General features: G+C 32.3%; 2 protein-coding genes across 2 annotated transcripts; both read right to left on the minus strand.

Moving 5' to 3' along the window:
- Positions 1-518: 518 nt before the first annotated feature.
- LOC124353184 lies at positions 519-18,229 on the minus strand. The gene is made up of 5 exons (XM_046803056.1): positions 18,094-18,229; positions 11,520-11,623; positions 10,157-10,355; positions 4,398-4,595; positions 519-1,242 (listed from the first exon to the last, which is right to left on the minus strand). The coding sequence occupies exons 2-5, from the start codon at positions 11,621-11,623 to the stop codon at positions 673-675; spliced, it is 1,071 nt and encodes a 356-aa protein (XP_046659012.1). The 5' UTR covers positions 18,094-18,229; the 3' UTR covers positions 519-672.
- Positions 18,230-21,073: 2,844 nt separating this feature from the next.
- Positions 21,074-54,741, minus strand: LOC124355266 (heterogeneous nuclear ribonucleoprotein A1, A2/B1 homolog). Its single transcript, XM_046806320.1, has 8 exons — positions 54,521-54,741; positions 50,219-50,364; positions 46,355-46,686; positions 43,333-43,426; positions 43,090-43,115; positions 41,585-41,779; positions 37,746-37,814; positions 21,074-21,166 (listed from the first exon to the last, which is right to left on the minus strand). The coding sequence occupies exons 1-7, from the start codon at positions 54,539-54,541 to the stop codon at positions 37,750-37,752; spliced, it is 879 nt and encodes a 292-aa protein (XP_046662276.1). The 5' UTR covers positions 54,542-54,741; the 3' UTR covers positions 21,074-21,166; positions 37,746-37,749.
- Positions 54,742-57,011: the final 2,270 nt, after the last annotated feature.

Raw genomic sequence — 57,011 nt, forward strand, 5'->3', positions numbered from 1 at the left:
AGTATCCTATAAACCTTCTACAGATCAAGACGAACAAATTAAAAAAAAAATTAGGCGAATCCGTCCAGCCGTTTGTGAGTGATGCTGTTACACACGAACAGTTTCATTTATATATATATATATAGATTTAAATTGTAACAGTCATTACCAAAAGTATTATTGCTATTGTTATTATTAAAATACATTGAGTTTAAGTTGGTCTCTACCTTATTAACATCTGTACTAAGATTATTATAAACAGATGCAGAAGCGTCTTCATTGTCAGAAAACATTAGTTTAAACCTCAAGGAGAATAACAAACCAATAACACTAGATTGCCCATGAATTTTTCCACTTTCATAAAATTCTAAATAAAACTCATGTGTAATCGAAATACGAAACGTCAAAATTAGCGACACTGCAGCACTCAAAGGGTTAAGGATTTCAAATACATAACTCTTCTTAAGTGTATTAAACTGTGATGAAATTAATGTGGATTTTAGATGGAGATTTAATAAACAGTTACACAATATATGAAACATAATTTAATAAAATTACAATATTGTATTATCTTAACTTAGTTGTATTTAAACCTAATAAAAAAGGAATATTAAATATTGGTATTAAATTATACAGTACAAATAATCGGTTAGGAGAATATACAATACAATTCACACCAAGTTTATTAGACTTCTAACTGTTTTCCTGATCATCAGCAGATGCATTGACATGTGGGTTTGATATTCTTCCTTTTCTTGAATTAAACTTTGGCACTATATCTCTAAATTTATCATTACTTCTGCCCGTAAAATCGAATACAGAAGTTGAATAATTATTTTGATATTTCTGAACGACGCCCTTTTGTTCATTGTTAGGAAGCCTGCTCAAATTGAATGGGTTGTTTTTACTCGGACGGAAATACTCTGCGGTGACATTCACGCCGTCTACATTATAAAGCGTATTATCAGTGTATTTGAGATTATACCGTAACTGTTTCGAATTAGAGTCTTTTCTGCTCTCAGTGACATTTCTGCGCGGTTTAAACACGAGATTCTGCTTCACTTTGGTGTCCTTGTCGTTGTTGGTGACGCTCTGCTTGTTGTTCAAGCCCCCGAGTTTGTTGGTGGCCGGAGTGAAGCCACAGATGTGGTAGCAGTTCTCTAGCAGGGAGTTGCTGCCGATGATGAACACGTCAGACCTCGGCGGGGTGTAAGGAGGGTAGGGTCCAAAAGGATAACCCCCGTTGTGAATATGTGGCCATGCCTGTAAACAGTGTAACTTAATCACAACACACTTCCAAAAACATGTCAGCGTTTAACCACTCTAAAGACAATTAAAAATATATATATATAAATTAATTAGAAAGTATAAAACTTGAAATTGAAATTGTTGATTATAAAACAAATTATATATCTTTTATAACCCAACAAAAAAAGGAAATAATCGAGCCAATGATCATAGTAAATAACCAACTAGTAACAAATAATCAGAGTACCATATTCTTAGGTCTGACTATTGATGAAAATCTTAATTGGGATCAACACGTACGATTGTTGATTACAAAATTAAACTCGGGAATTTATGCTTTGACGAAGATGTCTTTTATCTGTAGCACTGATACATTGAGGACAATCTATTTCTCTTATATACACTCTTATATTGCATATGGCCTCTGTTTGTATGGTGCTACGAAAAAATCAAATCTTGATGAAATTCTCCGGATACAGAAAAAATCTCTGAGAATTATGTTAGGACTAAAAATAAATGATTCTGTGAAAGAATATTTTAAGGAATTCAAAATTTTAACTGTCTACGGTCAATATATAATGGATACAATTATGTGCTCTAAAATTAAAAACTTAAATACTGGTATGACCAACGTAATTCATTTGTACAATACACGTAATAAAAATGATATTTTAATACCTCACCATAGGCTAAATTTTTACACAAAAAAACCAACATACATTGGATCCAAATTTCTTAAATCCATTCCACTTGCTATCAAACAAGAAACAGAACTTAAAATATTTAAAAGAAAGCTTAAGGCATACTTGATAGACAATGCTTTATATTCATTAGATGAATATTTTGATTTGCAAATCAGGTAGTTTTATTTTAGGCTTATTTTATATTAGTTTTTAGCTAGTTTAAACTGACACTATTCAAATGTTACATCATTGTAACTAAAATGAATAAAGATTTTTTGACTTTGACTTGACTTGAAAAGAAGAAATAACCTAATAACTTAATAACCTAAAAGAGGTTAAAATATAAAAAAGTATTATTCTAAACTAGATCGTCATTGAACTTACTGAATCACTGTGTTCGTAAATGATTCAACAAAAGCTAATAACAAATATAGTACCAGAATTTAACCCATTGGTCTAGACTCACGTATATACCACATGCAGTGATGCACGGACCGAACCTGCGGAGAAGTGCGGAGCACGATCTGGTGACGTTGCGATGTACTATTTAAAGTATTTATAATTTTTCCCATTAGATGGTATGCCAATACGCTTTCTGCAGACCTTTTGATTTGTTGGTGAGTTCAGGTGTGCCACCAACTATGGCAGAAAAATATTACTTTTTTCAATAATTGTAAATTATTGAAAGTTTATTACAGTAGTTTTATAAAATCCATTTAAATATTTATTTGTGATATTCGGTAAAATTTTGTTTTGTTTCAAGGCTAAAGGCTAGCCTGCAAAATAGACGTCTGTCGTTTGTTTGTGAAGTTTTATTTTTTTATTTATTATTTTTATTATATTTATTTTATTTTTACAGTGTATTTTTTTACTGTAGTTCTGTGTTTTTATATGCAAATTGTGTGTGAATGCTACAAAATCTGTGACCCATGCAAACTGATGGAAAAACTGCACTTGATGAGTACTCAAATATAATTCTTTTTTATAATAAATGTTCAAATAAAAATTTTAATATAATTAATTTTTTATGACAACGAGTTACTAAACAATAATACATATTCAGTTTTTAGATAATAAATAATTTTAATAGTGAAAAAAATTAAAACTAAAGTTTTTTTTACATAAAAAACCCAACATTTTTGTTATAATTATTAACATTATTAGTAAATTTAAAACTAAATAAAAATTAATTTTATAGTTGTAAAATGTAGCCTAGTTTCTTAGAAACATGGTGGTAAAATAACCATGGTAATAACTTAATTAGTTAGGATTCTATAAAAATTATACGAAACCTTTTTACACTTTCAGCAAAATTAATGGCTAGTTCAGGTCCATGCAGCACCAGAAAAACTACTAGGGCAATGGGTTAAAACTAAGTTCTTAAAAATATCTTGATTGCATTTTTTGAATAGCAACACATTTTTAATATTAACACTTTCACTGCCGACGTCTTTTGACGGCACAGACTTTTACAGTAATAAAAATGTATTTAAACGTCTTTAGACTTTGACAGTCATTCGCTATTTCCATGTTTTTATTCCTTACTCTATGGATTATGATCTATGAAATGTTGTTGGCAGTCATCTAGAATATCGGAAAACGTGGTTTGTTTGACGAACTTGTTGTCGTGTCACGGATGCCGTTTGTTGTTCTTCTAATTCGTCATCTGCATTGTTATTGTTTTGCTTGTTATTTTAGTTTACAGTTATTGTTTTGCTTGTTATTTTAGTTTACAGTGATTGTTTTGTGAGTAAATGCAATGAATCATGACAATGAAGGGATGATTTATTCCAAGATGACACAAATAATTATCCTGATTTTAATACTGATGGACTTGTTGACATTGTTTTTGATACTCAAAAAACAAATATCAGCATAATAGTAATAAGTATTAGTTTTATTCGTGTTTTTTTATAAATATTTATTACACAATTTTACAATTTATTGTTTATTTTCAGCTTCTGGTAAGATTTTGATGATGGCCCTGGAACAAATGGGTTAGGCCCCACACTAAAAAGAAATATTTAAACAAGAGGATTTCAATTGTAAATATTTGTAGCTATAATGACAGTAATAAAAAATACTGAATACAACAATTAATAATGAGAACTATATTTATGTTATGGACTAGTACATGGTGATGTTTGTTGGTAAACTGTCTATTTTTACAAAAAATATTGTTTTTACGTAAAAAAAAAAATTATATTTATATAAAAATCATTAAAACGGGCGGTAGTGTAAGAAAGTTTCAAAATTAGGAGATGACAGTGAAAGTGTTAACTTAGCAAAGTATTTGAGTATGATTTATTGAAATAAATCTCATACAACACTTTAACAGCACTCATTTATGACAAATGATTTGAAACTGTAATGCGAAGCATTAACTTCATATATGTATGGACTGTTTATGTTAATCTAGCATGGTCCAGTATCAGACCATGGTGTATAGAGGGCTTACTATTTACAAGAAATTAAATATCATAATACCTCACACTGGTAGATCCCTTCACTGTCAGGGTCTAGTGGCCTCTTAATGAGCAGCTCCGAGATTATCGTGCCGTCATGACCTCGGATGTGCACGTCATACAGTTCGTCTTGTGGAACGTTGGAACCATCAGCCACATGGGTTCCCTCCATGCCACACAAGAACTGTTCCGGACACTGGTACCGAATCCATACTATGTGCTGTAACCATGCTACAGTTAGTTACCCATGAGATACAGCTTAACCCATACTATGTGCTGTAACCGTGCTACAGTTAGTTACTCATGAGATACAGCTTAACCCATACTGTGCTGTAACCGTGCTACGGTTAGTTATCCATGAGATACAGCTTAACCCATACTATGTGCTTTAACCGTGCTACAGTTAGTTATCCATGAGATACAGCTTAACCCATACTATGTGCTGTAACCGTGCTACAGTTACTTATCCATGACATACAGCTTAACCCATACTATGTGCTGTAACCGTGTTACAGTTACTTATCCATGACATACAGCTTAATCCATACTATGTGCTGTAACCGTGCTACAGTTAGTTATCCATGACATACAGCTTAACCCATACTATGTGCTGTAACCGTGCTACAGTTACTTATCCATGACATACAGCTTAACCCATACTATGTGCTGTAACCGTGCTACAGTTACTTATCCATGACATACAGCTTAACCCATACTATGTGCTGTAACCGTGCTACAGTTAGTTATCCATGACATACAGCTTAACCCATAATAACTATGTGCTGTAACCGTGCTACAGTTACTTATCCATGACATACAGCTTAACCCATAATAATTATGTGCTGTAACCGTGCTACAGTTACTTATCCATGACATACAGCTTAACCCATACTATGTGCTGTAACCGTGCTACAGTTACTTATCCATGACATACAGCTTAACCCATACTATGTGCTGTAACCGTGCTACAGTTAGTTACCCATGAGATACAGCATAACCCATACTATGTGCTGTAACCATGCTACAGTTAGTTATCCATGAGATACAGCTTAACCCATACTATGTGCTGTAACCGTGCTACAGTTAGTTATCCATGAGATACAGCTTAACCCATACTATGTGCTGTAACCGTGCTACAGTTACTCACGAGATACAGCTTAACCCATACTATGTGCTGTAACCGTGCTACAGTTACTCACGAGATACAGCTTAACAACTATCTATATTGTGTTTGATGTGTCACTTGATTGACAAGGCAAATTATACCAATCTACAATCTATGAAATTTTCAAGATAGTAAAATGTTATTATGAAAGGAATAATGGGCGCTAAGTTTGGCAATTGTGTACAAATTAAGTTTAAATTTTTAATTAAATTGCAAAAGCTTTATAAAAAATATTGTTGTACCAAGTATTTTAAATATAAATAAAGATTTAATTAACTAAAAATTATTACAAGCCTCTGACAACCAAAGGTTTTCACAAGTTCCCCTCCTAAGCCTACGCCTAGAATTGAAAATATTAGCTTATGTTAAATTAATCTCGTTTTTATATTTTATTTACTAAGAAAGGTTCAGTAATATTTGCATTGCATTTAAATACTTTAAAATCTATCGACCACAATCAATACTAAGTAATCTCTGTGCCATTGTCAAAATATTTGTTAATAAACAATTGCATCTATACAAGGAACCACCAGAGAGTGCAGTTGGCGGCGACCAATAGAATGGACAGGCCTGCGCAACGTTGCCACACAACTGTCACTGCGCCCGGCACGGCTGGCGCATTGTGGCTGATAAACCGCTGCGCTGTCACAACTAACACTGATTCTGAACATTTTAAAACTTATCAATATAATTGAAAAACAATATTTAAAATGCGTTGACAGTTTGCTATATTATATTTAAATTACTTGTATAGTTTTATTAGTGTTATTACAAACTATCGATTAAAACAAACAAAATCGTCCCGTCAGTTAGTCAGAGTAAAGTACTTGCTTATTTCCATACGATACAACAATCTTTTCAGTGATTTTAAAAAACGATTACTAAACACACACAAAATTAATATACATGTTGCTTATATCGGACACTGCTTGACGGTGTTGCTTGATAAAAATAATTAAAAAATTATAACAATATAATCAATTTTAAAATTATCGAAGAATTATATTTTTAAATTATGAAATAATCAAATTTTCTACTAAATAACTTTTAGGGCCTACTATTTTAAAATGAAATACGTTAAAAAGCATGATTGACTTAATAATATTCTTACCTTTGCACTTGTATATTATTTATTCGCTCTCAGGCCGCAATATCGTAGCCAAAACCTCGGAGTCTTCTTCATTTTCACTTTCTACCTCACTGCTACTCGTGTCAGAATTGTCTGCTAAGTTTATAATTATTTGCTCTACAACACTTGTGCGGATACATTCCTTTTCAAAATCAGCTTGCTGCAAGGCTTTTCTGCGTGCTGAACTCTTGATTGCCAGTCTTCTTTAGTCACTTTGTCCAGAGCATCATGAACAAGTTTCTCAACGTCGGTTATTTTAAATGTCTTATTATTACGTGCTACCTCTCCCTTCACTTGAGCCCATACCATTTCAATGGGATTGTACTGGCAGTGATAAGGAGGGAGCCTGACAACTGTATGTCCCCATTTCATTGGCTAAATACGTCGAGTTCATAAGTTTTTTTGTTGGGTTTTATATGGGAGAACCCTCATTATAAAGTTCTGGTTTTGTTTCTTTCATACAGTATTGTATGTTTTTTCGAGACAGCCAATTTTGAATCTCTTCCTTTCTCCACGATGAATTTGGAATTTTCTCGGCGAGTACTGAGTGGTATGGAGCATTGTCCATGACGATGATCGAGCCTTCTTCCAAATTGCATAGCAATTTTTTAAACCATTTTCTAAACGATTCAGCGTTCATTTCATCGTGATAGTCCGAACTGGATGATGTCTTAGACCGAGAAACCCACTTACATTCTTGCAAAAAACCCATCTTTTGCCGAGCCGACATGACAAATTATTAATCTTCTACCTTTGCCGAGAGGAAACCTTTAGTCCACCAGATTCAGTCGTGTCCTGCCATATGTATTTTCGAGTATGGTTTTCATTAACCCATGTTTCATCGAGGTAAGATATGGGCCTACAATCACCAGATTCTCTAAGCTCTTGCATAGTTCTCAAAAATTTTAAACGAGCCGCTACAATATCATTTCGTTCCAATAAAAACTTTCTACCATCATTGGTTTTCTTATACCTGAAACCAACATGCCTTAATAACCTATTTGTTGAAGTTACCCGATCCGTTGTAATCAAGTTTTTGTTTGAGATCCTGCGTGATTCTTTTTGATGTGGGAAATTCCCCTCTGTCGTAGTACGAAAGGACAGTTCGTCTCAAAACATCTTTTTCAAAGTCATCAAAGCCTGTTATTTTTGATTTTCGACTTCTCTGTTTTTCCTGGCGTTGAAAACTTAATTTCTGATGATGAAGGCCCATCTTCTTCGGACAGCTTAGCTTCTTTACTTATTTTGTTAACGGTTCTTTCACTTACACCGCAGGCCTCAGCACACAGTTTACCACTTTGCTTAAAGTTTTAGAGTTTCTCGGAAATTTGTCAACGACAGTTTTTTTGAAAAAGTTGTAAACGTTGTAAATAATACGTCGTTCTCCACTACGTAGGGTTTTTCCACTACTGCTCTACTTCCGGATGGCTGTGCAATTGAACAAACATCATCACACTCCATTTTGTCCCAAATAAGGAATCACAATAACAAGTATATTACAATTTAATGACACTACAACAGAAAATAATCGGTACACTTATAATAGCTACCAATGAACAACACTTAAAACACGAAAACGTTCATCAACAGTAAATTTCAGTACAAAATAATATACTCGTACTAGAATTGAAGAGAATGCAGTATTTTTCAACCGCCACTGATTAAGCGACAATAGGCACTGACTGACGGTCAGAGACCGGAAGGGGAAATGTGGAAGGGGCTGTTTCTTGGAAACAGTATGAGTCATCCGTCTGGTATTACCACCACTGCTGGCTGGTGCGGCTTTTGTTTACAGGTATTTCACCCGTTTTCCTCCACATTTTCACTCGTCTGACATCATCTATTATGTACTGTGTTCAAATTTCATTGGATGTTATAGAAAATCGTTACTTTAGAATTGTATAAGAAAGTGCATTCATATTATAAAAATACTTGTGCTGTATGATTTTTAAACTATGGCCAGTTTAAATATTTAAATCACCCACGTGTGAAAAAAATTTTACATAAACACAGATTCAAGACTATTAATAGCCAGGTAGGAAAAATGCTTTCAAATGGTTATAAATTTTATGAGAACCGAAGTGCGTAACAAAACCGTTGCGGCAACAATTCCCACCGTTATGTACTGAATAAGTATATTTATGGAAAAAAAACATATATTTCAGATGTATTTGATAACTTTCTTACCAAATTGAAAATCCATTTAACATAACATGATTATAGTATGCAAACATGTAATTGCCTTATTATATATCAGTGATAATGGCATTATCTAACTGTTACGGAAAATTTACGTTTTTGCGGTATTTTTATGTTTTCTTTTTAATTTATTTTTCGGCTAAAGATTTTAATTCCTACGATCTTCGAATATGAGTAATATAATACAATAATTTATTTCAATCCATTTAACTCAACATGGAAATAAGCTACAGAGATGTACTTTTTTTTTTTAAATGACCGTAAAATTACATTTTGTAATACGTAGTTAATTAATTCAAGACAGCTCTAACATTTCTTTTCTTTCGAGCGTAACGGTTAAGTATTTTAAGAACGCTGGACTCGCGCGACTTGTGGTTACAGCGGGGAACAAGTTTGGCAACGTCGCTCAGTTCTCGTTGGCCGCTCGAAGGTCACGGGCAAAATAAGGCTCCTCCCTCAACTGCACTCTCTTGTGGTTTTTTGTATAATGAACAGTCTTTTGTTGTACCCTACTATTAGAAGTTTTAGTTGGCAATGCCTCATTAACCTCCGATTTTACACGATAAACACATTCTCATTAGAGTATTGTGTTGCGGACATTTTTTGTCAATTATGTGCACTGATTTGTAATTAGCTCTACCATGCTAAATCTTAGCTTTAGCAAACAGTTATAATCTATTTTAATCTTATAGTAATAACATAATTTTGATGAATTGTTGGTGTTTTGTTATTGTTACAGTTGACCTATATAACTGTTTTTTTCTGTAATTTATTTTCTGTCATTTGCCACTTGATAAAGCAAGATTTTAGCTTTAGACCACAAATCTTATCATAAGACTGTTAGACATAGATAGATCAAAGTTTAGAAAATGTACTATGGAAATACAGTTAGTGCTTATATACACCACTAAATCATCATTTGTAACATAAATAATTTTGTAAAAATGTTGTTCTATACAGCAATTAAAACAGGAATTAAATTGTTTCAATACATACAATTTCTGTTAACACGTTCACGATAACGGCTGATTTCCAGACATTTTTATTTGCCGTCCAAATTTTCAATAATAATGGTAAAAAACCGTCATAGTTGTTTAACATTAAATGTCTTAAGTATAACGAAAAAAGTATGTAGGCTTCGCAATTTTGCACAAAAAAATTATGTCAATACAAAAATAAAACATCTTAATTTAGCAAACTAAATCAAATTAGTCAATGCATTAATGCTTCTAGGTTTGAATGTCTTATTACATGAGTAACTTAAACCCTATAATAAAAAATAGTTTACCTCAAAAGGTTCTTCCGCAACACACCTCAACACGATTTCATCAAACGCAAACTCGATTTGGACCGTTCCGATGGGCGGTTCAAAAGGTGGGGGTCCGTATGTAGGAGGTGGACCATATGTGGGGTAAGGGCCAGGATACGGATAGTAACCCTGGTAGCTTGTCACATCTTGTCTGTTCTCTATATCCAATGCTCTTGGTCTATAACATAAATATTATATTTATATTGACAGTATTGAGATTCAAGTTGTTGTCATTAGTAAGTAGTGAATTTATACCTTATCACTTGACATAAAATAAACAGTTAAAGATATTTTTGTTTTTACTCTCAGATGTGTTACCCATTGAAATAATATCAGTGAAGTGTTAACAAACTGCAATGAGAGTTCTTTGAATTTGCATTCTCTCTAATTGTAAATGGCACTTGTTTTGGCTGGTTTTGTGTAGTTTAACCATTTCCGCGCCGTAGACGAATATATTAGAACGGTAGACTTTGACCAAAAGCCTAATACAGTTATATAGGATATTATAGATTACGTCTCTTGGAGAGTTTTTTGGTTCATAAATGGCCTTTGAAATGCCCAGTGCATGATCCATGTTTATTGCAGTTGCCAAAGAAGTATTTATAAACAACCTGCACTCTGCGGCAGGGAGAAGGGAGCACCCTTTGTCTAACTACGACCACCTACTCATCAGTTCTGCGTCTCCTACAGAGCCATAACCAAACATATCCATGGCATGTATTACTGCTTTCTTGGTTGTCACAAGTGTGCATCTGCTATGTATCTCGTTATTATTCTTCATCATGTGGTAGTGTTGTGATTAGTTTGAAATATTTATCTTGTTTTATAGTACAATTTATTTAAAATAAATAGTTTTGTAAATAGTTCTCTTTTTTATTTTTATAAATAAATACTATTTTAAGTAAAATGCCCTGCTTTATACTTTTTTGCTTTTACCTTTTATAATTTAGTTGTAATAAAAATTAGCTTTGAAATCAAAAAAGCAATTTTTTTTACTCGTCTTGGTGTTATAGGAAAGTTAATTGATTTATTAGTGGTGTGCAAAGGATTAAAATCAACACATATAGGATTGTGGTGAATGATTTTGATACCCTCAACTGCAGAACTCCCTTTTCTTCGCTCAATCACACACTTGTGAAGAAAAGAATTGGGCTATAAATAACTAAGTTGACTTTTTTAATAACTGTATGCAAATTGCTAAATATGGCATGGTACTTTTGGAAAAAAACCCTGCTAAAATACCGTTGATACTTTGATTAGTATTCCAGGCAAATATCTGCCATTGTAAGGGTTAAAATAATTATTTTAAATTTTCTTATATGTTAGAGTTAAGTGAACTCACTTGGAAGAGTTACCAATCACAGAAGGTGTTACAGTAGTAGTCGCTGTTACACAGTGAGTAGACGTAAGCTCTGCTATCAGTATCCACAACCACCACATAGCCATCTGCAAATTCAGATTATAAACAGCTGGGAAACACATACATTTTTTTAACACATTCACTGCTATACTACAAAATATTTCCCTTTAAAATAGTCCAGCTGGCACATATTTGAGCCACATGTTTTCACCACAGACGAGCACCACAAAACATGTGTCGCACTAACTTTTCTCCATTTTGTATAAAATTATTTTGGTTTGGTAATCTCCAATTGTAAGAAACCAGGTAATCTCTGAATTGTACAAACAAAATAATAGCTATTAAGGTGCAATGTTCTTAAGAAACTTGCCAAACGAAATAAAAATTAAAAAAGATAATGCACTGTTCAGGGGAACATTAAAATCATACCTGCTGAGTACATCTTTTTACTTTTTAGAGGAATTTAATGATATATACATTGCATAGTGACAATAACTTAGCTTCAGTTAACACAATTTAATTTTAACAATTATATGAGCTTTACTGTGATATTAGCTTGTGAATAATTTAATTTATGACACTATTCATCAGCATACTGCGTATAGTTTGTGCATTAAGATATTATGATTGACTGATCATAGATTAATGATCAGAAAATGATTATTTTGGTACAGATGTTTGTGGCTGTAAGTATTACATAGCAATACTGGGTTAGATCTGGTTTTAAATTATTCAAAAGAACTAGTTTATTTAGCAAAATTTCATGACACTGTAAAAAGACCTTACTAAACTCCTGACTATTACAAACTCATTGACTTCAAAATTTATTAAATATTTGTAACATTATTAACTGGTAAATGTTAAAAATTCTGAAGAGTTGATATTGAAATTTAGTGCAAGAGTTTTACATAAAATTATAAAAGAAAGAGTTATCATATCAAAAGGTCGATCAACCAGTACATGTGCTAGCTAAGGCAATGAAGTAAAAAGGCCTAGCCAAAAAACCTAAATCGACTAAAGAAAAATTTTATATTTTCCCAAAAAATCTAACAGCTGCTTCTGGGAAGCTTTTAGACAGTTTGGAAAATGTGAGGATGATAGACTAAGATTGATAGAAGTCAAGAGCAAATTTGCATTGTATTAGCACACAACCTAGTTTTTCAAGTGAAATCGATAGATTCAGATTTTATTCACCGTTAAATATATCTCGTATTACAATAGGTTTCATCATTGGTACATAAAAGACCTAAAACTAGGTTAAATTATCTAAACAATCAGAATTTAAAAATTAATCAGTAGTGTAAAAGGCTTTAGAGATAAGCCACTTAGAAATAGAAATTTTAAACTTATTACTATTGGCTGATCAATATTTAAACTAACTAGGCTGATTCTTAACTAACATTGGTAACTTGTTAAACATCTTTAACTGTTGGTAGCTAAAGCTCTTATGGCTTTTATCAAGTCTTATTCTAGGCAAGCCCAAGTTAGACTTATACCTAGTGTCATATTTTATTTTATAGACAAATATTTTATAAGAAAGAAATTTATTATTTCAGTTATGTGGGCCTAATGATGTTTGCTTTGAAAACGAAAGCCCTCACAGAAATAAAATTGAATGATTACTGGAGTGTTTATTTTTAAATTAAGTAATCTATTCACACAACAAGCTAGTATAATGTATTTGTACACAGTTATTTATTTCATTTCCAGTTGCAAAAACGGTTTCAACTTTATGATATTGAATAATTTTCAATCACTTAAAATTTTTTAATATTTGAAAACTAAAAATGTAGTTTAGTTAAAATTTTAATTAAAAAAGTTTTTTTTTACATGTAATTATGAATAATAACTTATTTAATAAAGCTTAATTGAGATTTATTATTATTATGAAAGTCCTGATTAATAAACTATAAAAGTCCTTAGCTTTAAAATATAAAATCTGTTGAAATCACAGCTTCTACTTAAATTTTAATGACTTTCTTACCAATCCTTGTTTTTAATAGATTATCTTCCAGTATTATATTAATCTTTGAGTGTAATAAAAATTAGGTCACAATGTTTTACAATATTTTTTAATATAAAGTAGCTTTATATTGTTTTATCTAAGTAAATTGAGTGAGAGGTCAATTTTATTATACATTTATGTAAACAAATAAAAAGGAACTAAAACCAAATTCTGTATTTTCCCAATTTAAAGGTACTCTGAAGCGAATATTAATTTGCATTTTTTTTTTTAATAATTGTTATTGACATTATATTTTGTAATGTTGGTATCTAATTTGCCAAAACATACTAATCATAAATGTTACACTTTAATTGCCACGAGACTGGCTAATGTTGTGCATTAATTAGTTAACGATATAATTACACTGTGCAGTAATGAAGTAAATTGAACAAATCACCACAAGAGTCCAACTAGTACACACACCACACACTAGTAACCAACTGATATTTGCTGGACATCCAGTTGCTTTATAATAGGTAAACATAAAAAAATAATTAATAGCCAATACCCCCATAGTGTGACTGACAGTATAGAGGTAGGCTAACTGTATATGGGATGTCACGTGAAAAGTGAATTTCACTTGAGAGGAATGCTTTTAGTGGTCACTTTAAACTATTGTACTTCACTTTCATTATTATTTTAATTAAAATTCAAATATTTTAGTGTTGTATTATTTACACAAACATTGAGAAAGTGATAATGCAGCGCATTAGCCAAGTCAAAATACTTATAACTAATTAATTAAATTATTCCAAACTTAAATTAAAACAATAGATAAATAAATATTACACAAACGCAAAATGGAGTTAAAACAAATAGACTTTCCAGCAAAAATAAATGGCAAAATTTATGCATTATGAAAGTAAAGTAGCTGCATGATTGTATTGATGTTTGAAATAACCATTCAAGTAATTACTTAACTAACTAATATTCAATGACAATGCGTTAACATAATAACAAATAAATAAATAGTAGCAAACAATTGACAGATTAAATTCAAACAAATTGTAAAACAGAACAGTAATAAAAGATAATATGCTTGAAAACTAAACAAAAATATTATTCTAAACTAGCAACAATATGAGATCCCACACAGAAAGGGACTAGCAAGGAATGTAAAATGGTTTTTTTCAATTTTGAAAAATTCTTCAATGTTATAAAAGAAGTATATAGAAGCCAATTGATATAGTTTTGTTTAAATTTTTTAAATAGAATACAGTTGATTAAAGTGTCTTAAACAGTTGTAAACTTTTAGTGATAGTTCAGTGTGACTGTTTTGTGTTTGACTTAGTCTGTGAAATTCTATTGTTGTGTTGTTCTTGTGCCTAGTATTGTAATCATGTAGTGGATTTTGAGGTGTTAAAATATGTGTGATTTTAAGAATGCAGATGTTAAGGTCATATATATACAGAGATTTATTATGGTTTGAATTTCTGTCTATATAAAAAGAGGTTTGCAGTAATCTAGTGGTTTGGAATTTGTTATGATTCTGGTTGCTTTTATTGTCTTACTTAATTCACAGAGATAAGTACAGGTATACAATAAAAACTGGTTCAGTAACTTTATTATTTTAACACTGGAACTAAATTTTTTTTCCCCATTAAGAAAAATTATTTTACTCAACACCACAATGTGTAATCTTTGTAAATCACAAACATATCCTTGGAAATATTCTGTATCGGGATGAAAATATCTCGTGGAACTCCTTAGAATACGTAAATGTCTACCAATATTTTTTTTTTTTGTGACGTCATATTGGGCACCTTTCCAATGTTATTAATTTGTCCAACACACATATCCTCAGGGTATCTCTTGAGGGTATTGTAAAACGTCAAGGTGTTTTTATTGATTTAAAAAAATTTAAAATCTCAATTAATCCAGTTCATTGAAATAATGCTCATGTATTTTTATACAAAGAGTTAATAAGCAGATTAGTTACTTTAACTCATATACACCTACATACATACAGTTTAATGGAATTAGCTTGATAAGATTTCTAGAACTAAACCTAATCAACAGCTAGAATACAAAATTTTCCAAAATAATTTCCTATATATGTATGGATATACTAGAAGAATTTCCCTTCCACAACTGGTAACACTGCTGATTTAAACATCCTCTCTGTTCTCTCATAAAAACCTGCTGGTAGTTTGCATCAAGGGGAGATGAATTTGCCTATTACTGCAAGAAAACTAGTAACTTTTGATTAGATTCCTATCTACTTGATTTCAGCTTTTCACACTCGATGTACAATCTTTTATTTACCTCAGCTTTTTTACAATATTCTCCAAAATAAATAATAAATCTATGATTCCTTGTAATATCGAATTATTAAATTAAATTTCTAAATATGTAACATAAAACTAGAAGACTACTTAAACCACAAACTGTCACACAGCTAGTAATTTATTTAATACTTTTAATTACGCTTAGGACATTTTTACAATAGCAGATGGCTAGTTTCTTTCCTTCTAGTCACTTTTATGATACAAACGTTAATTATTGTTAGTGCTATTCACCCAATTAAAAAAGGGCAGTTTTAGTGTTACTAATACACTATATGTTAAAACTTTGCCAGCAAGTGATAAATGTCTAGAACAATCAAACTACCTTGGTAAACACTGTCACATAATTAACAAATAATTTTATAAACAAGGGTATCAATTGGCATTCAAAATTTCTAACAATCTTGGCCTTATATTCAAAAACAAAAGTAATTCAACAAACCAAATTCAAAATTAAACAAAAGCGGAGTTATACAAATTAAATTGCAATGCTTGTCAAAACCACTATATTGGACAAACCGGCCGTTCCTTCAAAATTAGATTTAATGAACATATAAAAGCATTGAAGACATCATATAATTCAAAATATGCTGACCATTTAAATAACACAGGCCACACATACGCAAACATTATTCGTTATATCAAATGTTATTCAAGCCTACATTTCAAATTGTTTTTGGCATACTTCGTATGTTTTGGTTTTCTCTATGAAAGTTTTTTTTTTATTATTTCAACAAATTTACTTTAGTAATTTAATGTTTTACTTCATTTTTTCTTGGTTTGTAATGTAAAAAATACTCATTCAAAAAATACAGACATACATTTAACTATACATAAATACGCCTTATTATGTACTAAAGAAAATTAATAATGCACACTTGACTGCAATAACTTAATCACTCAATCTTGACTTCACAGATGTTTAAATGATAATGTGCTCAAATAGCAAAACAGTCCCTGCCAGACCCAAGATTAAGATGAATATTTTATATTTTCAAACTGAACAGATTTATTCAAATTGAAGTGAAATTATTGTTACTATCCAATATAAATGTATATCTGCTGGTTCTTAATACTTCGATCTCTGTTATGTTCTTTATTATTTTTCGTTAAACCTTAACAGCTTTTAATTAATTTCGAAAAATTTATGTTTGACCTCTGTTATATTTTAATTTATTGTAAAGTGTAATAAAGAAATTTGCCACATGCTTTCGTTACAAAAACAATTGTTTATTTGTAGACTGTCTTACAGCCTTAATGCTTTGGGGTTTGGCACCAAATAGAAAGCACTTCTCTATATTTTGTGGTCCTTAAATTATGTGTTAGATAAGAAGCATATTTACATAGATAAAATCATTCCATATTTAAAAGAAAGAGAAAGGATATGTACGTGTAATTAATACTTTTGATTACTTTCACAAAGTTCCATCATTACATAAAAACTCATTTGGGAATACAAAGGTAGGTTTTATTTATTTATAACTGAGTAATTATCTTAACCCTTCCCACGCTGTAGATGGATATAATATTAGAATGGTAGACTTTGATCAAAACACTAAATACAGTTATATCCGATATTATAGATAATGTATCTTGGGAGTTTTTTTTTTTAGTTCGCAAAAGGCCTTTGAAATGCTTATCGCAATTTCCTAGGAAGTATTTATAAACAACCTTATCTCTGCGGAAGGGGGAGGGGAGCACCCTTTGTCTAACTCTGACCACCTGCTCATCAGTTATTTGTCTCCTACAGAGCCATAACCAAACATATCCGTAGCGTGTATTACTGCTTTCTCAGTTGTCACGAGTGTGCATCTACTACGTATCTCGTTATTATTCTTCAACATGTGATAGTATTGTAATAAGTTTGAAATATTTATCTTGTTTTATAATAGAATGCAATTAAACTTTTTCAGTTTAATTATATTTTACAATTAAATTTAAATCCATTTGAAATTTTGTAAATAGTTCTTTTTTATTTTTATCCACAAATACACTAATTTTAAGTAAAATGCTCTGCTTTATACTTCTTTTTTGCTTTTACCTTTTATAAATTTAGTTTTAATAAAAATATTTACTTGTCTTTGCATTATAGGAAAGTAAATGCATTTATTAGTGGTGTGCGAAGGATTAAGGTTTGTATATAACTTGTTTATCACTCATTTTCTGACATGAGTAGAAATTGTTTTAGAAACCCTCAGTACGTTGAAATTGGGAATCTTTCCTGTCTCAGTACTTGTTCATTGTTTAATAACAAAATTGTATTAACCTGATGAGTAGCCCACAAGAGTAGTGTAGTGGGCTGTGAGTAGATGTGGGTAGCACTCAGCTGCAGCTGTCAGGTGATAGTGACTGCCCCACTTCTGTCCTCATCACTCTCACACCACTTTCCCACACATCACAATGAACACAATAACTTGGTCTTATTGATACATTTAACACCAATCCTAGCATTGTAGAATTCAAACATATGCTGATACAAATAATAATAGTACTCTCTGTATTTGGTTGTTGTAGTTGTAGCCGATGAGTCAAAGAATCAATTCATGCATATTTCACAGAAATGCGCTGACCAATCGCTGAGCAATGTCAACAGAAAAAATGAGTCATAAATTACATGACTATTGGTAAAGAAAAACGTGAATGAGTCATATATACAACTGATATCAGTTCCAGAGTTAACAATTCTAATTTGTAATGCCATACGGACATTGCGAAAATTAATGAACATTTTTACATTTGTCGGTATAAAGAATAAAACAAATTAAAAGAACAAAATATTTATATATATATATATACACACACACACACACACACACATATTTAACAAAAACAACATAATACGCCTACAGGGTTTTAAATATTAACCAACACTTTTTGTTTGAATTTAGTTTAATTTTGTCTTTTATTTGATATTGTTTTATAGTGGAATAATGTTTTCAAAGTATAGTAAGTAAATATTTTTATTTTTGTAATTTAAAAAATTAAATTACATTTGAATATAAGATTTGTTTGTTAATTATTCCAAACAACAAATAAACAATAAATAATATATTTATTTATATATGTTATGTAACAAAAACAACATAACACGTGAACAGTTAAAAAAAAATTAATCAAAACTTTTTGTTTGAATTTAGTTTAATTTTATCTTTTAATTGATATTGTTTTATAGTGGAATAATACATTCAAAGTACTGCAAGTAAATATTTTTATTTTTGTAATAAAAAAAATAATTTACACTTAAATACAAGATTTGTTAATTATTTTCTACTACACTAAAAAGTTACATTTCTAGATACATTTTTTCAAGTGTTCAGATGGATTAATATGCACATTGTCAAAGAATATTTTTAAACAGCCAACAATTCATTACAATAAATTGTGGTATATATATAATTTTAATCTGTATATTTTAAGAAATAAGAAAATATTAGTATACAAGAACTTACCCTAATCTGATGACCATTGTATTCCGTTGAGTTAAAGTTTAGTTTAAATAAATCAAATACTCCAAATTACTGCTTTTCTACACAAATACTTAAAAAGTGTAAAATGGCTAATTTTGTTCACTTTTTTATGTACAATAAGAAAAACCACACGTAAATAATAAATAATATATGATGATATATGCCATTCGGGTGTGACAAGAACAAAAAAAAAAAAAAACAAGATGAAAAACAATGATGAATCAAATACAGAAATGACCAAAATCCATAAAGGATACAAAAAACTTTAGTCTTTCATGATTACAGCACTTATGAAATATTAGATTTGGATAGGAATTTGTGAAGGAATTAATGTTGCAAAAAGTGCTTACTTAATAGTTGTAATCTTGATGATATCACCTGGGTAGAGGATACAATCCAATGCCAATGCTATTATCACCATGAGGGTTGATAATGGTTGGTCATCTCAGAATGGTTGGACTTTTTGCATAAAAATCGGCCGCTCAGAAATCACCCAACTGGTCCATACGAGTGTTATGCAGGAATAGTTATACACATGAGCGTCACTTTAAATGATAACTGATAATCACTAGTGTGGCTTGTATACTCGTATGTGTATTAAACAAGTTTGAATTTTACAATGTTTTAGAACCATCATTAACAGAGTGCTAATCCCGTAATTTTACAGAACAGCAAAACTTCCGAAGAATGCTAATCCCGTAGTTTTACGTGGTTGTCATTTCAATTGGTATTATATTACATTGTCCGTATTTAAACGGGTTTTGTCTACTCTACAATGTTATTTGGATTTTTAGTAACACAATTCACCGCTAGAAGGCGTCAGATGTATTGAATGAGCTTGATAACAAAGCAACTTCGGTCGCTTTGTTTACGTGCCGCTGACGTTCGTTGCAGCCGGCAGTCGATGTCGCAATCATGGCTTCTCGCAGCTTGAACGACGTTGCGATCAGTGATGTATTAGATGAAGATAGTTTTATTGGTGTTGATAGTATTTTTGAAGATTCTGACATTGATCCTGATTTCATGGAAGAAGATGAGACACATATTTCAGGTAAGAATATGTCTATTTATCACATAAACATCAGTCTAAAAGTTTGGTTATGTTATTGTTTTCGTGAATCAAAATATAATTTGTATTATAAAAAATTAACTTTATTCAACTAATATTCTATTCATATGAATAAAATGAAAATTTTTTCTTTTTTACATAGTATATTATTATGTTACAGATGCTGAAAACAGTGCTGACAGCGAAAGTGATGCCGACGCATCAATATGTCGGCATAGTATTTTTGTCAAAACACTACAAAACATGATTTGTATTATTCAAAGGACAGTTTATATTGTAAATAGGTCATTGTAAATAATTGTATATATGCTTAGTTTAGTTGTTAGATAAAAAAAACTCTCAAAAAATATGTTTTTCAAAAACATTTTTATGTGTCGTTTTTGAAAAAAAACACTAACAATCTCACGTTAAAAGAAAGACGAAAGTAAGCTGAATTAGGGCATGTATTTTTCTTATACCTTAAATACTTTTTTTTTAATAAATTTTTTAAAACCACCAAAAAACGCCCAGCATTCTACAGAGTTACATGTTATTTAGGGCCAGCACTCAAAGTGTTAATGGAGGTACTAATCATTGCATAACAAAAAAACCTAAAACTATTTTTAGATTCAAAAATATTCAGTAATATAAAAATTAATTTACACGAAGAATAAAACCTGTAATTTTAGAATAGAAAATTTATTCTATCTAATCTACACACTTCAATGTTTCTTACCTGATTTACAAGGATTGATGCATTTTCTGTAGTCCTTTACCTTCACTGGCTCCAAGAAACATGAATCTTAGTCCAAAAGAGTGCTAACCTAAAACAACAAGGGATTACGTATTACTCCTACATGAATTTATTAACAATAATAAAACAATACCATTTTCCATTATATTAAAAAAAATATATATAACTACAATTTATTTACTTTATTTTTTAAATAAATTTAGAACAATTTATACAAAATCTACTTAATTATGGAACCCAACTCGATTCATTAAATTGTTTAGCAGAATGTGTACATTGCAACAAATTCCACATACAATAGAGCATCAATAATTCGGACACAAAAAATCGCATTGAAAGTGAATACAGTAATAAATTAGATTGTTTTAAGTTTCAGAGTGCTATGGCTCAATGATGGCGAAAACCTCACCATTTCTTAACCTAGGAGCACTATTTTATTTAGGTCATACAGAAACAGTAGAATCGGATGGGGATGAAAATGATATTCAAGAAGCTGAGGTTATACATTCTAAAAAATTACTACAGCAAAGACACTAATATTACGCCTTGGAAAACAGCATACAAACCAAGATCATTCTTTTTAAATAAATGACGGATTTAGTTAAAAAAATAACACAATTACTGTATATTTCTAGTTGCATTTTTATCACTACATTAAGACGTATTTGATTGTTATTCTTATGCTCTGAAGTGCAAAATTGTGCTATAGAATATTATGTTTCCAAAATGAAACACATTAAATTAAAGGTTTTATTGACACACTCCATTTTTTGCATTAATCCTAAGAAGCGAACTACAGGTGATTTTTAAAATTGTTTTTACGTTGAAGAAGTCTATCATAGGTTCAGTTTGAAAATCAGGATAGTTTGATACTACAGAAGAGGTCCTATCGTAATTAATCCGGATTATCAACGCTCTATTGTAAAACGAAAATGCCCTTAATTCTTAAACCATCTATAGTAAAAAGTAAATAATTTGACTCCAGATGTATCAAGTGAAGAGTTCCTGGATCAAAAGATTTCTTTTCGAGGCTCTTTTAAGAATACATTTGATTTGTATTACATTTTGGGTTTTTATAATCAATCGACTTCAATACATTGATGTTTACAAAAACAGCAACATTTAATAGCAGTTGGTAATATGTTTCAGATACAATGATGAGAGGTTAATTAATTTATCTCTTCTTGATTGATGCTATTTTACAAATGCTTAAAAAATTCATGATGAATCTGTTTTAAGGCTCATTGTGCCAAAATAACATGCTGATAACTCAAAATGTTCATAACTTAAAAAAAGTTAAATGTGATAGCAAGAAATAACAAAATCAATTAAGACATCATATCATTAAGTAATAAATAAGTTAACAATCAGAATTAAATTTATCCAAGACTACAATTTGAAATTTCTCCCAAGTGAAATGCTGATCCTAAGTGATTAGGAAGTTCTCACTTGTACACAGTGTTTAATACATCGAAAGTCAATTACATACATATAATTAATTTCTAATTCATTACTAAATAGGAGGCATCACAGTCATTCTATATGCCTGCTTTCTAAACACCTTTTACAGTTCCAAATTAAAATATAATTATTTATACGTTTTCTAACTTGTCCAGAGAAATATTAATCAATGTACTAAAGGTTATAAAATTTGTTGCTATACAACCCATAACTCAAATCAGTGTAAAGAACAAAATTACAAGTCCACGACCAAGCTGAATAACAGTAAATTACGTTTTTGAGAAATGTGTTGCCAAACCCTACCTTAAGTATGAACTATTTCTGCTTTACACTAATCATTGAGACCTAAATAAACACTTTCATGATTCAATAAAACTCTAGATAATAAAATAATTAGTCTTATTCTATTGAACACCATACTAAATTTTCCTTTTAATGCTTTTAGTTAAAAAAATCTCTTTTCAACATGCACTGAATTGGTAAAATAAATTTTAATTTTTAATAAGTTTTTCTTTGAAGCCTAACATAAAAATTTATAACTTTTCACTTACCTTCCTACCTGAACGAATACTTACACCTACCAACCTATTCAAAATGCTCCTCAAACTCGGTCTACAAGGCCTAGGTCACTACAAAACTAGCCTGGCTATCTAGCTAGATGACTTCTTCCTTGACTCTATAACTCAACACAACATTAGTCTGTATCAGGTGGAATGTTACAAGAAGCTGAAACTTTGTCTAAAGAGTTATATCTTAATCTATCACATGGAGCTTTTAACAAATTGTAAGTGATGAGTTTTTTTTTTTAATTCTATTCTAGCTTGCTTCATAAAATTTTAAATATTTCTTCAGAATCATTTATTCAAGTCATTGAATTGTCAATAAATTAAACATTACAAGAAGCTGACCTCATAAAGTACACAAGCTGCTGGCAGAATACTATTTTCAACCACACCATTCTTTTAAAAGTACATTTAATTAAATCTAGCAAAGTGAAAGATTGGATATTTTGAACAAAATAGTGTAATTTAAGTTTTTTTCTGATAGTTAAAAAAAGTTATCCTTCTAATTAGTTTCTTATTTGTTGCTATTCAATTATCCAATAAAACAACGTCATGACAAAATAGCCACCAGACTTCAAAAATGCTTTGATCATAAAATCTATCAATAAAAACATTGGTACTTTACAAATCATGTGAAACATATATTCACTAAAAGCTGGAATAATCACTATAAATACTGCCTAGAGAACGGATCTTCACTTACATCAATGACCTAATAAGTAATAATTAGGAACTTATATTTCACATCTAGTATTACTGACCAAGCGTGACAAGAAAGTGCTGTAAAAATATCATAAAAGACATTAAATAAAATATAAAAAGCTCCATAAACAGGACACAACATGAATGTGTTTTTCGTTAACCCTTTTAGTGCCAGAGGAATTTCAAATTGTGCTCCACCAGTGCCAAGCAACTATTTATAGAATTGCCAGTGCCAGAAAATTTCAATATCATTTTGGAATGTGTTTGTAAATAATTTGCATCTCTGTTATTTGTTACATAAATTTAATTGTTTTTACACCTAATTATAGATAAAATTCAGTCTATTTGAATAAAATATTAAAAATAGCCTTACTCAAATTAAAATATGTTTGTTACAAAATAATTTACTTACATAAAAAGGTGATAGGTTGTTTTTCCATTTGGACCTCATTATAGTAATTTTAACATAATAACTAAGCTCTTTCAATAACTTTACTGTAAAGACCATTAAGTTACGTTACCGTTAAGTTACAGTTTAGTTAAGTTTTAAAGTCCTTTTGAAATTTCATCGTAAAATGTTCACAAATAAAAATGTTGTATAGCATTAAAAAAATTTACTTGAGTATAAACAAGTTTTGGTTTTATTTATTTGGACCTTCTTATTTATGGTGATACAAAATAACTAGGCTCTATTCAATCAGTTTACTGTAAATAACATTACGTTATGAAGATCCTGTTAAAAAGTTCATAGTAAAATGTTCACAAAAAAAAACGTTAAAGCAATTTTGTTTTAAACTAAAAACTAGAACAATTGGTAAAGCCTTACAAACAGCTGATGATTTTACACAAAATATAAAGATACATAAAAAAATAAAACAATACAACAAGCAAAAATAAAAAAAAACTCAAAAACAGCACTGATGAAGACACACTTCAGAAATTTCTTTGTATTATAATAAAATCTTACACATACATACAATGATGATGGTTTTTATGTAAAAGCATTTATTTATTTATTTAAATATTGTTAACGGACAATTATAATTACAAAATAAATTGCAATATAGCATACTAATGTGATGATTTGAAAACCAGACTATTATTAGTTCAACACTCTTAGAACATTAACATACAAAGTGAATACAAGCCTCAAATTTTATAGTCAATATTTAAATTGCAAGATCAGAAATAATAAGATACGGTATTAAATAATATAAATTCAATGATAGAAAATAAATGCCATGATGAGATATTAGTAAACATTCTTTTTATGTGAACTCAGGTTTTGGAATCTTTATAAATTAAAATAAAACAATTAATAAATAAGTGATAAATTTTATAATATTCTCAATTATTTCATTTTTAATGCATTCAATGGTAATATATAGTCTATACTGTTTATTTTCTCAATAATTGGTGACATTACTAGAATATCAGAATATTATTACCTAAACACAACCCTAAAATAAGTAATTTAGTAATAAAAAATTAAACCTACCCACCTTCCTGGAATTCATAGCTGTGTTACAGGCCCTAGCAATGGTAGCTTAGAGATGTCCTCGACTACAACCTACAAACTTAACATAACTTGGCAACACAATAATACTAGAATTCACCACAAATAATAATTATGTTCCTCAATTGCATTTTCTTAAATAACATGTATCTAATTAATTCAACCATACATGGTAAACATTTTTGAACACTGTCACAGAAATTTATTTTGCAATATATATATATATTTTTTTTTTTACAAATTTTGTCCTACAATCGTTGCATGAAAGTACATTACTATATTTATTTACGAGATTAGTATATTATTTTAATATTTTGGTAATCTGAATTACAATAAAATAAATATTAACTGTTAAGAGTGATTTGTTCATTTACAGAATAGAATGTATGATCATTTAAAACATTAACCCTTTTAGTGCCAGACATCTCGCTACAAGACGATTTAAAAGTCATGCTTGTGCCGAGACGAGATGTTCCTACGCGAAGAGCAGTTATGTTTATGTTTTGAGTTATATTTTAGTAATTAATGTTATATTCCACATTATTTTGCATTGTTTTTATCATTAAAGTATTGAAATTTTGAAAAGAATTATTAAATGCTTTATCATCAAAGTATCAAAATTTAAAAACATATTTTCTTATATTAGTTATTTTACCTAAAAATGGATTTTTATTTTGTTCCCACAGAAAAGTCACTGTCTAAAGTGAGTTTAATCTTTTAAAGTCATATAACAATCTTATTGTTATGCATTTTCTGATGGAAAATTCATTTACCTTTCAAACGAATTAAAAAGGAGCTTTTAATGATAAATAATAAATGTTAGGTGAATTTTTTTCTGAAACCTTGCGTTTTAGTAAAAATCATCTCTAGCAATTAACTATTTTTAAAAACTTTGTTTATAGTACAATATTAGTAATTACACATGATTTTGGGTTGTTTAAAAATTTCCTTTATGATAAAAGTATTAAAATTTCAAAATAACATTTTTTTATAATAGCTATTTCACATAAAACCTGATTTTTATTTTGTATCCGTGGAAATGTTGCTGTTTAAAGTGATTTTGTAATTAAAAAAACTATATAAAAATTTGAATGTTAAATAGTTTTTGATGTGTAATTGATTTACCTTTAAAAAGAAGTAAAAAGGAGCTTTTTATGATCAAAAATAAATTTTACATAATTTCTTCTAAAACCTTGCGTTAACGTCCAAAACCCTCTGGCACTTTTCGCAGTCACACAAAAAATACTACATAGCACTTTTTAACATAGATTTGATTATATCTCTGGCACTGAAAGGGTTAATGGTTATTACCAACAATATAAACTTTAGTAATTCCGACAATTACATGAGAGCGCATCTTAAGCTATCCTGATCACTCTGCAGGATCTGCTGTTGCAAAACAATATTTCCTGTATAGTTCAATGAGTTATAATTGTTTGTCTCAACATATATGCGATCTAGCGGACAACCTTGGAAATACTTTCGTGTGGTTTGCATAGCGTAGTGATTAGTGTTCTCTGTTTATTTTCAGCTACAAATTTCCACTACTGAACAGTAAAACCAATTATCTAGTTCTATCTATATTTGTCTTAGTAAACTCCTTTTCATGTAGTTGGTAGACATGATTTGTGGATTACAAGTGATTAAGAAATAAATGATTATGCTATTATCAATGGTATAAAATGGCGTCAAAATCACTTTGAAACGAATTTGAGCGCGGACTTTTATGAATGAAGAAAATGACTTATTGCAATAATTCTGAAAATGATGAGACAGAGACTGTGTAACAGAATAGATGTGCAATAAGTGTTGTGTATCAGTGTGTATCTAGGAATGCTTTTAAGTTTTTGGCACCTCTAAAAAATGCTTGAGGTAACACATTTTCGAACTAGGAATTGATAATCTAGTGCTTTGCCTCACTATTTATATAATCAAATCAATGATTGGATAAACTTGAATATTACAATCTTTTATAATATGTACTATAAATGATAGTATATTGATTTTTAAAATTGTGTACAAATTTAATTTCAGTGTTAATTTTTCATCTATCATTAGTGGTATTGATAAAATATGTTAACACTTTTACCGCCACAGGCCATTGTGCTCAGATCTGGCAATCAGACAGAGAAACGCCGCGGTCTGATTGAATCAGCTTTCCGTATTTTTTAACTCGCCTTCGGCTCGCTGGGGGCTACGCCCCCAGGCCCCCAAAGTAAACGCTTGCAAATTCGGGGATAAGCGGAATTCGGTGACTGGTTAAGTCCCGGACATTAAGTAAATGACAAGGGAATTTAAAAATTGACCTTTTTCATAAGATTTTTTTCCGGATTCGTAAAAACTTTTGACTTTGAGGGCATTTTGCGGTTAAACCGTTAGAGATACGACAAAAAGTGACTGGACCTTTCTGTTGGAAATTTAATTTTGTCTTTTCGATTGTGCCCTCAGATCTGATCTACGACCTATGGTTTAGCCAGAAATGAGCTCGGGAGAAAAGTCTGCACGGGTCAGCTATCTTGAATTGTTTAGTATAAACATAATAAAAACCGACCTCAAGGCAGTATTTTAAGTCGAACAGGGTTTAATATCACCAGGAGACTATCTAGTCAAGGCGAGAAATTCCCTGGGTGGGTGATTAATGTTAAGGAGGTTAAGACAAGAGGGGGTTTAATTTCGTCAGGATATTGTCTGGTCATATGAACAAATTCCCAGGGGGGGTTAACGTTACCGGGGGATAAGTCTTCAGGGGGGTTATCTGGTCATACCAGGATCTTCCCAGGGGGGCGGGGGGGGTTAAGAGATTTGGTGACTGGTAAAATTCGGACATGAGGTCATGGCAGGAAATTCCCTGGGGGGGGTTTAATGTTACCAGGGGGGTTAACACATCAGGGGGTTGAATGTACAGGAGGTTATCAGGTCATACCAGGAAATCCCCGGGGGGGGGTGTTAATGACACACTTGGGCCTTTTTTAGAGGGTATTGTGTCTGTGAACATAATAAATATTCCTCTGTCCCTATCTACTATTGACGCTTAGCTAACGCTCAGCCAACTCCCGAAGTCACTGAACCTTTTCTGTAGATCACGTGATTTCCTAAATCCCGTTTAAAATTGTTGTTTTGAGTTACGACCAACCGTTTAGCCGCTATCAAGCCCGGAATGTAAATTTTTAGGCGAAAATGTCCAATATTTTCACTTATCGCGTTTTGCGGTCAAACTAAGGGAAATATAGAAAAAGTCACTGGACCCTTTTTTGTAGGCCATCTTATTTCCTAAATAAAAACGTTAGTCTTATTTTGACCTCCGACCAATGGTTTCGCCGCTATCGACCCCAAAAACAAAAGTTTCGCGTAAAAGTTACAACAAAATTGTACATAATCACGTTGTTTTCGGTCAAACCAATCGAGATATGGGCAAAAGATTACTGGACCTTTTCTGTAGATCGCGCAATTTGCTAATTTGATGGGTCAATCAGAATTTGAGCTACGACCAACGGTTCGGCCGCTATCGGGCTTGAAACATATTTTTATCGAAAAAATCTCTGGAATTTCAAATGTTCGAGCGTTTTGTCGCTTAACCATGGAAGATAGAGCAAAAAGTCATTAGACCTTTTTTGTAGTTCACTTCATTCCTGACCATTGATGAATTTTCCGTCAGATCCGAGCTAGCTCCAACGGTTCGCCCGCTATCGGGCTTACAAAAAAATGCCTGCAGGGGTGAAGAATGCGCGATTTTTTGGGAATTTTTTTGAGGGGTTAAAATGAAAAATTCTCACTTTTCGGGATTTTCCTGGTGGTTACAAGTGGAAAAGCTATCTGTGTACCAAATTTCAAGTCTCTAACTCATCTGGAAGTAGGTTAGAATTAGTATACGTGAGTGAGTGAGTCAGTCAGTTACACATGCGGTTGTATATATATTAGACTCGCCTTCGGCTCGCTGGGGGCTAGACGCCCCCAGGCCCCCATTTGGGTGTTGGCTAAATTCGGGGATAAGCGTAGTTTCGGTGATTGGTTAAATTCAGACGTGAAGTTTCCAAATTTTATGTATCCGTTTCTCGAGAATCTTACGGGTCGTAATGCTTCGCAAACGCTCAGCCAAAAGATGTTGTGGTGTATAATATTAATCAATTGATGTGGTAGAAGAGTTAAGTTATGTGTTCGTGAAATTTGGAGACAAGAAGAATTTGGTTTTAACCAAAGTCAGAGGACGTATGTATACCATAGTTTTAATTTTCCGGATTTTACCCAAACTTTTGACTTTGAGGGCGTTTTTGCGGCTTAACCGTTAGAGATACGACAAAAAGTGACTGAAACCTTTCTTGTCGGAAATTTAATTTTGTCTTTTGATTGTGCCCTCAGATTTGATCTACGACCTATGGTTTAGTCGGTACAACGCTTGGAATAAATGTCTGCACTGGTGGGGAAAAGAGCGATTTGGTGATTGGTAAAATTCGGACATGAGGTCATGCCAGGAAATTCCCTGGGGGGGTTTAATGTTACCGGGGGGGTTAACATTTCAGGAGGTTTAATGTACTCAGGAGCTTATCTGGTCATACCAGGAAATCCCGGGGGGGGGGTAATGTTACCGGGGGTTAAGGACACCAGGGGGTTTAATTTACTCAGGGAGGTTATCTGGTCATACTGGGAAATTCCAGAGGGGGGGTTTATTGTTACTGGGTGTTAACACACACGTGGTTCTCTTTTAGAGGTTGTTGTGTGTGTTAAAATAAATACAATTCTCTATGTCACTATCTACTATTGGCGTTTAGCTAACGCTCAGCCAATTCCCTGGGGGGGGGGGGTTGTAATCACTCGGTAACGTAGTAAATAATTTGTTAAATCCGGAACCAAAATGAATTGAACAAATCATAGTAGCAAAAAATCTAAAACAACCAAAATGTGCATTTTGTAAAAAAAAACCGATAAATATTTTACCATTGAAAGCGATTTACAGGCTTACTAAAGGATATAAGACAAAAGGCTACTGGACCTTTTTTATAGATCTCATAGTTTTCTAGTTACTGAATGATAAAGATTTAAACTCCAATCAACGGATCGGCTGATACCGACTCCAGAAACAAGATTTATACGTATCAATCACAAAATAATTGCATTTAAACGCGTTTTGCGTCGAACCATTGTAGATAGGTCCAAAAAGTCACTGGACCTCTTTTGTAGATCACTTCATTTTCTAAATCAAACCTTTGTTTTTATTTTGACTTCCGACCAACGGTTTTGCCGCTATCGACACCAAAAACAAAATGTTCACGTGAAAATTACATAAATTTTTGCACATAATCACGTATTGCGGTCATACCGATAGAGATAGGGCAAAAAGTCACTGGACCTTTTCTGTAGATCACGTAATTTGCTAATTTAATGGGGTCAATCAGATTTGAGCTACGACCTACCGTTCGGCCGCTATCGGGCTCGAAACATTATTTTTATCGAAAAAATCTCTGGAATTTCAAATGTTCGAGCGTTTTGTCGCTTAACCATGGAAGATAGAGCAAAAAGTCACTGGACCTTTTTTGTAGTTCACTTCATTCATGACCATGAATTTTTCGTCAGATCCGAGCTAGCTCCAACGGTTCGCCGCTATCGGGCTTACAAAAAATGCCTGCAGGGGTGAAGAATGCGGCGATTTTTTTGGGAATTTTTTTGAGGGGTTGAAAATGAAAAATTCTCACTTTTCGGGATTTTCCTGGTGGTTACACGTGGAAAGCTATCTTGTGTACCAAATTTCAAGTCTCTAACTCATCTGGAAGTAGGTTAGAATTAGTATATACGTGAGTCAGTCAGTCAGTCAGTTACACATGCGGTTGTATATATATTAGATAAACCGTTAGAGATATGACAAAAAGTGACTGCACATTTCTTGTCGAAAATTTAATTTTGTCTTTCGATTGTGCCCTCAGATCTGATCTACGACCTATGGTTTTAGCCAGAAATGAGCTCGGGAGAAAAGTCTGCACGGGTCAGCTATCTTGAATTGTTTAGTATAAACATAATAAAAACCGACCTCAAGGCAGTATTTTAAGTCGAACAGGGGGTTTAATATCACCAGGAGACTATCTAGTCAAGGCGAGAAATTCCCTGGGTGGGTGATTAATGTTAAGGAGGTTAAGACAAGAGGGGGTTTAATTTCGTCAGGATATTGTCTGGTCATATGAACAAATTCCCAGGGGGGTTTAACGTTACCGGGGGATAAGTCTCCAGGGGGTTATCTGGTCATACCAGGATCTTCCCAGGGGGGGGGGGTTAAGAGATTTGGTGACTGGTAAAATTCGGACATGAGGTCATGGCAGGAAATTCCCTGGGGGGGTTTAATGTTACCAGGGGGTTAACACATCAGGGGGTTGAATGTACAGGAGGTTTATCAGGTCATACCAGGAAATCCCCGGGGGGGGGGGGGTTAATATTACCGGGGGTTAATGACACACTTGGGCCTTTTTTAGAGGGTATTGTGTCTGTGAACATAATAAATATTCCTCTGTCCCTATCTACTATTGACGCTTAGCTAACGCTCAGCCAACTCCCGAAGTCACTGAACCTTTTCTGTAGATCACGTGATTTTCCTAAATCCCGTTTAAAATTTGTTTTGAGTTACGACCAACCGTTTAGCCGCTATCAAGCCCGGAATGTAAATTTTTAGGCGAAAATGTCCAATATTTTTCACTTAATCGCGTTTTGCGGTCAAACTAAGGGAAATATAGTAAAAAGTCACTGGACCTTTTTTGTAGGTCATCTTATTTCCTAAATAAAACGTTAGTCTTATTTTGACCTCCGACCAATGGTTTCGCCGCTATCGACCCCAAAAACAAAAGTTTCGTGTAAAAGTTACAACAAAATTGTACATAATCACGTTTTTTCGGCCAAACCAATCGAGATAGGGCAAAAGATTACTGGACCTTTTCTGTAGATCGCGCAATTTTCTAATTTGATGGGTCAATCAGATTTGAGCTACGACCAACGGTTTCGGCCGCTATCGGGCTTGAAACATTATTTTTATCGAAAAAAATCTCTGAATTTCAAATGTTCGAGCGTTTTGTCGCTTAACCATGGAAGATAGAGCAAAAAGTCATTAGACCTTTTTTGTAGTTCACTTCATTTCCTGACCATGAATTTTCCGTCAGATCCGAGCTAGCTCCAACGGTTCGCCCGCTATCGGGCTTACAAAAAATGCCTGCAGGGTGTGAAGAAATGCGCGATTTTTTTGGGAATTTGTTTTGAGGGGTTGAAAATGAAAAATTCTCACTTTTCGGGATTTTTCCTGGTGGTTACACGTGGAAAAGCTATCTGTGTACCAAATTTCAAGTCTCTAACTCATCTGGAAGTAGGTTAGAATTAGTATACGTGAGTGAGTGAGTGAGTCAGTCAGTCAGTTACACATGCGGTTGTATATATATTAGATACACGGTTATGTATTACCGGTAAACGTGAAGTTTTATAGCAAAATATAGAACTATTTTGAATAATTGTTTTGTTTAAAATTCCAAAAATGTATCTAAGCCTGACAGAACAACGAAAGGAAAGATATCACCAAAAACCACAGCACTAGCTGGATGTAAAAGTTACTATTTAGTTTTTTTAAAGTGTTTTAACTATGTAATCTGACTAGTTCTCTCCATTTATTATTATTAGCAATAATAGAATTACACTATAAATTCAAATAAATACAACATTTTCTATGGTAAAAGTAGAACAGTATGACATTACTAATGTTTTGCAAAGCATCATTTTTTAAACTACACATTAAAATGTAGAAACTAAAGACAAACAAAACAGAAAAAAGAGATAGAACAACCCAACTAGCTATTGTTAAGCTAACGCAACTAATTATGGTTCTGTTAGCTAATTGTCTACATGGTTTTATGATCATTTCAACAGAATTGATGCCAGCAATGCCGTAGCACGAGCTGCCCAGTCAGCAATGTTTTTACAGTCAGCTGACTTAGCCCTTGGATGTCATCATCGCATGTCATGTTGCACACGCCAATCTGTGGCAGTAAAAGTATTAACAGCTAATACCTAGACACAACCCTAAGAGATAAGTTAATAGTAAAACACAACCTACCTACCTACCTATCCTCCTGGAATACACAGTACTGTGCTACAGGTCCCTAGCCAATAGCAGTCTAGAGATGTCCTCGACTTTACCTAAAAACCTTAACATAACTTGACGAATTTAAAATTCGCACTTCATGAAAACCATTTCCTGATGGTTACTTGTTCCTAAAATAGTGTGTATTAATTAACTACACCAAATAAATATGCAACTTTTCTTGAACTCAATGAAGTCATTCAGTGTTTACTACTTAGCATCATATTTAATTTTCTGCCCATTAAAAATTTATGATAATTAATAAAAACAGACTTGTAGACAATCAGAAGTTTGCTGAATATTTTTACCAATCTGTGTGGTTTAGGCTCTATTTAAAGAAAACGCATTCAGTGAAAAAAAAAAACATGGAAATAACACAATATGCTCAAATTGTTCATTAAATACGATCAGAGATTAAATTTAATTTAAATTGAATGAACAAAATATATTAAAACAACTCAATATTTTTACTGATGAAATTTGATCAGAAATTATTGTATTTGGGCCTAATTGAATTGTTCAACCACTTGCTGATGTATTAAAAACATGAAAAATCGGGACTGTATAAACCTTTCTAATATTTTTCTCTGTACTCGTATTTCATACTTAAGTTGATTAATAAAATAACTATTTAATTAACAAAGACAACAATTATTTGTCTTTAATACACATTATACTAATAAATATGAAAAGTAACCCCTGTTTCTGAATATTAGTAAACAGTAGGATTTGATTTTCCTGTGTATGTATCTAAATTTTAATTCAGTTTGTTTTGACAATTTCACAAGGAGTATGTAAACATATATAACATACAGAATCAGTCTTATAAAAGTGCACATATTTTTGGGATGGATAAGGATTGCATAAAAAAACATTTTGTTTGTCAGTAAACCTGTTGTTGCCAATGTATTCTATTATCCAGAAAAATACACATAACATATTTACTTTTCTTCACTCAAGTACAGTACAGTGTACTGTATTATTGTACCGTTCCTGTTGTTCTTCTCTGTTTTTGTAGGCTTTTGTTTATATCGTATCTTGTCCTATTCCTGAATACACATTTGTTGAAGGATTTTCCAAGATGAAGGATTGTGAGTAATGGCCCTCCAATTGCCTCAGAGCTTTCCTGATACTGATCCTATCCTTTTAGGTTCACTAAATTATTAAGCGTATGAATGATATAGAAATACTCAGAGCATATTGTTATTGCAGCAGTAAAAGTGGGGGAAAATGGCATATATTTGTAAATGCTAGACAATTATGTAACAAACACTGGCATTGCATCACTAAAAACATTGGACATTTTTTGTAATTTTTATTACCTGATCTTCGTATATATCACATAAAAAGTGTTTGTAGACATTTATAGAATTAAATGTTGTTCATGTAGTTTTGCGGTATTCTTTACAAATCTTTAGGTTGACAGAAAAACTAGCAGTACACAAGCTTCTAACAAATTTTCAATTTTCGTGAAAACAAAGCAATGGTGAAACCAAGCGTATTATAAACAGATTCTCAGTGAACGAAGCATTGTTGCTACAAGTATTGACATTGTTAATTTACCTTGCAGATTTCTCTGCCCTGCGTTGCAGAAGTTTCTACCACTACCAAGCTCACATTGATTTACTAAGATTTTCAGGAGTATCTTAAGGTCACCTGAATTTGACGATTAAAATAGTAAAATAATTAAGTTTAAAAAAATAATGGAAAAAATTTAAGCATGTTTTTGGTCCCTTCACTTCAATCTACTTTTGCAGTGAGAAATAAAAACAAAATAAATATTCCTATCCATTCTACAATTTATTTAAAAAATAATCTGTTTTACAATTACATACAACCTTTTTAAATAGCCGTCCAGGCACTCTTTAATTGAAGTCCAAGGGCACAAATCAGATAAAAAAGCTCCTTATTTTTGAAAGCACCTGTGACTTTTTAACTAATATTATTTTAATACATGTGCAATAATGCTGTTTGTACGATTTTCATAATGGCTTTATCTTTTAATCGTTCGGTTTTCATTCACTTAGACAATTCAATATTGTTGGTTAATTTGGCTGAATATAAGTTGCTGCATATCACTCTTATACATACAAACAGACAATTCTGCAAAGGCTATTGTAATACCAGATAACTGAACTATCTTATTTTTTTATGAATATATGATTCAAGTCATTGATACAAATTGTCACAATTTAATCCAAGATCGCTGGATCTATAAACATGGTTTTTACAAAAAAACACTATTAAGATTTTTACGTATTACATTTACGTGTTTTTAATTTATTAAAATCAAGTCAATATATCCATACAATCTTTTGTAGTAATAGCATTTTTCAGAAACTACAATTTCTTTACATTGTAAAACAATATTTTTAAAAGTGATAGTTTGTGTCATTTAGTGTAAAAAATACACTATTCACAAAAAAGTTTTGTATTTTTACATATATATATATATTGCACATATTCATTAATTGTGTTTTGGGAAAGCAAAGGCATTACATATCCTCAATTTGTCTTGAATTCCTTGTTGTAAAAACTTAAAAAATGTTGGTTAATAAGTGTTTAACTTTAATATTAAACAAAACACAAATGATTTTAATCAATAAAACAAAAATTATGAATCCAATAGAAATAATTTTACATTGAAATTGATTTTGTGAACAATCTATTAGAATATACAACAAATTTGGAGTTTTTATAGTTTTTTAAACTCTTTCTCGACATGAGTTCTGCTAGTATTCATTTTGTGAGGCTTTTGATACATAATGAATTTGCTTTAATTTAAAATCCACAATTTTATAAACTACTGCAGTAAAGTACCAGTTTTATGTTCACAACTATTATCTGATATTTCCAAAACAGTTCTTATCAAAACATCAATAACACAATTCAATAACACGATATTTCAGCTTTGTTGTGGAAAACAATCTTCAGTTATCAGTTTTTAAAACAAAACACAAGATTATTAAAACCTCTTGACTGCAAATTATTGACAAGACTGAAATATATCAGGATTTTTATTGTTTTAACATATTCAAACTAACACTTATGTAACATTTTTGCACTCCTTTTTTGATAAAAAGTTTTTTTAGAGTTTGATCACAACATTTTTAGCTGATGAAGTGTGGTAAATTATTTCTTTTCTACCAGTGGATGAATAGGGTATATCTGAATTTAATTTTTCTTACGCTCTAAATTCCAAAAATCCATCTCTTCACAAAATTTTAGGAATTTGTAGACTACATTAATTGCATACATATATAACTGCAAGTTTTGAAGACTGTGTGTTGCCCATATTTTATTACATAACTGAACTTTCTAACTCCAGCAAAATATGATACCTAAACAGTTTTCTGTAACAAAATTTAGTTCCTTGAAAATATAGTAATATGTTAAAATACACCTCTCTAAATTTCAGTACTAAAGAAATAACTGTAGCTAATTTAATTGAATCTAATTTAAATAAAATTATTAAATTGCTAGAAATCTTACGATTTTGCATATTTTTTATGAATGGAACTGCATTAAACATATATATTTCTGGAATTGAAAAAGAAATACCTGCCATCCGTGACCTGGCAATTCGATCCTGTCCCTCATTGTAATATCATTGTCAAATAATACATTTCTATCTCACGCTCCTCCATACTACATAAACTTCACCAGAACTAGCAAAAGAAAGCCTCCATAAGCGGTCTGTCGTCAGTGATAGTTGAAATGTAAAAACAAAAACACTTAGCATTTGTCAAACAAATTAAATTAACATTGTCACTATTTGACAAGCTGAGCTTAACCTTTCTTAAAATATTCCTAACAATAACAAAAACTTGATGAAACTTCTCAACTACAAAATAACACTAAATTGAAAAAGTTTAAGTATTTACATAACATAACAACAAAACTCAGCCGTTATTGACACCACAGATAAGCCTAAATTCTATATTGTCAGACTTGGGTATAGGAAACAAAAATTCAGGGGTAAACTAAAACAAAGCTGAGTTATTTGAAATCAAACAAACATATATGTTAACATACTAAATATTTTATAAATGGTACAAAAAATAATTAAGCCTAAAACCTATTCAATTCTAACTAAAAACATTTCTTTTACAAAATCAAAGGAACATAAAGTTTTATTAGTAACTCATAAAATAATACAACAAACATATAAAATGTCTTTAAAACACTACTTTAACATTCTGGTACTCAAATCACCAATGCTGAATTTTAAAAAATACGCAAAACACTACAAAATGGAACACCAGCAATTGTCTCCGAATTATTCTCACTCATTCACACAACTTACACTTTCAGTATCTACGGTTGCTGCCACCAGATCCTCCGTAAGGTCCTGAAGGTCCACCTGTCCCCATACCTATATTCACAACAAAAATTCAATTGGTACCTTAAATAAAAGTTCCTGGTGGAAGATAAAAAAACAATCTGTTTTATTTATATTTTTGTCTTCGTAACAGCTATAATGAAAGGGTGTGACCAAAAAGTTTCCGAACATTAACCCAATTAAAAAACCGATCGCATAACCAATCGATTAGGTTGATTTCCTGAATTAAATCATAAGGTCTGCTGTTACTGCAAACTGAGAAGGATTTACTTTTCCTAGTTTCATATTATTCTAAATGCCACAAACGCTATGATCATAAATAAAGAAAAATCAATAAAATTATACATAAATTTATACTGAAAAAAGCTTTGTAAATTAATTAATTAACAATTACAATGAAGGAGACCAAGATTGAACCATTTTGGGTCCACTATTGTTTGTATGCTATTTGACTGGATTGCCTGCTTTGTGTAAAAACAATACAGTTAGCATGGTCCTTTACGCTGATGATGCCAATATATATTTTTTACAGGAAAAAACCAAACAGAAATGGAGAAAATAGTCTCAATAGAATTAACAAAAATAATAAAATTTTTGAATAACAGTAACCTATTACTAAACACTGGCAAAATCAGCTTTATGGCATTTCATACTAGACAAAACCGAAACCCAATAAGCCCTAATATTTAGATAGAAGATTATACAGTTGAACAGCTAACTGGTTTCTCGGGTTATTAGTCAATAATAAATTGACTTGGGATCTTCATATTAAATTTGTTTGGAAAAAAAAAATTGTTATCCGGCCTGTATGCTCTGAGGAGAATGAAATATTACTGTGACGTGAAAACTCTTAAGACTGTTTACTTTTCATTGTTTCAATCCCATATTTTATATGACATAAGCATTTATGGTGAAACTTCAAAAACACTTAAATACTGTCACCAAACAATTTATCAGGCAAATGGATATAATACAAGAAGTTTAGTAACTACTGAAGGGCACAATCTTGAGTTAACACTTCAATGCGGTTGCGGTAGATCTACTGCACGGCTTGCCTCGCGCCAGGGCGCGCATGACTTAGATCTATTGCACAGCGCCATTGTTTATAAACCCAGTCAGTGTGCTCTCAGCACTCGTCGTGTATGGTTGTCCGTTTTGCCGCTCGTGGGGATATACTTTTCCCGCGTTTTTGTGGTCGCCGTTCTCAGTTAGCGTTTTTGTGGTTAGTTTTTAGACTACTTCAAATTTTACCGTTTTTGTTGTGTGTTTAGTGTTATTCTTATAATACAATAAACATGGATTTGCCTCCTGGAACTAGTGGAATCCAGAATAGACGTCAGTTTGTGGCTAATAGTGATTCTGATTATGAAGACGACCCTGGAGTCCCTGGTTATGCTCCGGACCTCGACGATGAACAATACGAGACTGATGAGGTCAGAGGTTGAAGACCCAGACTATGACATAAGACCACCACAATGGAGTCCTCAAACTATAGGTATGAAAGATGTACCGTTTACAAAAGAGGAAAAGTTTTTAGTCCCTTTGCCTAATGAGATTACCCCAATCAATTTTTTCTTGTTGCTGGTGGATGTGATTTTTTTTGGAGGGCATTGTGGCTACTACGAATAGATACGCGTTGGAGTTATTCTGTGGACCTACTACAACCCCAGGCTCACGAATCCATAAATGGAAAGACATTACCGTGGAGGATCTCAAATGTTTTATTGGCCTATTGCTGCACATGGGAATATTACAATTACCCCGAATACAAGACTATTGGAAAACTTGTAAGCTGTTTTCAACGTGCTTCCCCAAATTCATGGCCAGGGACAAATTCATGCTTATTTTGCGATGCATTAATTTTGAAAGGTACCCTAACCCAAACAACAGAGCTTCTAAAGTACAGTTTCTAATTGACTACTTCAACAATAAAAATGGACTCAATTTATTATCCTCAAAAAAAGTTGTGCATTGACGAGGGAATGGTTTTTATGGAGGGGACGGTTGTACTTTAGGCAATATATAAAAGGGAAACGCCATAAGTACGGCATATCAAAACTGTACAGTTTGTGTGACCCCCATGGCCTAATACTTCGTTTTTTTATGTATTGCGGAGTTTTAGATGATTACGGTGGTAAGGGGCATGCAGCCAATGTTGTATTGAAGCTGATGCAAGGGAAACTCAATTGTGGCCACAGTTTATTTATGGATAATTATTATAATAGTTTTACTCTTGCCTCAAGCCTGCTCCGTAGGAATACATATTGCACTGGAACTCTTCGGCTGGACAGAAAATACGTATCTCCTGAAGTCAAATCGGCAACCCTGAAAAAAGGGTGAAACCATCGCCCGCTACGCCGAAAGTGTTGTTGTCGCCAAATGGAAAGACAAACGCGTTGTCTCTTACATATCCACTGAATTTGAAAATGACATGGTGAATTCAATTAATCGAGGTGGTTTGGAGAGACTAAAACCACTACCAATTGTTCAATACAACCATTTATGAAAGGCGTGGACCGCAGTGACCAAATGATGTCATATTATCCTTGCGAAAGGAAAAACACTGCGGTGGTACACAGAAGATTTTTGTCCACGTAATTCAGATGATGTTAGTGAATGCACACTATCTCTATAACGAAGTTCGCACATCAAGTGGAGAAAACAAAATGCCATTGTACGACTTCCGTCTGGAGGTTAATTGACAAGCTACTCCCGGACGTTCCCGAGCCTCCTCGACCTCTGAAGCGCCGCCGCGTTCCCCCATGTACCCTCACGGATTACAGAAAAAGTGGCTTGTGGAAAGAGAAGTAAAACAAAAGAGGTGCAGAGTTTGCTATGCAAATGGCAGAAAGAAATACGTGATGTGGCAGTGTTTAGAATGTGATGGACAGCCTGGGTTGTGTGTCCCACATTGTTTTGACCAATTCCATGACTAATGATGCGTACCTTGGGGAGGATGGTTGGGTTTGTAAATAGTAGTTTTTAGTGTTTTTTATCAATATATTTTTAGTTATACTAAGTGATTTGTTCCCAGTATTATTATAAACAATCGTTAGTGGTCTGTTTTTCAAAAACAATAAGGGAAAACGGTGCGCGCTTCGAAGAGAGACTGGCCCCAGGAGCGTGTGCGGTAGATCTACTGCACGTTTTCAAAATGGCGAAATTCGGCTCTTTTGGTGTTTGATGACCTTTCTGTACCAACCCGTGTCACAACAACTAAATTGGTAAGTGAATACTAATAAAAAAAATTAGCCTCTAGCAACATACATTACTTAATTTTTAGCAGCGAACGTGTTAAACAAAAGAACCTCTTATGCTGGATTAAAGTTTTTTCAATATCTTCCAACAAAAATATGTTGTGAATTTAGTGATAGTCATTTTAAATCAAAAGTAAAATCTTATTTATTAAAAATTAACTGTTCTTCAATAGAAGTTTTTTAATTTAAAAATCAGGATAGTTTAACCTTATTAATTATGTATTTATAGGCAGAACCATGTTAGCTGTGTAAATTATAATTATGTAAATACTGTAAATTACTGTACTTTATAATTATTAAATAGTAGGTTGTGTACCTATGTTAGATTTTCACCTTTTTGAAACAAGTTTTTTCATTTAATTAAAAATATTGGAATCAAATTGGTTATACATATAGTTTTAAGCAACAAAGTGTGAGGCAATTCTGTACATATATAATTGTACGAATAAAGAATATTTGAATCTTGAATCTTAACTATGAAACTAATCCCTCAATTTGAAATCTAATAATAATTAACAGTTAATATAATGTTATTACAGCACTTACCATAAGGGGCACTCCTATTTTGACCTGAGTACATGTTGTTGCGCATGGGCCCTCCGGTGAAGTTCTCCTGGGCTCCCCAGCCATGTCCATAGTTTCCTTCTTGATTCTGATTCATTCCCCACTGCTGAGATGGGCCACTCCAAACCTGGTTATCTCCTGGGGCATCCCAAGGGTTGGCTCCATACCCGTTACCACCTGTTTAAGACATGACGCCATTAGAAATAAGAAACAAAGTATCTGTGAATTTAATAAAATATCGCTTTTTATCTTATATTGCTAATAAAAAGAACAGATACTCATATTTCAGAAATTTAATTGGAGGATACTATAGATCAGCAGCATGTTAGAAAATTATTTTGAAGGCCACTAAACGGTTTAGGAGAAACAAAATCACCAAAAACAGGTGTTAGGGGTCAGAACCTGAAACTAGTCAATACTTGCATAGAACTGAGTGATAAGCACAATAATATGCAATGTGTTTTTTTGTATTATTGTTAATGAAATTCTTTACTTGACTTTGGCTAAGTCTGAAACAGGTGCCTAAGCTGACTAGTTCCTTCCGTACCATTGGCATATTACTTACTTTATTAGGTACAGATGAATGTTGTCATCCATCTTATCTAAATTGAATTTAATTCATGAAATAGTAGAACCTAAAGCAGTACAATTTGAATTTATGGAAAAAAATCATCAATAGTAAAAAATTATTCCATCATGAATTTTTTTCATGCCAGTAGGCACTCTTGAGATGTACACAATACATAATTTCTTCCTTAAGCCATCTTTAATATACATACTTTTAAACCTTCATATTCTTATCTTCATCAGCTTTCCTTTGGACCTGATTGTAAGATAAGCGTGAATTGTGAGTCAAATGCATTCCAGTTCTTATGGCATGATAAAAAGACGTTTTTATTTATTTTGCCTTCATAAAAGATGTTTTAAAGGGCTGTGACCAGAATTCTGTTCAACAATAACAATAAAATTCCATTGAAAACCCATTATACTACCCCTAAAGATAGGTATTATACAAATATATTGATTTTACCAAAATCGCATCCATTTTAAATGTAAAATGATATGCTATAAATTTTATCTTAATTTTTTTATTATTTAAGTTCATACATATTTACTTTTCACTAAAAAAAGACCAATAAAACTACATTTTTGTTTTATTGCTAGATATACAAAGAAACTATGAGATTTTCAGGAAATATGATACAACTGTATACCAGCAAAATAAAAAGGATATGAAAGTGTTTACTTCATTTTGGTTCAACAGTATAAAAAAGCTTAAGCCTCCCCTATGGATTAGAAACTGTAAGAATTAGATAAACAATAATGTACTTGACATGTGCGGTTAGTTTGGCTTTCGCACCCTTTCAAATTGTAACTGTATTTTGAAACACTATTCTCGTCAGCCTTATCCCACTAAATAAATCGATCGCGAGTTGTAAATACTACCGCCAAGCCTAAGTTTTTAGTAAGAAATTAAGCCAACAAACCTGCAGCCAGGAACTGGATTCCCGGACTGTAAATGGTTAAATTGCATAAATCATCCATAACTTAATAAAAAGCTAACTATTCGTTACACTTTAATGTTTCTCACAAAATGAACTGTTTGCAAAATATAGAAAAGAAACAATTATAAAACCAGTTACCCCATTTGTTTTGAGTGGCTGGTGGAGCTGGTCGGTTGTTCCAAGATTCTGAATCCCCTCTTCCTCCTCTCTTGTTAGCAGCTCCACTATTGGTACCCTCCCTTTACTCTGGAAATGATTTCCTTAGAGAGTGCTTTTCTTACATCCACACTCTTTCCTTTGATGACATGACTTCTTTGCACTGGAACATTCAACACAAACATTGAGCACCTCATCTGTTATAAGATTGTATACAGTTGTTATAAAAATATGTGTTATCTCATAACTTTTTAAGCGCTGACTATATTCACTTGTAGTGTTACACGTTTTTAGGAGTTTTACAAAGCATCATTTGAAGTTAATAATGAGTACATAAAAATGAACAAAGTGTAACATTATATATTTTTCAGCTCAAGCTATAGGATAGTAAAATAATAATTTCCATTAGTTCCCATTGCATGTTAAAGTCTCAACTGGTTTTAAGAGGAATACTTGTGTTTGGCACAAGTATCATAGCTCCAAATATACCACAATGCCGACCAACATATTACGAATGCATCGGAGAGTTATCTGCTATGGAAGTTACCCGCAAACGGTTAAGTTGCGATCTTTAGAATAAGTAGACACCAGTATCTTCCATAGTTTTCCCCCAAAAATTCTGGCACAATTAACATAATCAATTACCGTACTGGCTCTTATATATTTTGCATTTGCTCTTAAATAATGCAATAATAGAATCACCTCATCATAACAAAACAACCTACAAAGTAAATAAACACACGAAAGGCTATGATTCAAGCCATAATGTGTTTGCTAGATTACAGGCAGGAACACGAAACAACATGACGTAAGACTCCTCATACATATTGGACAGTTTGAAATTCCCGAACAGTCATTACTTATGCACAGAAGTCGTTCAGATGAATGGTTGATCGAAGAACTGATAACATCTCCACCAGCCACCTGCAGACTGGCGACAATATTAAACTGAGTTTACACTGGAAAGTAAAGTTGCAAGAGAATTTGTGCAACTACTGTTGTGTAAGGAACTGAGATATGCAATTTTACTTGCTACAACTGTATCGCTGGTTGTTGCGGGAGTCAATACGAAGTCTGTTCACACATGGCAGTGATATTTATAATGTCCAACAACAATTTCCTTCTTTAATTCTTGCAAGCAACTGTATAATACTGGTTGAAACAGCGCTTGTTTAAAACTAGCGATCAGTTCAGTCCAAGCTATGATGTGACCTGTGATTTCAAGCAAAACATCACTTTTTGTTTTAACTTATTTATCTGATGTCTAATTGGAATGTGTATGAGGAACACATTCCGTCGTTCATAGAACAGAAAGAGGCCTCGTTCTCAATATTAGGGGTAAATGGTAAGCAGTGAGCGTTAGAGTGGAGAAAATTTTAATGTTTGTATTACATGTATAGAGAACGCTCTACACTGGCCACGACAGACATGAGCGGAAAGGTGGTGTCATTAATCCTACATTAAATCAATGTCCATTAAGTATTTGACAATTGCGTGTAAGCAGTTACTTTAAGTTCAAGTTAAGTCTTTGCTGATGCTTTGAGGTTCGAGTCATTAACATAAAGACAGAGCTGACTTTTAATTGAATTGATATTCAACCTCACGCAAACCCTGATTATAGCAGGTGAACACAAAGAGGCCTAAAATAGATCCTTGTAGAAGTCTAGATTTTAATTATTTTGTCTTCGATGCGTAATTTATGTTTGTTATTTATTAGAAATGCAAAAAATTCCAACAAATTGTTATCGGTTACAAAGATTATATTTATAGCTAATTACTGTAATTTAATTAGCAATTTGTCATGAAAAATACTATCAAAAGCCTTTGATAAGCAAGTCCATGAATATTCCAGAAATGTTATATTGCTTTTGAACAGAATGTTTAATAAATTAAGTTCAGTAAAGTTTACCAGTAGTCACCCCCCCCCCTCCAGAATCCATGCTGTTCCTCATCAAAAAAGTTACGGTTTTCAAAGAGTACTGCTAATCAACTATAAACAGCTTTTTCAAAAATTGTATTTTCTACTCCAAAACGTGTCTTGTTCAAGACTGGTAAAAATTCCAACTGACATTCTGGTTTACTCAAAACACCAAGTTACATCTCTTATCAAATTGTCTAACAGATGATAATACTCACCAAACCAAACTCTAAGACTGCTTAAAGAGTGAATAATGTACATTTTGTGCAATCATCTTTTAAAAACGCTATTATCACTCAAGAATAAGTATTGCACTATTTCATCCGTAAATCCCATTTCATTGACTGAATAAAACTTAAAGGCAAAATCACCGTTTGTTCGTGGCCACTATCGCTTTGCAACTGTAGCAAAGCATAGCACTTTACTACTGACTAAAATAAAAATCCAAAACAGAAAATAAAACAAATATACTACAATAAAAATAACTAACTAAAAAATAACTATAAATAAAAAAATGTGTGCACTGAAAACACTGAAAAACACCTAAAAATCTAGCAAAGTGAAACAATTACTTTATTAAGCAAGTTTTTCAGTACCCAAAAAAGTTCTTGTTGGTATTTTACAAATTTATGACATGTATTATAATTAAAAAAAAAAATCTAAAATAAAACACTAGAGGAAAATAAAAACTACTTTAATTAATTATGAACAGCAAAAATTAAGTCATGTATGTAAAAGTGATCCAATGACAATACAAGCAATGACAATTCCAGATGATAATATGCATAGTTAACATTATCTATTGACAGCATTTAGGAAAAATAAAAATGGCCTGTAAATAAATTAATAGTGCCATTTTTATATACTTAATTACTATTTAACTTTTAAAATTCTATTGCACATGAATAAATTATACTTATTATTTTAAACAAAAAGAAATGTTTGAACACTTTTTATGCATTTTTTTATTACACAATGTACATTTCGAATTTAATAAATTCATCTTCAGGTACTTTTAGGTTAAGGTAAATTTACTATTTACCTTTATTGTATAATTACCTTAAAGTATCATGTGGTAATCCTCTTTATTGCCTTATGAAATATTTAAACAGGTTTTAAGTTTACATAGACTACTGCTAAAATTAATTACTAATACAAATTTATGGTACTTACAAATGACTTTGTCTACTGGATCATAGTCATCAAATTCAATGAATGCAAATCCCCTCTTTGAACCATTTTCTTTGTTGACGGGGACAGAAATATTGATGATGTTACCAAACTCTTCAAAGTACTTTTTGAGATCATCCTCATTAATAGTTTCTTTCAGACCACCGATGAACAACTTCTTTACAGAAGCCTCGGCTTCTGGATTTCCGATCTCCGTTCTCGGTATTGCTCGCTTTGTTTCAACTTGTCGACCATTGACGACATGGGGTCTTTTAGCCATAGCATCGTCCACCATGTTGGAACGAGCATAAGTGATAAACCCAAATCCTCGTGACCTGTCAAATAAATTTTGTAATAACAAAATAAAACACAAGACATCTATAAAACTAAATCTAAACGCATCCACTAATTTTAAGATGCAACCACGCATAAACAGTAAAAGACAAAATTCTGCAAAAATCATTTTTAAACCTCTTATGAGTATGGTAAAAATATCTAAAAAATAAAAATATTTCAAAATGATCAAGCAACCATCATTTGGATCACTTCATATGGATTGAACCAGATTTAATCATGAAATTCCTGTACAATTCCCACATTTTTCAAGTGCTTACCTTTAAAAAAATTCCAGGACTATTAAATAAAAAAATTTTACTTCTCACAAATCTTGGTAATGTTTAGTTACGGCATTAAAAGTATATCTGGCCTATTAAATTTTATTATTTTTTCAATTACGTTCCACTTAATGTTGATTTATTTAAACATTTTGTCACAATGACATTTTTTTTTAATTTAAATTTATTGTAAATAAGTGAGGGATTTGAAGAAGTAAATTAATTGTCCTGTAACACTTTTTTAGCACTAATACAAAATAGCAAATGTTTTACACTCCTTAAATTCAAATGGAAGAGCTATTTATAGTAATAAAAGGTTCATACACATGCATGCTCGTAGTAAAAATTAGTTTTGACCACATACTGTACATATCATATAATATATATATATATATATATAAAATTTTCCAAAACTTAAAATAGTAAACTCTCCAAGCTCAGAGAAAGAACCTCTTAGTTTTAACCCTCCGACTGCCATTCAACGAACATCCGTTGTTTATTTTCGTTCCTTAAATGTCAATCAACAGATTTTCGTTGATTTGGTCCACGGGCCCACTTAATTTCATTTGTTATAATATGTAAACAATCTAATATTGACATGATTCATATACCATCGTAATGGTAAGGAGTTGCCGAACATAACACTTTTTTTATTGTTCTAACAGCTGGGTAATTTTAGAATGACATTATTTTTGTCTTTGCAGAATAAATGGTTCACCCACTTTTTTGTTTTTCTAAGTGTTTTATAACTAAATATTCATATATAAGTATGTATGTGTGTGTGTGTGTATGTGTTTATATATATAAAAAATTGTGTGTTTGTATATATATATATAAACACACACACACACACACACAAACACACCCACCCACCCACCCACACCAAAACTATACAAACTTGACCTTTAGGATATTATAAAATTTTACAAAACCCCAAAACATTATTAGAATAACTGTTTTTACTGGTAATTATTCCCCCTTTTTTAGAAAAGTATTATAACAACTTTGGTTTCTACTAACCATAAATAGTAAAAACCTTAGGTTTTCTAGTAAAAACCTTAGGTTTTCTCACAATATTTACTATTATAGTGTTCTATCGTTTATTGTAAATAAAATGATATAAAAATAAGGTTATGTTTAGAGTTTATAACAATTTATAAGCATTTTTGGTATTTATTTACAATAGCATGACCATGGAAAATGGACTTTTTTTCATGGGTTGGGCATTTATAGGCAAGTATTATTATCACAGGTGCATATAAACTGGGGGGGAAAGTATATTATTGTATTATATTGATGCCTTTCGGGCATTATTGCGTTAAGGAGCAGGGGCATCACGTGATCTGGGATTCGACTTTTGCAAGCTCGAGTTAATTTTTTTTCTAAAAGAGCAAGCAGTGTGCAGCAGGCAGGCATCGTTGACAGGATTAACGTACTAGTCAGCATCATTTCAGTAACTTATCACTTACCTTAACCCTCCGAGTGGCGGTACTTTTTTCTCCAAGTGGCGGGACATTTTTACTGATTTTGTATGTTCGCAAAAGAAAATTTATATAAAATCCTGTACCTATATTATATAAGTATGACATATCATACATCGATTTAAACTTCATAACACACAGAGTAGAATGGTAATAATATGAAACACTTACCTTGGATTGGTGTAAAAAACCAATGGGTTGAATTCCAAAAATAAAAATTCAAATTTTTTTGTTTTATATTAGGCTGAGTAAATGTTCCTAAACTTAATTTTTTAACACAAATCCAAAATAGCCATTTTGTTTAAAATTTAATTCTGAACAAAAATATGTATCCGTTATATGTATTATTCCTAAAAACAACGCACTATTTGCTGATCGAAACTTTTATGTACACGTTTTTTACTGCATTTTAGTCAGTATCAGAGCCAACCTCATTCCTCATCATTCTTCCTGGTTTGAGAGGCCTCCAATAATGTTCCAGGTAAGGGAAACACTCCCTATGTACCCCAAAATTACAAGTAGGGCAATTACTGGTAAATAAGCAATCTCGTGAAGAAGACCTACACTTGGTCCAGGAGGTAGTACAGTAGGTGGATAAACCGTTTGTAAGAGTTCCATTAGTACCAGCATATCTAAATACTATATCAAATTAAAGTTTAGAATCTGGTCTTTCTAACCATACCTAATATATAGCGTTTAAGTCGCGGCATAACATCGGAAATACCAGAACAAGAGAGGCTTGCGTTAATAGACGCTAGAGCGTCTTTGCCACTCGCGAACGAGATTTAATAGACGCTGCAGCGTCTTTCACCACTCGGAGGGTTAATGAACATCCAACACAAAGGTGTGCCATTACCACTACTGAACTAGGAGGTTAAGAATAGACACGGAGGAACAAAATAGTTCAAAATGGCGTCCCTTCTTTATTTGAGAGAGCCGCGGAGTAATACCAAACTGTCAAATATGGATAGTATTGCCAGAGGTACTGTCAAAAACAGAGTTTTCAGAGGATTTCAAAAAAATCATAACTCCTTTGATTTTTGTTGCCGACGAATTTTTTCTTCACTATTGTTTTCAGGAAAAATTGTAGTTTTCAGGGAAAAAAAAATTAACATACCTTTCCATGGTCACATTATTGTAAATTGATACCGCATTTTTACAACCTTGTGTTTTTGATATCGAAAAACCCATGCTTCTTCACACTACTTTCAGTTTTTGCATTAAAACCAATTTATTTACGCAAAGACTCATACAAAACTATACATTTTCTGAGACTGGACTAAATTTGTGAACTTTGAGCTAACCTTAGTATTTGAAATGTATACACTTCACTATATTTTCCAGACACACTTACTCACGCATTTTTACCTCACGCAAAAGAAATTCCCCACTCATGATAAAATATCCAAATGAAAATATTTACCTTAGTTACATATAATCGTTGTATTATACTGTTCATTGTTAACAAAATGATACCAAATACGGTTAGGTTAGCGGTTAAAAAAATATTTATTACTCTATCGTAGTTCGATTACATTATGTTGATCCTCTTGGGGCCAGAGAACCAGCTTTTGTGCTTTTCAAGAGCAGTTTTCAGTGAAAAAAGAACATTTTTAACTAGAGATCAAATACTTTTTAATAACAAAGAGAATGTTGTTGCTACAAAGTAGTTGATTAAAAAAATGTTCAAGTTCCACTAAAATAAATTAATAACAAAACAATAAATATAAATAACCAACATTTCAATAATTTCAAAACTTAGTGGTACTCACCTTTTAGTGTTTGGGTCCTTCATAACAACTACATCAACAATTTCTCCCCATTTTAGAAAGAACTCCTTTAAAGATTCATCAGTAGTTCTGTAGTCCAACCCACCAATAAATAGCTTTCTAAGCTGTTCTGGCTCCCGGTTTTCATTCTGAAAAAGAGACACATTTTAAAACTTTTTAAAATGTTTCAATGAGATTCATAAAATAAAGAATGGAAAATGCTGATTAAAGAAACAATCTTAATAACAGGGAAGGGATAAAGAATTTATTTGATAAACCGAAATTTCCCTAGAGCACTATTTTGTGATAAATGTCCCAGGTACAATTTGTGTGTGTGTACTGCAATATAGCACCTAACTTACTGTTGTTGGATTTGGCCTACCAATTAAATTTACAAGTAAACAATTTTATATATATATATGGCCAAGGTGCTGCCGAAGCCCGCGCTGATGTCAACGAAAGAAAAACATCCCTCGAGATAGTACCTATCAGTAAAATATCAAATTCTAGAGGGGCTGATCAGAAATATAAATTGAATTGTAATGGGAAGGCAATTATGTACCGTGCAAAAAACTTAAATAATCATGTGATGCCGCGCGGCCTGCCGTAATCGGGATTCTCGAGAAAGATAAGATAACAGCGACAACAATACCGATCACAATACCTGGAAATGCTTGTTGATTGATGGAATGTTAGTTCTGTTACTCAACTACATCGTTTTATAACATTCTAAGTTCATTGAAAAAAGTTTAAGCATTGGGGACATATAACGGAATCTGACCCCATTAACAAATTGATAATCGTTGTAAGTTTGTAATCAAAGAGTTGTTTTTTCGTTCTATCATGTTTGTTTCTATAAATTTATATTTTTGTGTTCTTCATACTGGTGTGGTCGGTATAATCCCAAAGTACCCAATTAATGTTATCAATTACTGGCTCCTAAATATTTTGTCAAGTCTTAAATATAATAAAATAATAGAATCACTCAATCAAGAAAAAACACAATTACAAAATAAATAAACGCACAAAAGGCTGTGGTTTGTCACAATGTGTTCATTAGATTATAGTAATGGACTACGAAACATGACATAAGGCTCCTTATACATGTTGGACGGTTTGGTTTGAACAGTTCAATTAGTGCGACCGATAGTCACGTGTGCAGGGAAGTCGTTCAGGTAAATAGTTCATCAGAGAACTAGTTGATGATGACGAAACTGACATGCATGGTTGATTCGGTCGGCTGACCGTTTGTAGACTGGCAATACATTGTACCGTATTGCCTGTGTAAGCTGCGTTTACACAGGCAAGTAAAGTTGCGAGAGAATTTGTACAACTACTGTCGCATAATGTGAACAAGATAAACAATTTTACTCACGAGAGTGCCAGCGTAAATGCAGTTCAGTCGAGGTTTGGATATGACCGTGATATCAAAACATAACACCTTTGTTTTAACCTATGTAATTTGATGACAATCTGAACGTGTGTGAGAGGAGCAATTATTCATAGACCAACCAAGGTCTCACCCGCGATTTAAGTGGTAAGTACTGGATCGAACGGCGATTTACAGTTTAATGTTTGTGTTGTACATTTGGAGAACACTCACGATAGATGCGAGCGGCAGGACGGTACTACAGGATGCCACTTATCCGCCACTAATTCTAGAAAATAATTGTTTCTCCTGCTGCTCAGCCCTCTGCTCATTCTGTTATTGCTGTGCAACATCTTGGAACACAAACGTGCCTTTATTTAATAGCTTACCCACTATTTTCTTCTCCAAAAGGTATCTTATCAGGCCTGGTAAAAATCCAACTGAAATTATTCTGCTGTACTCAAAAAACCGGGTGCGCAATAGGCCCTTGAGGCTAAAGTACATGGCAGTAGGCCGCCCCAAAGAAGAACAGTCATACATATATTATTCAACTAACAAAACTATTAAGCCTATTTATAGCTCCGGTAAAACTCTGCCAGTTTACCACTTGATGTGTACTAGTCGTTTAGTGCAAAAATCCGGATGATTTTAAATTGTCCAATGCATTGTTATGTGATTTTTAGGGGGCTTACCGCGGCACATGAGTAGAACTGACCAAAATGAACTCCACTAAACTAGTGCAGGCAACCCTCAGATGAAGCTCGCAAACGTATGTCACTCTTCATTCACAATTTCACGATCCACGTTGGGTATAATACGATGTTTAAAGATTAATTAATTCTTAATTCAAGAAGCTGTCATATTATGTCTTAACCCTTTTACTGCCAGACAATTTTGTTACTACATGCGCCCAACCTGCCAGGCTGTTCATCATGGGCATGTACCCAAACTGCCAGGCCAATTTTGGACATTTTGCAATGTTTCACATAAAAATTCATACCTATGCTATTTATAGTCATTGAAAGCTAAATAATGCTTTGTTTTTTTCCTCAAGAAATGTGTAGTATTTAATACAATATCTAAATGTACAATTCAGGAACTTATAATTTTTTTTGAAACAAAATATGTACTTACCTTTTATATAAAATTTTTTTTTTTTAGTTTGACTTGAGATTATATTTTGTAAACTTCATTCGATATAAATTAAAGTGTTTTATTTTGAAGCTCAATACTATTTTAAGCAAATTTAAAAAAGAAATTATGTAAATATCTTTAAAATTACAGTTTTTATGAGTGTTTTTATGACTTATTACAAACTCACAAAATTTAAAGGCAATCTGAAAAACCACACTGTAACAACTGCTTCACCAAGTTATTGACTTATTCAAGTATTCTAAACTGTTTTATTATTCTTTTCAACTTAAAAATAGTTCATAGAATATTTTCTTAGGCTATTTACAATCATTCTTGTCATATTATAGTATAAAAAATGTAAAAATACAGGTACGTAACATTTTTACTAACGTTTTTTGCGTGTTGTAGCTGCATGATGTAGGACGGATCAAATGTTTTACACAATAAAAAAATGTTGTAATAAAACTGTCACTTCAAGAAACAACTAATCTAATATTTACAAAATATTTACACTGTATTGAGACTGTCTTTTGTCTTAGTAGTGGATTTTAGTGTGATAGCCCGCTTGTCACTGTCAACATTAGTATCCGCGTAATTATGAAAAACGTGGACAAATACGCGTGATAGAACCGTCTCCATCCTCAATAACACTATCGACATCAATTTTATCACTTCCAATTTCTAATAATAGTCTATCTCATTCAGGTGATAGTAAATTGTCACCCATTTCATTTACGTACACGCACACGAGGCAAAGGAAAATCGAACGCCACGATTGTACGCCGATAACGAGGGAAGTATTTGTGGACGAGTACCAGAGATAAGATAAAAAAGCCAGTCCAGGAAAACGGACTATAAATATCTCCGAGGCTTATAACACCGATAAGCGTTCAAAACAAATGAGTCATCCGTACCACGTCATCCGCGTGAGGGTCACGTCATTGTGCTTTTGGTCCACGCCTCGCTCCGCGTCACCCTCACGTCGTTGATCCGCAATGAGTTAATAGAATATTACTTTACAACATGTGTGTTACGTATTCTGTGCTTCATTCTGAACACAGTAAACACAAATAAAAAGACAATTATGTGAACTTCTATATTATTAATTAATTATTTTACGAACGTCCGGAAAAAAGGACGCTGGCAGTTTAGGCGTAGATTACCGACGTCCGGTTTTAAGGTCGTTGGCAGTTTAGGTATAGTTTTACAACGTCCTTAAAACAGGACGTTGGCAGTGAAAGGGTTAATTTACAAGTTCTTGGAGATAAAAAAATTGTTTTTGTAATTTTCCCGGTTCTCAGAAAAATTCCCAGTCGGGTGGCCACCCAGTAAACATAGGTATTTTATAAGCGACTAGGCTACATTTATGCTAAATAAAAATTCAAGTTGTCTAGAGGGAACTAACAACAAAACACATTTAGAGATTATTCATATTGCCTGTCTTTAATTGTTTGTTTGATGGTTCCTTAAAATGTTTATTATATCAAGACATTGTATATATTATATCAAACCTCTTAATTTCAAACCTATGACTTTGATTTAGTTAACTGTGTATAGGCTACTTCTATTATCAATGACAATACTAGACTGTGCCGTGACTTTAAAAAACTGAGCTGCTTATGATATTCTACTCACAACTAAATTTTACAGACTATATTCAGCCCTTACCAAACTATAGAATCATAACATAACTAATAGCCTAGCCTAAATTATAAAAAATGATCCGATGCATAAATTGCTCTATAAATTTTAACATCAAGATATGGCGACTAAGCTAGTTTTATAACATAAACTAGGCCTACCGATTTTTCAGATGAACTCATCCTAATTTGTTGAAAAATGAATTTGCTGTTAACTCTTGCCAGTCAAAAAGAAAAGAACTGATATATAAGTAATGGAAGCTATGAAAACAAAATGTAAATTGGATTATCAACTTTAAACACTTCACAAGCAAAATTGCAATGAAGAATGGCGCACCACCGGCACAAGACAAGAGAAAAGAGCGGGGTTCTGTTCTTTCTTGGAAGAGTAATTTCAGACCGGGCGGAAACATAAATTTTTTTTACAGTAATGGCGAACCGGATATCATGCAAACTTAAACTGATCAATAAGGCAGAATATAACAAAGGCAAATACACTAATGATGAATAATTCAATGATGTTTTAAAAAATATGAACAGTAGCAGAAACATGTCCCAAAACAATTAATATTTAATAGCCTATTTTATTTTATTACGCTCTAATGGATAACCCCTAATCATTACTACTGTTAACGAACCGAATTAATATATATATGTATATATATATATATATATATATATATATATATAATATATATATATATATATATATATATATATATATATATACATTAAATTGTATAAATGCCAATAGCCTTATTTAATTTCAATAAATATTGAATCACAAAAAGTACTTGCTCCGCCGGGAGTCGAACCCGGATCTCTCACTTGCCGGGTGAATGTGCTACCATTACACCACAGAGCGCTTACTTATATATATATATATATATATATATATATATATATATATATATATATATATATATATATATATATATATATATATATATATATATATAAGTCGTTTGACAGGTATTTGGTCTTCCGATCATATGTTAGTTTGCTTATTTAAACACATATGTGACAGATACGGCCAAATACAAAATAATTGAATCGGAAAAAGTAAGCGCTCTGTGGTGTAATGGTAGCACATTCACCCGGCAAGTGAGAGATCCGGGTTCGACTCCCGGCGGAGCAAGTACTTTTTGCGATTCAATGTTTATTGAAATTATATATATATACGAACCTTATAGAAATATATCATATTTGTAAATACGCACAAATAAAAACAATGAACTAAATTCAGCAAATTCAGCATGCAATAAATTAACAATAACAACAATAGCTACATAAATAAAACAAGAAATACAAAAAGACAACCATCAATACATGTAACCTATCCGAGTGTGTGCTGAGTGGTAGCGAGAATACATATCGAAATAGTTTGAACTCTTTCCTATAACATATCAATTTACATGACGGAAGTGGTCACCAAGCTATATCATTCCTATTAATTTTCTATTGCAGACGAAACTGCGTGAGTAGTGAGTAAATTTCTAAGAAGGGTTAAGTCTGTCGATAAGACCCAGTTTATATGGAGACCAAACAAAACAGGCATAATGCAAAAGCTGGCCAGCACTGTAAGAGAAGTATTATGTTTTTAACACGCCAGGGCCCGCCAAGCCTCAAGTCGTCCTGAATATAAAACCCAATACCCTCGTTCCTCTCAATAGACAATCAATCAATCAAAATAGATCAATTAATTAATATATTGTGTACATTAAGGAGAAATCAACAGGAGAAATAACTCTTGGTTTCGTATAGGGAACATTATCTCAGAAAGTCTACCACTCATTAGGTAGCTTTTATACTAAAGACTTTGTAATGCTTGAATTCGGCGAAACTTCGTGATGAGCGTCTAGCTTGAAGTCTAACTTCATGATAATAGTTTTGTACTAATGTAAGGTAGCGTTAATAAAGTAAAGTAAAGAATGTCTTATTTTACCAGGCGAAGTTAGGGCTAAGAAGCCCTCTCTAACACTTAACCTGGGGACCAACGGCTTAAAGGTGACTTCTGAACCACCACCAATTGCCGGGCAGGCGGGCCGTTTGTAAGGACAAGATCGCTCAGCTGTCACCTGTCCAATCAGCGGCCACGCTCGGCGTTGCTTGATCTGGTTATCTTCCGATAACCGCCGTACCCACTACACTGCGCCATTGGCTTAATATTAGATTGCATACGTGCAGAGTACTACTAGTTAGAAACCACAATAAGATCTTAACGTCGTCTGAAATTTTTTTTTATTTCCACTTAGTCTTATAAGTATGGTCGTTATGTCATTGGTTAATTACTAAATAAGTAAGAACCATTAGAGAACCTCAAATGAACCACAAGATTTGATAGAATTTCTGTTAAAAGAACTCGGTATTTTCATTTTCAAACGCCTGTTTGACAGATCATTCACCCGAGAGTAGGAGCCCAGAATTCCATGGACATTCAATTCAGATATGAAAATGGTATTGGAAAGATTGTCAAAAGCTGACAAAATACATCAAGGCATCACCCAACTAACCTGTTATCATAAAACTAAACAATATCTTCTTTAAATAGTAGTAAATTAGGAAATATTTCTAATTGAAAACAACTGTCAGGGATTATGTTGTAATATTAAAGAAATAGCGAAGTTAAAAGGATGAGCACTCTTCTTAACGT

The sequence above is a fragment of the Homalodisca vitripennis genome, chromosome 1 (assembly GCF_021130785.1).
Source record: "Homalodisca vitripennis isolate AUS2020 chromosome 1, UT_GWSS_2.1, whole genome shotgun sequence".
NCBI lineage: Eukaryota > Metazoa > Arthropoda > Insecta > Hemiptera > Cicadellidae > Homalodisca > Homalodisca vitripennis.

Bases quoted from the DNA above. Each gene is read 5' to 3' on its own strand.
- LOC124353184 (XM_046803056.1), bottom strand. From the start codon at position 11,623: ATGGCTATGTGGTGGTTGTGGATACTGATAGCAGAGCTTACGTCTACT. The intron at 10,356-11,519 runs GTGAGTTCACTT...TTTATGTTATAG, and splicing joins GTGATTGGTAACTCTTCCAA to ACCAAGAGCATTGGATATAG. The intron at 4,596-10,156 runs GTAAACTATTTT...GCATGGTTACAG, and splicing joins TTGCGGAAGAACCTTTTGAG to CACATAGTATGGATTCGGTA.
- LOC124355266 (XM_046806320.1), bottom strand. From the start codon at position 54,541: ATGAGTTCATCTGAAAAATCG. The intron at 50,365-54,520 runs GTAGGCCTAGTT...TCTCTTTTTCAG, and splicing joins TGAGTTCATCTGAAAAATCG to AATGAAAACCGGGAGCCAGA. The intron at 41,780-43,089 runs GTTTGTTGGCTT...TGTCTTAAACAG, and splicing joins AATCCAGTTCCTGGCTGCAG to GTGGTAACGGGTATGGAGCC.